The sequence below is a fragment of the Giraffa tippelskirchi genome, chromosome X (assembly GCF_054371585.1).
Source record: "Giraffa tippelskirchi isolate mGirTip1 chromosome X, T2T-mGirTip1v1.2.pri, whole genome shotgun sequence".
In the NCBI taxonomy this organism is placed as follows: Eukaryota; Metazoa; Chordata; class Mammalia; order Artiodactyla; family Giraffidae; genus Giraffa; species Giraffa tippelskirchi.
In genome coordinates, this window is record NC_137289.1 from 126,859,974 (window position 1) to 126,932,062 (window position 72,089).

The window sequence follows — 72,089 nt, forward strand, 5'->3', positions numbered from 1 at the left end:
CTAAACTCTTGAAATAGCTTTATGCCTGTTAAGCATGCCAGTGCTAGTATTTAAATTCTATTGAAAATATTTCTGTAGTTTAACAGAGGTTAATGAGAGTTAAAGTAATTTTACAGAAATATGTGGTTTCATTTGTTCCTTTCCAATTTTAATACTATTTAACTCAATAGTCTAACTTCTCCGATACTAGTACAATATTTAACAGCTCTTTTTTTGTATGTATATGTCCAAATTCTGCCATTGTAATGTTGACTTCTAAAGGCTAGAAACTCTTTCTCATCTCTCTCTTGAAGTGTTCTGTATAAGACCTAGTACATAACACATAAAGAATCGTGCTCTGCCTTTGGAGGCAGAAAAACCTGGATCCAAATCCCCACTACCTACTAGCTGTGCGACCTTAGGTAAAACAGTTAACTTCTGTGAAAGCAAAACTTTCTTTATTGTAAAAAAAATAATTCTACTTAATCTGTAGGGGTATTTTGAGGATTAAATGACCTAAATCAAACTTTGAAACACAAAGTAGTCAGTATAAAACACATAGTAGGCATGCTGCACATAAAAACTTTTCCTATTAAAAAATCCTCCTGTTCTAAGTCAAAGATCTCTCTTGGTAAATGTCATATTGCACTTGAAAGTATGTGGGTTATTTTCGAGTATCTTTTGATATTGATTTCTAACATAATCCCACGGTGATAAGAAAACAGACTCTGCATGATTTCAATACATTTAGACCATGACATTTTTGTACCTTGTTTTATGTCCCTAGGGTACATTCCAGTGTCTCCCAGTTTATAGTCTATGGGAACTTTAACAGAATGTGTATCCTACTGTTGTATAAATCTTAATTATGTTGAATTGGTTCATGGTGCTTTTCAGGTCTACTATATCCTTCTACTTTTCTATATATTCATTCTATTAATTTTTGAGAGTTTGATACTGAAACTCCAACTAAAAATCTTAATTTATCTACTTAAAAAATCATTGCAATATAGAGTGGAACTGTATGTAACTCTGTTCTGTATTTTCCAAGACTCCGTAAATGTGTTATGATACTTTTATAATTAAAAAAAAAGAACAGCAGAGAAGAAATGATCATCCTAGAAGTAATGTTTGATAAACTCTTCTATTGCCTACTAGAAAAAAAAAAACCCTCATGTTAAGATATAGAACACAGATACCTTAAAACCTGGCTGCTCAAAGTGTGGTACTATGTGCACGAGCAGCATTATCATCCACTGATAGATTGCTAGAAATATAGATTGTCAACCCCTACCCTACACCTACTAAAAGTGGATTTTAACAAGATTCCCAGGTGATTTATGTACATGCCAAAGCTTGAGAAGCACTGCCATAAAAGATGTTAAAGTAAAGCCAAGATTCATAGATTGACTTGACATGATATCTGGGCAATTAAGTAAATCCACTGGATTAGAGTCCTATCTAATCTCATTATTTGATGGGAATTTTTGATAAAGAGCCCCCAAAAGAAAGTTTGCATCATCATATGCATCATAGTAATTCCTTAAAGTTGATAGAAAGGATTGCTTTCTTTCCTATACTTAAAAGATAATGAATTGATTTCTACTAAACATGAATGGGGAGGGACTTGTAGGTTTAATATTTATCTTGAGTTGTTTTTCACTAGCCTTCAACACCTCATCCTTAGGAATTAAAGAGCAAGGGAATGAGTTATAAAGAATACTATTTGTTGTTGTGGCTGGTACCTATAAACAGAAGTTGCTTAAACAAAGCTAATTCTTGAATCTATAATCTAATACACACATTGCTTGAATTTTACTCTATGGGGACAGAAACCAAAGGAAGGCTTGATGTGGCCAGTAGTAGACAGAGATGGAAAATTTCCACCCCAGAAGACTTTCCACTAAGGTAGGAAATCTGGAGACAAAAGGGCTCAACGGCACTATTTTCACTTCCCTGTTGCTTTGTGAAATAATGTTATTTGGACTGAAGTTTTAGTTTCTCCTCCATAGGCTTCAAATGTCCCTGGCTGCCTTTGTAAACACGAGTCGGTATAATGGCATGATAAAAATAGAATCAAGGGGGAAAATAAAACTAAGAAGAATTCCAAAGACAATGTCAATTTTTTAAAATCTAGAACTTCTCTGAGGTACTAGAAACTTCTACATGGCTTCAGAGTGGATAGTCACTCTTCCTTCAGAAATCTACCCAAATTACATAGTTTGGTGGAATTAGAGCTCATAAAGATGATGCAGACTTAATTTTTCTAGGCTCTGTGACCTTTGAGCCAGGATCTAAGAGCTGACCAGACAGCTCTCACGAAGGACTTTAAGGAACTTCTAATAACTTCTTGGTAACAGAAACTAAAATTTTGATTAGAAATCTGGGTGTAGAGCAATACTTAAATTGTTTGCAGGACTTCCCTGGTGGTCCAATAGTTATGACTCCACACTCTCAATGTAGGGGGCATGGGTTCAATCTCTGGTTGGGAAACAAACAAAAAAAAACAACTAAAAATGAAATAAATTGTCTGGGACCTTTGCCTTCCTGGGGGACCTGCCTGCAATGCAGGAGACACAGGTTCGATCCCCGGGTCAGAAAGATCCCCTGGAGAAGGAAATGGCAATCCACTCCCACTCTAGTATTCTTGTCTGGAAAGTTCCATGGACAGAGGAGCCTGTTGGGCTACAGTCCATGGGGTTGCAAAGAGTCAGACATGACTGAGCGACTAACACTTTCACTTTGCCTTCCAGAGCTACCATTCTAAATCAGTCAGGCTGGGGGAGAAAGATACATTTGGGGAGTTCAAAATCCCTTGGATTTGAAGTTTTATTATGCTCATTCTTTGTATTATAGTTCAGATTATCTAAAAATGCAGAGATAAGGATGATAAGGAAAATGAAATCCATACCTTATCCAACCCTCCCTCCCAATTTTAACCTATTGGTTTAATATATCCTTTTCATCTAATTCAGTCCTAGGCATGAATAAGAAGGAATACTAAGATTCAACTTTGCCTTTTCCTTTCTTCTTTTAAAAATCTGAAAGGCAGACAAAAAAGATAATGAGATAGAGCTGCGTTTAGGGTAAAACTAATGCATGACGGGAATTCCCTGGTGGTCCAGTGGCTAAGACTCCACACTCCCAATGTAGGGCCCCAGGTTTGATCCCTGGTCAGGGAACTAGATCCCACATGCCACAGCTAAAAAAAAAAAAAAAAAAAAAAATCAGGAATGCTTCAACTAAACATCCTGCATGCCACAACGAAAATTGAAGATCTTGTGTGCTGCTGTTAAGAACCATTGCAGTCAAATAAAACAAACAAAACTAATGCAAGAAAATTGAGATTCTCCTCGAATCTGGTTGTGTCTTTGGCCTCCTCATCCGAACAGAATAAATTGTTACGGAACTAAAGCAGAGTTCAGGCAAATACTCATTGGTGTGATCTTCAAAGAAGAGGTAAACAACAATATCAATCAAATGGAAATTCTCAGCTGCTCAACTCAGGGACAGAAGATTTTTTTTCTTCAACGCCAACTTATGGTAGAGGAAGTGAAGCTTTATTTTGACTTGAGGAGGAAGTATCTCTGTGTCCTGTGGCTTGGACATCAGACTAGGGGGAGAGGGAAGAGCTTAACAGAGAAAAATATAAAAACTAGGAAAGAGAGGCAGAAGTGTGTGTGTTGTTGTTGTTGTTTAGTCGGTAACTCATGTCCAACTTACTGCAACCCCATGGACTGTAGCCCGCCAGGCTCCTCTGTCCATGGAACTTTCCAGGCAGGAATATTGGAGCCGGTTGTCATTTCTTTCTCCAGGGGATCTTCCTGACTCAGGGACTGAACCTGCATCTCCTGCGGCTCCTGCATTGGCAGGTGAATTCTTTACCCTCTGAGCCACCAGGGAAGCCCTCAGAAGTATGTAAAGATGGGCAAAAAGAAGCAAGAACTTGTAGCAAAACTCTGTCAAAAGTGTTTCCAAGGAAAATTTACTGTAGAGTTAGTGATACAGATTTCAGTTTTGGTGTTAGAAATTTTTGTTAAATCTTTAAGGCAGAGAATGTCAAGTGATAGCAAAGACTGACAGAAAACAGAAGCCAAAATAGTTGATGGTAAGAGCCAGTGAGGATGAGCTATTCCACACATGATACTTGGCCTTAAAATAAAACATATGGCATTAAGTTCAATTTGCCCCTTTAATTTATATCATATTTCAATTCTGAATCATTTTTCAACTGGAAAAATTACAAAATGCTTCAGAAACTTTACAAATGCAGTAATCATCTTATTTGACGCCAAAATGAAAATCTCTCTGAGGTGGAAAATGGGAGTTATTCAAGAGCAAACAGCATCCATTACAATCAGTTATATTCTATATAACAAAATCTCTAGTGTGCAACAAGCCATTACAGCTTTATAGGAATTCAGAATATTGTACTTAATAAAGCAATTATAATCTGTCATTTCGTCCTCAAGATAAGCAGTACTGTCCTGGAGCTTACCTTATGGATTTCTTTGGTATAAATTAGACCCACTGAAGTATAGTGAGAAATTTTTAAATGTCATATTAATTCTACCCTATGGGATATGCAACATGTTCCTAAACTCTCATGTGTTCATATGAATTTTTATAGAATATCAATTAAAATTAATCTGCAGCAGCAATGTACTAAAACTTTATATATAATACTGTAATTGCATCTGCAGGAAAGAGTGATTAGAAAAATGCCCAAGATAAAGTGTGAAAAATGAATATGGAAAAGTAGAATCACGTTTTTAGAGATGCTACAAGTTATACGTTATTATGAAAAAGTTGACCTTTATACCATTATGTACTATCAGAAGGGTGCCAGGGCTCTTGTTTTGCTCAGCTTTCCTGGAAGCACAGATCAGATTCAGTTTTAAATTGCTCTGGTCTATTGAATCAACTTAACAGGCACTGTTGACTAATTGTAGAGATCAGGAATAAGACGGAATTAGAAAGGACTTTGAGGGCTTCGTGGTGGCTCAGTGCTAAAGCATCTGCCTGCTAATGCAGGAGACATAGGTTCTAACCCTGGTCCATTCCGGCAGATCCCGCATGCCACAGGGTAACTAAGTCCATGTGCTACCACTATTGAGCCTGTGCTCTAGAGTCCAGGAGCCGCAATTGCTGAAGCCCGCACACCTAGAGTCTGTTTTCCACAACAAGAGAAGCCACCACAACGAGCACCCCACACACTACAACTAAAGAGTAGCCCCCACTCGCCACAATCGGAGAAAAAGCCTGCTCAGCAATGAAGACTCAGCACAGTGAAAGATAAATAGAAATGACTTTGAGGTACTGAGCTTGGGTAATGCTATAAAGATAAGTAAGGATATGAATTTTGGGGTCAAAAGATGAAAGATTTGGGGACTTCCTTGGTTGTTCAGTGGTTAATCTTACAATGCAGGGGGTGCAGGTTTGATCCCTGCTCAGGGAGAGAAGATCCCACATACCTCATGGCAAAACAAAACCAAACCAAAGCACCAAATAAGAAGCCACTCATAACAAATTCAACAAAAACTTTAAAAAATGGTACACATCAAAAAAAAAAAAATGATGAAAGATTTGGCCTTATGTATGTGAGGCAGTCAGAGATGCAAAATGAAAATCTGGGGGTCATGGGAGAAAGACATTGGGATTAGAGATACAGATTCCCACGTCATCCAAAGACAATAGAAAGTGCAGCAAGCTATGAGTTTACCAAGATAAGCCACAGGGGGGAGAAAAGGAAGAATTTCAGTTCTAGGAAATAGATGCTTGATAGGAAACCAAAGAGCTTCAAAAGGAGAAAGTGAAGAGGTAGAATAATTAGCAGTGTGCAATGAGACCACATCCACTGGGTAGAAGGGAGACCTCCCTAAAAGAGAGGTGGCATCAATAAAGAACTGAGTAAATATATTATTATTGGAACACACACGTGTTGGAAGTCAGTGTAGCTACTAAAATGGATGAGGTCAACCTGCATGGCACTGAAAAGTTTGCACATAAAAGACAAGGGACAAAATAGCATACATAGCATCCTACTATTTGCATCCAAAAGAGGGCAGATGTAATCATTGAATTGATACATGAAAAACTGATGATCACAATTGCTACTCCGGAGTGTCCTGAGAGCTGGCGATCAGATGAAGAGAGAGGTTTAATTTTCACTGTATACATTTTTGTGCCATTTCTAATTTCTATCATGCAGATGAATTTTTAAGAAACAAACTATTAAAAAAGAGGTAAGTGAACAGCATTGGATACTGTAGAATGTCAAAGAGGCTTAGGCTGAAATAATGGTCATTAGACTTGATGACTCAGGGGCCTTGGGAACTCTGAGAAAGTAGGTTCAGTTGGGTCATTTTAAAAGAGAAAACTATTGTAAATGGCTGGAGAGTACACTTCAGGAAGACAAAGAATTTATACTGAAAGAGTTGAAGTTTGATGGAATAAATTTGGGAACTGATCAGTTGTGTGTATGTACATATATACATACACATATATATTTGATATCTACATACATATTATTCTCTAGTTATGGGAAAGGCAATAATGGCTCTTATCTGGAACTGGCAATTGGCAAGTAGAACATGACAGAAAGACTAAATGTTGAGGAAGAAAGTGCTGGGAAGAGCACTTAGAAGTGAGTAAAGGGTGGACAGGGTGGGGGAAATCATGAGGATTGGGGGTGAGGTAAGTATGGATGATATCATAATGGAAATAGCTTTGAGGAAGTTTTGACACCAGGAGAAGCAACTGAACAACAGGAATAATATCCATTTAGAGTCATAAGAAGTACAACAGATGTATAGAAAATTGTATTATAAGATTTCAGCTACAAAGGATATAATACTGCTATATTAAAGTCAGCAAACAGAAAGCAGTTCCAAGCCAAATTCATAAGCTCAAGTCTTATCAGAAGAGCAAACTTGACATAGTGCCAACTTTTTGATTACAGAAAATATTTGCTGAAAAGGATGATAAAATGAGTAATTTAAGAGGCAAAATCAAGAGTGAATATAATAAAAATTTAGCAGCTTGTATTTGAATAAAACAATAAATGTGACTTAACCCAACCAAGAGCAGATGCTGCTGCTGCTGCTGCTAAGTCGCTTCAGTCGTGTCTGACTCTGTGCAACCCCATAGATGGCAGCCCACCAGGCTCCGCCGTCCCTGGGATTCTCCAGGCAAGAACACTGGAATGGGTTGCCATTTCCTTCTCCAATGCATGGATGTAAAAGTGAAAGTGAAGTCGCTCAGTCGTGTCCAACTCTTAGCGACCCCATGGACTGCATGCAGCCTACCAGGCTCCTCCATCCATGGGATTTTCCAGGCAAGACTACTGGAGTGGGTTGCCATTGCCTTCTCCTCCAGTGGTAGCAGGTCAAGTCAAATTTGGGACTAACAGAGAAACTGTGTTATGGCGCATACATGGAGATTGCCTTTTCGAATGGATCTAAGTAATGTTCCATGAAATAATGCAGCAAATTAAAAAAGACTCTAACAGAAATAAAATGCCAGTATACTTTTTAAAGGTATAACTTTTCAAGATAAGTCATAGGTCAAAGGTGAATAAAATAAACTCATTAAGTGGTATTCCCATCTCTGCAGCCATGAAATTAAAAGATGCCTGCTTGAATAAAAACCTGAACAAAGAGGCAATGAGAGAAAAAAAAAAAAAAAGACTCTTGCTCCTTGGAAGAAAAGTTATGACCAACCTAGACAGCATATTAAAAAGCAGAGACGTTACTTTGCCAACAAAGGTCCGTCTAGTCAAAGCTATGGTTTTTCCAGTGGTCATGTATGGATGTGCGAGTTGGGCGGTGAAGAAAGCTGAGCGCTGAAGAATTGATGCTTTTGAACTGCGGTGTGGGAGAAGACTTTTGAGAGTTCCTTGGACAGCAAGGAGATCCAACCAGTCGATCCTAAAGGACATCAGTCCTGAATATTCATTGGAAGGACTGATGCTGAAGCTGAAACTCCAATACTTTGGCCACCTGATGTGAAGAACTGACTCATTGGAAAAGACCCTGATGCTGGGAAAGATTGAAAGCGGGAGGAGAAGGGGATGACAGAGGATGAGATGGTTAGATGGCATCACCAACTCAGTGGACATGAATTTGAGTAAGCTCTGGGAGTTGGTGATGGACAGGGAGGCCTGGCATGCTGCAGTCCTTGGGGTCACAAAGAGTCAGACACGTCTGAGCAACTGAACTGAACTGAAGTGGAAATGTTTACATATTCAGAGTCTGGAATTTAGCTTTGATCAGAGTTAGGTAGAAAAAGATAACAGAAGCAGATATTAGTTGTGACAGGATTACTCTTTCTTGGTTTAATTGAAGCCATCAGGGTAAACTAGTGAAATTATTTTGAGAACTGTAAATATTTTTCTGCTTTTGGGCTAGAATAACTGACCCATTTGCAGACAGACTTCTCTGTCCTCCAGTAAAGATACCGACTCAGGAAAGACTCATTTGAGCAGTAAAATTAAATGTGACTTAAAACACTATTTTTTAAAATGGAAAAGTTATACATATACCCAGTAGAAACTTCAAAAAGATATAGTGTAGAAAATTAAGACTCATTTCCAAAAGGCAATTGGTTGTTTCTAATTTCTTGTATATCCCTATAGAAATAGTCTATGCTTTAAAAATACAAATTAGAGCATATTATGTCTTCTATGCTCTTTTGAAACAATGTATCTTGGAGATTTTTTCCTATTATTAGACATAAAGTTACCTCACTAATTTTCTACAGTAGGGATATACTCCCAGGTATTTGGACAATATCGTATTCATGAATATTTTTTCTTGGTTGCTTCTTAATGTTGCCACAAATATCTTTTAACATATCTTTGTGTACAGGTGCAAATATATCTTATGGTTAATTTTTAGAAATGGTATTGTTGGGTCAAAGGGTATGAATATTTAAAATTTTGGAAAGTAACAGATACTGGAAAATTACCTTTTGAAAATGTTTATAATCTCACCAATAGTGTATGAGAGTGCCTCCTTCCCCACAACCTTGCTCACTCAGGGTACTATTGAATTTTTAAACCTTGGTTAATTTGAGAGAGAAAACTGTTTTCATTTGCATTTTTTAAAATTATGAGTCCAATTGAGAAATAACACTTCTTAAAAATTAAAGGTTAACGATGAAACAGAATTTGTGAAATCATCTTTGACTTGGCTCTCTTTTGGGAGAGGGGTCCCAGGGAATTTGTTAGAGGAATACATTTATGTTTAGAGGGTTCTTACATAACATGTAGCAATAAACTATTTTAACAAGAGGCAGTTTCATAGATAGGTTTCATTTTTCAAAAAGGGGAAGAAACACCATTCTGTGGCTTGATGTGGGTTTGTCAGTTATTGCCTTCCCCCTTCTTGGGACTTCCCACTTTTCTTTAGCACAAATCAGACTTGAGCAAAAACAACTTTTTCCATAGGATCAGTTATAAAAAGAATGGCGAGGGCAATGACCAGCTTAGTTTATTGGTTTTATCAGGGAAAGTAGACTCACCAAAGGCTTGTGAACATTTATGGTAAAAGCACTGGCTGGCTTATTCATCTCCATATGGTCAATCGTGGTATTTCTGCAGGACCAAAGGCACAGACTGGTTAGTGAAGGTAAGCAAAGGAGACAACAAACCCTATGACTGTGAACTCTATCTGTCATTTCTCTTCTCACTCTTTCTTCACCCTTTATCAGCAGAACTCAGATCCAATTTCATGACATCTAAAATGCTTTTCTCATTTACCAGATCAGAAGTGAGTGGGAATGTAAGCAAGCATTCAATGGAGTTCGACAATGAAGAGAAATTAAGCCAAACACTCCACTTCTCTTACCTCATGCTCACATTTTGGACATTTCTAAAACTTTTTTACTTAAAATTTTGGCTGATCTGATCAAGTATTTGTTATGTCATTTCTCCAGTCCCTGTTTGCTAATTTCTACATAGGTTTAACCTCTGCGTCTTTTAAAGAAGGCCTAAAACCTAAGCAGAATTTTGCAGGGACAGCACAACTCAAATTTGGTCACAGGAATGTAGTTTTAGAGATGACTATAATGACAATAAATTCCAATTTGACTCTCAATTATTCGCTGGATGAAGTTGTGATAAGTGTTTTTCTGTGTGGCAGGATATACGCAAAGTAAATGTGATCGACAGTGATGAGGCTTTTCAAATTGCCATCTGGGTCATTTGGGAAAAGTCTCCCTGTTGGTATTAAAGACAGTACATGAATAAGTGGGCTTTTGCTTTAGAATTATCTTTTGCTTTAGAATTATCTTTAGATCTGCTCATTCTTTTTTTGAGCACATCTATATGTGCTTGAATATAAACTTGGTTTGACCAGAATATTTATTCATACTCATACTTTGAGACCATTTTTTGCGTACGTCAGTTGTAAGAAGCTTGTGCTTCCAAGCTTGAGAAGCTTTCTGGAGGAGTGGAGAGTATTTCAAATTTGTGTAAAACATTCATATTATAATGGTAATTTGGGGGATCTACATATGTGAACTTTTTATTATTTTAGAGCAAAGTGATGTTTTCAATAGTTATTTCAAGTTACTAGCACATTTCCAACCACAGACCTAACGATTATCTTAGATATATAAGATATTGTCTCTCTGAGATCTTCATAAGCACAATAGAATGTAAATTTCCCTTCATTAACTAACTGTAGTTACTTTCCTTCCAATTTTTTTTGCAAAGTTTCAATCCTATTGAAAAATGGAAAAAATACTTCAATGAACAAAAGTTTCTATCAATGAACACACGTTCAATAGTGCAATGCAAACACGTTTCTAGTAATCACTTGTAGCATTTCGTCACATTTATTTTTTCTCCTGCTATGGCTCTCTCTCTCTGTGTATATACATAAACACACACAAACATAGGTTGGTTTTTTTTTTCCCGAACTATTTGAAAGTATATTGTTGATTTCAGGACAGTACCCTCAAATTTTTGACCCATATCTCCTAAGAAAAAGAGTAATCTTCTACATGACTATAATGATAAGGAAATTTAATCTTAATATAATACTATTATCTAATAGTAGATCCATACTCAAATTTCTCTAATTATCCACATGTCCTCTAGAGAGTTTTTATTTTTTTAATTCAGGATTCAGTCTTGTATTGCATTTGGTTGATATGCTTACAATTAAGTATATGTTAATGGTAATAGCCATAATTAACAATATAATTAACAATTAAGAATTATAACACCAAGGAAATTTAGTATCAATTCTATCACGATTGCTTTTCTTATTTTTTAGTCCTTTCATTAGTGTCAAAATACTTTTAAAGTAATTCAAAGTGACCATAAGCTTTCATTTTTCTGTTTGTGAGACATAAAGACAGGATATGAAGAAAAATCCAAACTATGACAAAAATATATTTACTAATATATCTGCATCAAAATTTATATTTTCTGAAATAAGGAAATTTATATTCAGATAAAGCCCTTGGAAGTAGCTGTTCCCTTTGTTCACAAAGGATCTAAGTAGAACTGAACAGAAAATTATTTACTTGTTGATGTTAATATGGAAAACAGAGGCCTTTTGACTTATGATTATTTTAGCCATCAAATTAGACTTTTGGGAACTAACCCATTAAGTAAGAATCACTTCATGTTTGACAGAAGAATCGGTAATCCCAAATTATATGTTTTATAACAGGAAATGAAACAAAGTAAGGAATATTTTAGAGCCTCCATCAACAAATGCCACAGAATATGAAATAACAGGGACATAAACCAAGGTGTATGATTAAGTGAATGGTTATTTTCAGCTCTAAAGAACATGTTACTTTCAAAGATACGAGTCAGGAAAATGCAGGAGATCTAAAGAAACACCTTGTTTTGGGTAAAGTTCTTGTATTATTCACTGGAAAAAAACTGATGTAACATAGATTTAGTTACATTATTATAACTAGATTAAGAACAAAATAATATTCAAGTTTTTCAATGATAACCTTTCAGTGGTTTATTTGCAAGTCCCCCAAATCAAGAAGATCTTGAAAAACCATAGATTGGAATGAAAGGATCTAAAATTTAGATTATAGGTGAAATAAAGAGATGAAGAGATGAAATAGAGTATTTTGGGGATAGAGGCATTATGAAAAAATAACATTTCTGGTATATCACCTACATATAATCTTAACAAGACAGCTTGCTTCACTATAAATATGAGGCAAAAATAAATGTGCTCATCTGATCGGAAAATTTAAAAAAGTAATAGTGTATTGAAGAATATCAGTGGAAACAGTTAATTTTAGACACTGACGGCGAGAGAATAAATTAGCCCAAGCTACTTGAAAGACAATTTGCCTTCTCCAAATCTGACCTGGGAAAACATTCCTGGAGGCACATGAAGTGTCTGCACATAGTCAACAAGCAAGAAAAACCTCCATGTCTACTATGAGAAATTATTTGCTAACACAAGTTGTGCCTGTTATTTTCCATGAAAAGGCAGACCTATATAAGCAGACATGCTGACAGGTGGGAACTAAACTGCACCTCAACTAGCTAGGTTCAAGATCATCTATGAAACAGACAATAACATTGTCCTGTCCCTACTTCTGTGACGTTACATACTGTGATGCCTTGAGGCAGTCCCATCCAGTGCCTCCATTTTTGTGTGGCTATGGAGGTCTTCTCTGCACTGTCTCAACCACCTAGCTTCTCAGAAGTCTTAGTTCGCATACATCCAAACTGTCTTTTCAAGGACAGGATCTCTTCTGCCACCGTATCATCCCCCAATACCCCCACTTCCTACCAATCCTCCATCTTCCTGCTTTTCTTTTGCTATTGCCAGTTACTCCATTTAAAGGACTGTCTCAATGATTTATTTCACTGTTCAAGGTAGCAGCTGGATTTTGCTAAGGTTCTGTGCAATCCTGATAAATATATTGGGGTAGGAGAGACAAGAACTTAGAATTTCTTTCTAATTTAGAGGCAAGGATTTTGAGTGGGTGGCCAGGGGCTCTGGAGTGTCGAGATATGAGACTTGATGGGTGGTGGTGCAATGGGGATGGATAGGGCAACAGGGCTCTCGGACAGAGGAAGAAGGGCATGAATGCCTGGTTTGGGCGTGGGGTGTGGGTGAACTGGGAGGTGTCCAGCATGGCTGGGGTTCTGGGTCCTGTGAGAACAGGCAGAGATTGAGATGAAGAAGGCAGATAAAAACCACGTATCATGAGGGCCTAACGTGTGTGGACTTTATCCTGGAGGTAATGGGGAGCTGTTGATATTTAAACAGGGTATCTGTAATATTAAATTACCCTGTGGTTGTAAAATTAAGGGCAAGGCAATGCCAGGCTGCAGCAGTGGGAATAGTTAAGGAAAGTGTTCATATGGTTAGATTAAAAGAGCAGACGAATGTGGATGAACCTAGAGGCTGTCATACAGAGTGAAGTAAGAAAAACAAGTATCGTAAATCAATGCACATATATGGAATCTAGAAAGATGATACTGATGAACCTATTTGCAGGATAGGGATAGAGGCACAGATATAGAAAATGGATATGTAGACACAGCAGAGTAAGGAGAAGGTGGGATGAACTGAGACAGTAGCATTGACATATATATACTGTGTGTGTGTGTCCAACTCTTTGCGACCCCAAGGACTGTAGCCCGCTAGGCTCCTCTACCATGTGTAAAATAGCTAGCTGGTGGGAAGCTGCTGTATAGCACAGGGAGCTCAGCTCAATGCTCTGTGATGACCTAGAGGGGTGGGAAGCATGGGGGGCCTCAAGAGGGAGGGGATATATGTATACATATAGCTGATTCATGCTGTTGTACAGCAGAAACCAAATACTACATTGTAAAGCAATTATCCTCCAAATAAAAAAAAAAAATTAAACAAAATTTTTTTTTAGAAAGAGCAGAGCAGAAATTATTTCTATATCTCAAAGACATATGAACACTGATACACAACTGAGTCAAGCATGTAGCCCTGTGGGGTGGGCACTGGCTGTATTCTTAGCTTTTCTTTCTATATTTCACTGCATCTTCCTTCCCTTACTCGGCAAGGGTTGTTATTACATAAGAGTCAGGACTGGTACCCTTTTCCTGGAAGGACTAATTGCTTGTCATGATTGTGCAATACTAACTGCTCTCAACTAGGTATTAGTGTAATGTTTTAAGAATAGATCACACGCTTTGGGGTTAGAAAATCTGAACTTGAATCTTGCCTCTACTACTTACTTGCTTTGTGATCTTGGGAAGGTCGTTTGTCCTATCTTAATCTCAGTTTTCTCATTTGGAAAACCTGGATAATGATACCATCTAACAGTGCAGTGCTATTGGAAGATTAAGGGTAATGGTTGGAAAGCACCCAACACAACTGTGATTATTATTGTGTCCTATCCCAATTACTGCACCTGCTTTTCGATTTAGGTCAAGGATAGGCAAACCATAACCTGTGGGTCAAACTGGCCCTTTGTCTGTTTTTGTAAATGAAGTTTTACTGGAACACAGCCACACCCATTTGTTTACATGCTGTCTCTCACTGCTATCCTGCTATGATGGCCGAGTTGAGTGGTTGTGACAGACACCTAAAATATTAAATATTCGGCCATTTATAGAAAAAGTTTTCTGAACCCTAAGTTGGATTTTTCCAAACATTTCCTCTTACCGGTTTCTTCCCTCTTTACTTTTTCTCTTTCAATCCACGCTTGTGTTGCTTGAATGTAAATTAAAAATATGTCTACATACAGAGTTATAATGACAGTTTTCTGAAAAGTGTTAATATAGAAGGAAGAATTTATATTACAATTTCTTCTGAAATCCAAGTAAATGATTTAACAACGTGCTGCACTTCAGTACATATTTCTAAGTTGCGAATTTGCACAGCAGGTTAATTTTGGTATTCCCCTGTCTGGTAATGATTAATGGAGGCTAAATTTGTCTAGAACATCTCATCTGCAAATGTCCTTGAAAGTCTTTTCCTTCACACTTCAAAAAATGTTTTCCTTTTTATTTTGTATTGGAGTAGAGCTGATGAACAATGTTGTGACAGTTTCTGGGGAACAGTGAAGGGACTCAGCCATACATACATATGTATCCATTTTCCCTCAAACTCTTACTCAGTCATGGCAAATTCCAGATGTATCTCTGTCTCTATCTTCTCTATGATGAGAAATAAAAATTCAAGTAATAAAATATCTTTGAACAATGGAAATAATCCATTGACTTAAGTTTTACCGTTTCGGATAAAATTAAGTCAAATATTTATTTGAAGTACATCTTTTTAAAAACTTTGAAGAGTGAGGTCTTTTAAAAATTTTGTAATTACTGAAGTTTATTAAGAAAAATGCCAACAATCAAAATAAACCCAAATAACTTTCTCTGTTTTAAAATTTTAAGATGTCATGATACATAGTACTTTTTTTGCGATCTTTTTTTTTCTTTTTTTTAAATTAGTTTATTTATCTATTTTTTAACTTTACAATATTGTATTTGTTTTTCCATACATTGACATGAATCCACCATGGGTGTACTATTTTAATTCTAGTGGTACATTAAAAACAAATACAATATTGTAAAGTTAAAAAATAGATAAATAAACTAATTTAAAAAATAGTGGTACATCAAAGGGTTTTTATAAAGATCAAATGAGTTAACATATGTATAATTTGGGTGTTTCACACATTACTCTCTCCACAGCTTGAGAAAAATCTTGCAAAAGCTGCTCTAGCATGCTCTCTGCTGCCCTCTGCTGCTCATTTTCAGAAATGGATTTTGATTCTGAGTAACACCTTGGGCTTCCTGATGGCTCAGCGGTAAAGAATCTGCCTGCACTGCAGAAGATGTAGGAGACACAGGTTCGATCCCTGGATCAGAAAGACCCCTTGGAGAAGGGCATGGCAACCCACTCTAGCATTCTGGCCTGGAGAATCCCATGGACAGAGGAGCCTCACGGGCTACAGTCCATAGGGTCGCAAAGAGTCGGACACGACTGAAGCATGCATGCATGCAATGCTTACCTCACTTATTTTCTTCTCTTAATATAGTCAAAAGCCCATGCAATATTAAAGTTTGAGGAGATTCTATAATTTAATTCCACATTCTCAATTTACAGATAAGAAGTTGAGTCTCTGAGAGGTTAAGTGACATACAAGTGTGGGCTCTGTTTTCTTTCCTTTTTTTGTCCATGCTGTGCAGCTTGTGGGATCTTAGCTCCCCAACCAGGGACTGAACCCAGGTCCTCTGCAGTGGAAGCGTGGAGTTCTAACCATTGGACTACCAGGGGATTCTAGTGGGCTCTGTTTTCTGACTGATCAGTGTTTGAATGCCTGCTGGTTATGGACATAGTACTTAATTTCGATACATAGAAAATGAGAATAATAGTACCTGCATCTTTGAATTTTTATGGGGGTTCATTGATTTAGTACATAAAAGGCACTTAGAATAGTGTCTGGGTTGTAGCTAGTATAAATGCTAGCCCTGTTATAGACCTGCCGTTAACTAGACTAAAACCACAGCAAGATCAGAACTAGAATTCTAGTCTCTTTGACTACCAGTTCAATAATTTTTTTTTTGGCCTTAATGAGTCTGCATAACCACCAAATTTTACCTTCCAATGTCCAATGTGGATTTTTAGAATGTGACCTGCTCAGGTTGGAAGTTCTTGTAGTTTCTGTGACACTATCGACACTACAGAGCTTGTTGTGGCTCATTCCTTCTTGTACTGTTCAAGGCAGGTTCCCCACAGAAATTATTACCCATACAAGCTCCTCAAGCCTACAGATCGAAAATCCCGCAGCCCATACTTGGGAGATGATGTCACTGTTGACTGACAGTAACCCTTCTAATGAGTTCCCTGCTGGAACCTCCAGTGCACAGTTAAACACCTGCACTCAAGAGGAACCGAAGTAAACCCATCAGCTCCTTTCCTGGCTCTTTCTCCTGATCTCTCCATTTTGGTCAATGCTGGTGTCAACTGTCAGCATGCCTAGACGCAGTTACTTCTGACTCATCTCTCTCCTTCACTACCAAGTCCAGGAGTCATGGCCTCTCAAGTTCATTGCTTCTCTTCCTTTTCTGCTTCCTTCCTCCTGGCTCCTGCCCCTAAACAGCTCAGGTGGGCATGAATCCAGCAGCTCCTAACCTGGGTCCTGGACTCCAGTTTCATTCTGCTGACATTCATCTTGCCCTTTATTCATAGATCACATCATGCCTTGAAAAACCTTGGTTACCTTCCAGAGGTCTGTATTGTCTTCAGCATAAACTTAAAGTCCTATGGTAGGGCTCTTATTCTACCAGAATTAAGGTATCAACAAAGCTCTCAGCCCATGACAAATAGGGCAAAGAGGCTTTTATGTGTGTGTTAGTTGCTCAGTCATGCCCAACTCTTTGTGACCCCATGGCCTATATAGCCCACCAGGCTCCTCTGTCCATGGGATTTTCCACGCAAGAATACTGGAGTGGGTTGCCATGCCCTTCTCCAGGGGATCTTCCTGACTCAGGGATCAAACCCAGGTCTTGGCCATTACTCAAAACAAAATCCACTTCCTTCACTACTGTGAACGAGCAGAGGTTACCTGGAGAACTAATACACATCAGCCGCATAAAATGAGAGAAGACTCCACTATGATTTTTTAATATGAAAAGAAATGTGATAAACAGGTGATTTGGGATAATGGCTGAATGGGAACAAGGGGGACTCAAGAATGATTTTGCATTATCACCTTCACTATCTTCTAAGTCTGTGCTGTCCAAAATCTTAGCCATGTGGTATTTTTAGTTTCAATTAAATGAAGTTAATTAATTGGTGAAATTCAGTTTCATTAGCCACATTTCAAGTGCTTAATAGTCACATATGGCTGTTAATATTTTGGACAGCACATATGTAGGTCAGTCTATAATCCCAGAAAGTTCTGTTGGACTGCACTGGTCTAGATTTTTCATTTGCTTCTCTAAGTCCTCCACCCCTGATCGACTGCTTTCCAGTTTCTAAAGTATAACTTCTCTAGCCTTTTCTCTTGTTCTCCCTTTTCTCATGTATTATATTTTTAAAAAAATTATTTACTGTTGTTTTAGTGAAGTTTGGAGGGGGAGAAAGAATACAGGTGTAAGTCTAATCCATTATTTTTCCTAAAAATCTTTGCTTTTCTCTCCCTCAGTGTGATCTTGCTTTTGGGCACACATTCTGAGTAATCACAGTCACTTCAGGGGTCCCTCTGGCTTGGGCTTGCCTCTGAATCCCGGCTTGCTTCCATAAAGCCATAGCATCAGCTGGGGGTGCTGGGGGTGGGAGGGAGGTAGTGCAGTGGGGACAGTTCTGGCTGTTGTCATGTAGTCACACGGGCATCCATGGTAAGTTCTCATCATTCACCTGGCCCTCGGTTAACATTCTATAACTATCATGTCTGCAATCTGCCCATCCCCAGTGGACGTTTTCACCAGGTTTGCAGGCTCTGGGCAGCCTGTTGGTACCTAAGCAGACTTCACAAGGCAGCCTTTGGCCGGTCCATCCGGGCATTCCATTTGGTTGGTTTGCCTCCTGCTCCTCAGGTTCTACGTGGGGGTTAGTGCCTAGGCCTCATCTACTCAGGGATCCCTCAATCTATCTGGCGCAACCTCTGTCCCTCCACAGGGATTCCATCCACTGAGTCTATTGTTGATATGTCAATATGATGCCCTAAGTCATTTGGTAGTGGCTTAGTTGCTAAGTTGTGTTCAACTCTTGCAACCTCATGGACTGTAGCCCACCAGCCTCCTCCATCCATGGATTTCCTAGAGAAGAATACTGGAGTGGGTTGCCATTTCCTTCTCCAGGGGATCTTTCCGACCCAGGGATCGAACCTGGGTCTCCTGCATTGCAGGCAGATTCTTTACCACTGAGCCACTTGGCTCAGTGACTGAGCCACCAGTCATTAGGGTTCTGAATTCTGAAGTGCAAAAGCTCAGGTTATGGAATCTCAAAACTCATTTCTCTAAAACTATGATTTCTGCTAAGACTTTCTAAAGATTCTTTAGCAACTCAAAAGCTGGGAGATGGGGTTTTGCTCTGGTTTTCCACAATGATAGTCTTAGGTCCTGAAGGTAGAAGGCCCCACTTGCAATCTGGGTGGAGTGAAGTGGGAGGGTCATGAGGTAACTGCATCACTAGGAAGCCTTAGGATAAACTTTCTTGCTCTGTTAATTATCTTCTCATGTATAGAAGATTTGTCTTTTCACCTGGATGTTCAGTTTGTTAAGAACAGAACCACACAAGTTTTTTGGGAAAGAACATTTTCTTACTGTTATAAGTGTGTCCAGCATACAAGAATCGCTTCACGGATGTGTTGAAGACCTTTAACTTTGTAGCTTAATGGTACATGACAGTGCCTGGAATACAGAAAACATTTAAATCATTAATAAATCTGCTGAATATATTTTGGAATAGTTCCTCCCAAAAGAAATAAACATTGAAAACATTGGTAGTAGTGGTTTAGTTGCTAAGTCATGCCCAGTTCTTTTCGACCCCATGGACTGTAGCCCATCAGACTCTTCTGTCCATGAGATTTCCCAGCAAGAATACTGGAGTGGGTTGCCATTTCCTTTTCCAGGGGATTTTTCCCACTCAGGGCTAGATCTCACATCTCCTCCTTGGCAGGAGGATTCTTTATCGCTGAGCCACCAGGGAAGCCCACTAAGTACATTACATTCATAATACTAACTTTATACAATTAAAACGTGAACTTGGAAAACAACTTCATGACTATAAAAGAGATGCTAAAATTAAAAAAAAAAAAAGAATCCTTAGGGTTAAGATAATCTTTTTCTAATATGACTTGTCAATTTTAGGCTCAAATTAATGGGTCTGTTTTAGAAGTCCAGCCCTTGAGGCCAAAGCAGGACAGTTCACTTTGCTCTTGTCTGTTGCTCCATTGCCAAGAGTGTCTTTTATGGAAAATGCAGCTGTGGATTTCCAGCCTATTCTGCTGCTGCTGTTAAGTCACTCAATCGTGTCTGACTCTTTGCGACCCCATGGACTGTAGCCTGCCAGGCTCCTCTGTCCATGGGATTTCCCAGGCAAGGATACTGGAGTGGGTTGCCATTTCCTTATCCAGGGGATCTTCTCAACCCAGAAATCTAATCTGGGTTTCCTGCATTGGCAGGTGGATTCTTTACCACTGAGCCACTTGGGAAGCCCCCAGCCTATTCTAGTCAACTTAGAATCCAGTGACAACTGCTGACAGTGGGAGGAGGGGTGCAGGTAGAGGAAAAGCTCACAGTAAGAAAAGTTCCTTGGTAACTGGGGTAGAGGTAAACATGTCAGTCAGACACAGGAACATTTCCAGGACGTCCTATAAAAACTAGGACGGAGAGAGCAAGAAGGCCATCCTGGGCAGCAAAGGGAGACAAAGGCTTCATGGCCCTTCATGACAGGTTGACAGTGAATTAATTTCATACCCTGCCACTGCTTTTCATTATTTAATTCAAGTTAAGGATCCTTTGATTTCCTCCTCAAGGCAGACAACTGCGCTAGCTCCCAAGAATAAAATATGATGATGAGTAAGATATAGCTCTCATTTTCAGTAGAATCTGCCACCAATTCCCTCATTTTTTCATAACCCACTAGTGATGCTGCTTCCCCAGTTTGCAGCTACTCAATCACTCTCCATTTCCTTCAGGGCAGAAGGCAGATGCCCTTGCCCAACTCCCAAGGCCCTTTAGGATTCAATTTCAGGTGATATTCCCAGCCCTCTCTGCTTGGGCTCATTGTCTTATATATGCCATGTAAGGCCATGTCATCAATTTCTTATAACTCTGTGACTAGGGATGGAACTCCTAGGCTTCAGTTTATCTGAAATGCCACCTTCTCTGGGACATAGCCTGTCGTCTCTCTTCCTTCACCCCAGGTTGTTACTCAGAAACTTGTTGAAGGAGGGAACTGTGTCCATTTCATCTTTATATCTCCAGCACACACTAGCGCTCTGGTACCACAGCAGGCACAGAATGAGTAAGAGCTTGGGGAATGAATGAAATCAACTTATTTATTGCCCTTTACTTTTTTGATAGCACAGCTGCCCATTTGTGAGACTCCAATCTTCTTTTCCCCCATTGTAACTCACATACTCTCTTTCTAGAATGCTGTCAGAAGGCTATCTCAGTGGACTTGCGTACCGGAATGACATCCAGTGGAGTTACCCATCTTCTAATGAGCAAGTGGCTGAGGAAAAGGAAGAGGAGATGGAAGCCACAGCAACTGCGAGTCTTTCCTATTCCTCCGTGGATGAAACACAAGTCCAAAATCTCTACGTGAGCTGCAAATCCTCTGGCAAGGTCATTTCTTCAGTGTATTCAAGAGAGAGCCAACATAGTAGAAATCCGAGAATCACAGTGGTGCAAACAAACCCCAATCCTGTGTATGAAAGCCCAAACTTGGCCGCAGTTGAACTATACAGAGACACCAGCAGAGAGACCTACTTGGTCCCACCTTCCTGCAAGAGTATCTGCAAGAATTACAATGACTTACAGATTGCAGGGGGCCAGGTAATGGCCATTAATTCAGTGACAACCGATTTCCCCTCTGAGGGCAGTTTTCAATATGGTCCTTTGCTGAAATCATCTGAGATTCCTTTGTCTATGGAGGATTCCATGTCCACTCAGCCCAGCGACTTGCCACCCACCCCTATCCAGCGGTATTCATCCTACTGGAGAATAACCAGCATCAAAGAGAAAAACAGCCTGCAAATGCAGAAGCCTATTTCGAATGCAGTGCTGAATGAATACCTGGAGCAGAAGCTGGTGGAGTTGTATAAGCAGTATTTTATGGACACTGGGTTTCATGACAGTTCACCTACCCAGATTCTGGCATCTGAACTCATCATGACAAACGTGGACCAAATTAGCATTCAAGTCTCTATAGAGAAGAACCTGGAGATCTCGAAAGCCAGGGATATCGTCATTAACCGCCTATTACAGTATGGGTCAACCGAAATCAGCACGCCGAGTCTCCATATTTCTCAGTATAGCAATGTGAATCCATAGCAAGGGTGCTTCCATTGCTCTTTCTCAACTACTCAAATCCTAAGCAACAAGTACTCATTTATTCTGAGAATGTGCAGGAAGGTGTTGGCAAGGGGTAGAGAAGAAAAGGTCGGTTGCAGGTCAGGTATGGATTAAGAGGAAATCTCATAATATTACACGTGAAGGAATGTGGGGAGAGGAGCTATAATGACTTCCAAGTGAGGGCTGTACAGCAACAAAGCAAAAATAAAAATGATCAAAAAAGAAGGTATGATTCATATAAGGGATACAGAAAAGGAAAAAGACAAACTGAGTAAGGATGCACACAATGTATGGAGAGTCCTTAAAAAACTAGGAATAAAACCATCATATGACCCAGCAATCCCACTCTTAAGCATGTATCCTAAGTAAACCAAAATTAAAAAAGACACATGTATCCCAATGTTCATTGCAGCACTATTTACAATAGCTAGAACATGGAAGCAACCTAGATGGCCATTGACAGATGAATGGATAAAGAAGTTGTGGTACATCTGCACAATGGAATATTCCTCAGCCATAAAAAGGAATGCATTTGAGTCAGTTCCAATGAGGTGGATGAACCTAGAGCCTATTATACAGAGGGAAGTAAGTCAGAAAGAGAACGATAAATATCATATATTAATGCATACATATGAAATCTATAAAGATGGTACCAAAGAATTTATTTATTTGCAGGGTAGCAATGGAAAAACAGACATAGAGAACAGACTTATGGACACGGGGAGAGGGGAGGTGAGGGTGAGATGTATGGAAAGAGTAACATGGAAACTTACATTACCATATGTAAAATAGATAGTCAATGGAAATTTGCTGTATGGCTCAGGGAACTCAAACAGGGGCTCTGTATCAACCTAGAGGCATGGGATGGGGAGGGAGATGGGAGGGAAGTTCAAGAGGGAGGGGATATATGTATACCTATGGCTGATTCATGTTGATATTCGGCAGAAAACAACAAAACTCTGTAAAGAAATTATCCTTCAATTAAAATAAATAAATCAATTTAAAAAAGAAGAATGCACACCATGGCAAAGCTAAAAGCCAAAGGTTTCAGGGTGGGAAGTTAAGAATATGTTTGTCACCCAAGTAAAATCCTCCAAGTTGTTTCTTCTTGAGGGAAATGGACCACTGAAGGCTGCTACATTTGGGCAGAAAGACAGGTTCAAACAGTTTTCAAAAAATACATTTGAATCTATTTTCCCTATCCTGTACCAGATCATTTAAAAATATATTCTTTATAAAGATGAAAATAGTAGCCAATTGCAATTGTGCTTTTATTTTTTAATGATTACTTAGCTACAACCTCAAATACAGCCACTCAAATCTAATTCTGTTTACTGGGGGGATGAAGTTTTCTAAAATGGAATATACCACGTAGTGAATATTAAACTACTGCTTTATTTTGCCATGTTTGATTTTCTTGGTGGTACTAAGCTTGAAAAGGAATTATGCATCTTATTTTTCCCATTTTTCTCTTCTTTTTCTACATGCTCTCTTGTCCCTTCTGGAGCCAGGAAGGGGTCTTTTGTATTCTCTTACAAGCTCTAGGATCTCATGGTGTCAAATTCTGTAAATTCATGCACTAAAATGGTAGCTTCATGAGAGTCCCACTTAACTCCTCTAGTTCAAGGACTTGCAAATGATGACACATTGGCCAAATCTAGTCTGCCACCTGTTTCTTTTATTGAGAGGGCTTCCCCGGTGGCTCAGTGGTAAAGAATCTGTCTATCAATGCAGGAGACAGGAGTTCGATCCCTGGGTTGGGAAGATCCCTTGGAGGAGGGCATGGCAACCCACTCCAGTATTCTTGCCTGGAGAATCCCACTGGACAGAAGAGCCTGGTGGGCTACAGTCCATGGGGTCGTGAAAAAACACAATGTACCGATTAAACAACAGCACCAACAACAATCTGCATATAACACGTTAGTTTCACATGTACAAGGTGATTTGCTATTTGTATATTATGAAACAATGACCACAATACACCTAGTTACATCCTTTGAACTCCCATGAGCTAAGAATTTTTTCAGCCATTTTAAAATAAAAAGAATATTTTATGACATGAGAATTATGATATTCAAGTTCAGTGTCCATTAAACAAGGCTTCATTGGAGCAAAGCCATATCTATTCATTTCTGTATTCTTTATGGCTGCTTTCACACTAGGAAGGCAAAGCTCAGTAAATGTCATGGAGAACATATGGTCAACTGAAGCCAAAAACACTATCTTTCCTTCCACAAAAGAAGTTTGCCTACCCTGCTCCACAGCAGTGCCCTGACCATACAACCGGTGATTGAGTTAATTCAGCCACTATGAGTAGGGTGACTCTGAGATGGAGACTGGTGAGCAAGTTTACGGGGGCCTGTTGGGAACAACCTCTGTGAGGGAATGATGAAAGCCAAAGAGGTTTCCATAGATGCCTCAGCCACCTAAGGGAGCTCTGTGGTTGGGGTGGGCCTTTGGCAAAAACCATCACAATATTGTAAAATAATTATCCTCCAATTAAAATAAATAAATGTGCTGTGCTTAGTCACTCTGTCATGTCTGACTCTTTGCGACTCCATGGACTGTAGCTCGCCAGGCTCCTCTGTCCATGGGATTTCCCAGGTAAGAATACTTGGAGTGGGTAGCCGTTCCCTTCTCCAGGGGATCTCTCCAACCCAGGGATCGAACACAGGTATCCCACATTCCAGGCAGATTCTTTACCAGCTGAGCTACCAGGGAACAAAATAAATAAATTAAAAATTGAGGGAGGTTCAAGAGGGAGGGGACATATGTATACCTATGACTGATTCATGTTGAGGTTTACAGAACAAAATTCTGCAAACCAATTATCCCTCAATTAAAAAATAAGTAAATTTTTAAAAATAGATAAACAACAAGGATCTACTGTATAGCAGAGGAAACTCTACTCAATATTCTGTAATAACCTATATGGAAAAGAACCTGAAAAAGAATGGATATATGTATATGTATACCAGAATCACTTTGCTGTATATTTGAAACTAAAATAACATTGTAAATCAACTATACTCCAATATAGAATAAAATTTTTTCAAAAACTGAAACAAACAAAAAAAAATTGTTCCAAATTGAAATGAGAGGGTTGGCTTTGGTTCTTCCGCTTGACCAGCAGGGGGTGCTACGGTAGCTGAAGTAATTTAGAGTCAAATTCCTAAAGGGGAATCAGCTGTGAGCCTTCAGAAGCCAAACTCCTGGCAGCTCCTGGAAGAAGGAGTTCCTCAGCCAGGAGGAGGAATCTGGGTGAAGCACAACATCATCCTCTGCATTTTCCCAGTATTTGTAGAGTGAATTTTCTTTTTTAACAACATGTGGTATCATGTAAAAACTCTGGTTTTGAAATAATAATTCAGAAATGTTGTTCACTGTTTTAAATAAATATAGCCACTATGCATTAATTAGGCTTCCCTCCTGGTGCAGTGGTAAAGAATCCACCCGCCAATGTGGGATACCTGGGTTCAATCCCTGGGTTGGGAAGATCCCCTGGAGAAGGAAATGGCTACCCACTCCAGTAGTCTGGCCTGGAGAATTCCATGGAGAGAGGAGCCTGGTGGGCTAGTCCATAGGGTTGCAAGAGTCACAAATGACTTAGCGACTAAGCAACAACAACAATGCATTAATTGCTTGCCATGGTGCCTGGCACCATGTTAGGCATTTTCTATGAATTTTATATAATTATCATAATAACCTCATGAGAGAGTATGCTTATTATTCCTCCACCCCCGCCTTTTTTTTTTTTTTTTTTCAACACTGAGGAGCAAGCTGGGCTCAGGGCAGGTAAGTAATTTGTCCAAGGGCACACAGGGAGTAGTGGAACTAGGTTTGAATACATTTCCACTTAAATGTAAAGTCCTGGTTCTTTTTTTTTTTCAAAACGTTATTTATTTTTGTTTGACTGAATCAGGCCTTTATTGTGGCACATGGGATCTTTTGTGGTGGTGTATAGGCTCAGTAGTTGTGGTGCGCCGGTTTAATTGCCCCATGGCACGTGGGATCCCAGTTCCCCAACCAAGGATCGAACCCATGTCCCCTGCATTGTGGACCAACAGGGAAGTCCCTAAAGTACTGGTTCTTAACTACTACCACCTATTCTTTTGTTGACCACCATCAGTTCAGTTCAGTTGCTCAGTCGGTCCGACTCTTTGCGACCCCATGGACTGCAGCACGCCAGGCCTCCCTGTCCATCACCAACTCCCGGAGTTGACTCAAACTCATGTCAAACCACCATCTGTCTCATTACAGACTGGTTTTCTACTCCAAGGAAAAAATAACTAACTTCTTTACCATCATGTTCTTTTCTTTATAGTGTTCTGTTTTGTAGTATTTACTTGCCTCTCTTCCTGTCTGCAGATTGGAAGTTCTGATTTATTCATTTGCTCCTCCATGTCCCAAGCAATACTTGCACACAGTAGGTAGCTGATTCATACATGTCAAGTGATAAACAAGTTTTGCTGTGTTGGATACCGCGTCTGATGGCTGAATCGAAAGATCCATCAGTCTGAAAATTAGGTAATTTTGACTAGAAAAAGTGCTATTCAGAGTTCCTCCTCAAGAAGAAAACTGAATAAGTGAGCTTAATTTCTTATAGCAGCTTAGTAAATGGTATAATAAAAACATGTTATAGTAATATTGCACATGTTTACCCTCTTGACAGTTTGAGAAGTGACCTGTTACAAAGCAGACTGGTTCATTCTTTTTCAAATGAGCATTTATTTGATGCTGCTTTGGGGGAGCACTGTGTACTGATATGAAACATGCAGGAAAGACACGTGTGTGCATGTGTACAAACACAGAGGATTCGACCCCTTCTCTGTCACCTTGTTATGCTGGAGGGACCTGGCAAATAAGTAAGGAACAAGTACCAAAGCCGCTTGCTTAAGCAAGAACTTGGCAAAGTGGTACCAACAGGAAGGAATACAGCAATGAATGATTGCAACTCAGGTGTGGTAAGTGCTGCAAAGGAGATGTGCTCAGAGGTGCTGGACAGTGGAGGGGCCCAGGGCAGGCAAAGACTCCAAAGGAGAAGTGATGGTTTAAATTACTTTTGAAGAACAAGATAGGGTCGAGGTAGATGGATGGAAGGGGCATTCTAAGCGGAGGTATGAGAGTGTCTGGAACGACAGTCAATGTCTGAAACCAGAGCTGAAGGAACAAATGAGCAGCATATTAACTACCCTTTGACACTATAACAAATGACCACAAAATTCAGAGCTTAAAACAACACAAACTTATCTTACAGTTATATATGCCAGAAGTCCAAAATCATTCTGGTTGGGTTAAAATCAACTTCTTGGTTGGTTTGCCTTCCTTCTGGAGGCTCTAGAAGAAAACTGGTTTTCTAACTCTTTAGAGCTCCTAGAGGCCATCCCTGTTCCTCAGCTCCTGACTGTGCACTGTTTTAACTTCCGCAGCCAGCATCACACCTCTGTCTCTCACACTAAGCCTCCTGCCTTGCTTTTATAAGGACCTTTATGAATAAATTAGCCCCACCTACATAATCGAGGCTAATGCATTCAGCCAACATAGGCAGGCAATTGTGTGTATTAACAATAAGACGTCTGAGTTTTGCTAACCTACGGTTTGACATTCAACAGATATAATTTGGATTATCTCCTTTTTCTATTGTATTGTCCATACTGAAAACCATCTATCATGTTTTATCTCTTCACACTTTAAATTCAACTAAATTCAACAAATATTTACTGAGCATCAACTGTTATACAAAGATGAGATTCATAGTCCCTGTATAAACAGCTCCTTTATGATGTAGTACCAGACCTTTTAAGCAAGGCACACTGAGTGTAGTAAGAATTGTGCAATGACTATTTAAGGCATATTGAATCATTTTTCTTTCAATTAATACCAATTCAGTAGCTGCTGTTGTTTAGTTGCTAAGACATGTTCAACTCTTTTACGACCCCATGGACTATAGCTCACCAAGCTCCTCTGTCCACAAGATTTCCCAGACAAGAATACCAGGGACTTCCCTGGCTGTCCAGTGGTTAAAACTCTCACTTCCACTGCAGGCAAGAATACTGGAGTGGGTTGCTGTTTCCTTCTCCAGAGGATCTTCCCGACCCAGGGATCGAACCCACATCTCACAGGTAGATTCTTTACCATTGAGCCACCAGGGAAGCCCGCCCATGCTTATCTTTGTTTCCTTAGTTTTGGACTCTCAGGCATTATTACAGGGCTATGAGTAGAACCTTCTTTACTAAGCACTCTGGGAAGTAAGGGAAGGGGTAGAGGTGGGGTACCTTCAGTATGGACTTTAATAATCAGCCCTGGCTTTGACCTTGACTTGGCCTTAATCTCAGGGCTTCCCAGGTGGCACAGTGGTAAAGAATCCACCTGCCAATGCAGGAGACACAGGAGACGCGGGTTTGATCCCTGGGTCAGAAGATACCCTGGAGGAGGGCATGGCAACCCACTCCAGTATTCTTACCTAGAGAATCCCATGGACTGAGGATCCTGGCAGGTCATAAGGAGTCATACACAATTAAGCAACTAAACACATACACATACTCTGGCCTTAATCTCACTGCACATTTGGTACTGAAACCTCTCCCCTCCTTCCCACAGCCCTTATTTGTGTCTTTCTGTGTCCAATATCTTGGCAGGAACAACTCCAATGTTGAAAGGAATGAGGTCAAGTAGAGTCTTTCAACATTTCACTGGAGACCTGTAGAGCATACTTGTTAATGTTGTTTCTGTGATTCACTAACTTTGGGGATTGGGAGGATGGGGAAAACAAGATGAGTGAGTTTTACAAATTTACATGGCAAAGGTTTTACAAATTTTCTTTTGCACGCTATAGTTAATTTTTTTTTCCTCTTGAAAAATTGAGGGGAAGATCAAGGTTCAGGAAGTGAATAGTTCAGCTCAAACTGCAAGATGAATTCAAAGATATTTTGTACTGTCAGTATACCCCTGTCAGAAGAATGTTCTGACTTACCAGATTATTTTAAGTGAGAGAAAGCATGTGGTTGGAAGAAGAAAAAGCAGTCTTTCTTTGGGTTATAGAAAACCAGGAACCTGGATGTGCATTTTGAGAACCTCCCCACAATGACACCACCCCCATGCTACACACACGTTGGGAGGTAGCATGGCTTGAAAGAGGACTGGCCTTGTGGCAGATGGGATCACAGAAAGCCCTGAAAAAAGATTCCTGGGTTCCATTGGCAACCTAGAAGCAGTGGACAGCTGGGAATCTGCAGAGGCCATGTAGATGAAGCAGTGACTCTTTTGGCAATGACCTGTGATAACCCGTGTCCAGTGATGACCAATATAGTCTATAATTTGAAGGTCAGACATAAACTCCCCATGTGCCCCTCTACCATTCCTTGACATTGTGTAAGACTCCAGAACTGTGGTACAACCCTGAGAAGGATTAGAGAAGCCAAGAATGACTGATGTTTCCTGCCATCATGGGAAAATGGAAGTTTAGATTCAGCGAGTCAGTTGTTGTTGTTGTTTTAAAGAAAGCACAAGTGTGCATGAGAGACAGAGAGAGAGAGAAAGAGAGATGGGTGGGGTGTGGGGAGAGATGGGGGTGCGAAGAGAGAGAAAGAAAATTACTTATTATACATCTGAGTTGGTGGGGAAGTTAGAGTTATAACTGACTCCTACTCCTCAGCTGTGTCCTAGGAAGAAGTAACCTAGATGGAAATCTCCAGCTTTCTAAAGTAACAGCACTAGGAGAGGGACAAGTGAGAAGGTAGGTTTGGTGCTAGTCCAATGGATGTGAACTGAGGGGAGGAGGCAATGGAAATAGGGAAATTTCCTTCCTCTCTTCCTTTATCTCCCTCTTTTTCTTCTTTCCCTTTTGTTCCTTCAATTTTCTCTCTCTTCTCCACCTTCCCCATCCTTCCCCTTCCTTCCTCTCCAGTGCAGGGGTGCACCAGATTTTAAATCACACCCAGAATTCTAATCACAAGGAAGCCTGGGAAATGTAGTTTTTGCTTTCAAGCCACTACAGAACACAAGGAGGGTGGGATGGAATGCCAAGCCACTATCCCATCACACGAATTAAAATCCAGGCCTGAGGAACTGCATGATATTGCTAATGAGAAGATACTGCATAGTGGACAGTGTCCACTGTGCTCCCTTAGGTCTCCTGTGATCCTTTCTTTTTTGGCCACACCACGTGGCTTTCAGGATACCTCAGTTCCCTGACCAGGGATTGAACTCTGGCCACAGCAGTGAAAACCCAGAATTCTAACCATTGGTCCACCAGGGAACTCCCATCCTGTGATCTTTTTCACTGCCTCTGTATATCCCCCTGCCAGCTTCAATGTACTTTGCCTTCAACCTCCTTCTTACTCCCTAGTTGGAGGACTTCCACTGGGCTCCCAAAGTCTGCCCACGGGCACAGAGAGTTGGAATTGCTTAGGCATTTATATAACCCTGTGGTGGCCTCTTACGAACTGAATATTTGTGTCCCTACCCCTCCAAATTCACTTGTTGAAATTCTAATCCTCAAAGAGGTGGGACTTTGGGGAAGTGACTAGGTCATGAGGGTGGAGCCCTCATGAATGGGATTAGCACCCTTATAATAGAAGCCTCAGAAAGTTCCCCTGACCCGTTTGCCCTATGAGCATACACCCAGTAGGCAGCAATCCATGAATCAGGAAGAGGACTCTCATCAGACACCAAATCTACTGACACCTTGATGGTGGACTTCCCAACCTCCAGAACCCTGAGAATTAAGTGTTTGCTGTTTTACCCACCCAGACTATGACATTTTTGTTATAGCAGACGAAACAAAGACACGACTCTTAGCCAACAACAGCTGAAAAAGGCACTAGTATGAAAGCGCAGCCCCCTCGTATCTACCTGGGACAAACTCTCTCAGGCACTATGCCTCAGAGCTGCCTTGAAGGATCAGGCTGCAGCTGTCCTCCTAAGTATTTTGCCTGAAAATGAAAACCTGTCATGCTTTTCCTACTTCCTTATCCTGCTATTCTGTTCCTACTCATTTTTCTTTTTACAAGTTTATTCCAAGAGCACTTCCTTTATACATCACTAGCACACAGATCTTTCCCTCAGGGTATGCTTCTGTGGAACTGAACCCCAAAATGTCCCATTCACCATTAAAGCACAGTGCCTGTCTGTGTAGATCAAATTCTTACCAGAGAGAAAGTAGAATCCATTTCCTTCAACCTCATGAGATCATAGGAAGAGTAGGAGAGATGGATATGGGGAGCAGATGGTCAGTTATCCATCTTGTTATCCCTTCTCTAACCTTGGATTTTAGAACAGGAAGCTACAGTGAATACTGGAGGTTAATCATCAGGAAGCATAATCCTTACCCGTTTGTCCCTTTGGAGGGCAGAATAGAACATGATGACTTGAGCTCACATTGTCTCATGATTAGGAGCTCTGCACAACCAGGACTTGCAACATTGACTGCTCATGTTTGATTCTTCTTGGGAAAAAAATACTGTAAATTAGATTACCTAGCACCCATTACAACCACCCTCTAGCTTCCTTTTCCATACAAAGTCAGAAATTTAAAAACTACATTTCCAAGATTTCCTTGCCCTTAGAGTTCTGCATGTGACCCAGGTCCTTAACCTCAGGGTTCAACTTGGAGGCAGCAACATCAATTAATGGTTGCATGTGGGAAGAGTTGATCATCCAGGAAGTACAGAGACTAAAGAATTTGATCTTCAGCTGTGGCGGCATTTCCGGCATCCAGTGCCAAAGACTGGAGTAGTGGGTCTGTGATAAGACTGCGCATTTTCCCAGGCTCTATAAACTCTTGAGACTTTGATTCTGAGATTATAGCACTGTGGATCATGTTGTTTGCCAATAAAAATCCTGGGAGACAAAGGAGGTATTTAAGAGAGGTTGTGAGATGGAGTCATTTAACCATGTGCTACAGAAACAAGGGATGGTGAATGGTTAGAAAGATAACTACAGCTACTACTCCAAAGCTACACTTGGTTCTTGACCTCAGAACATTTCTGCATGTCCCCAGTGGGTTGCCTACAGTCTAAATGGGTAGGATAGCCAGAGTGGGTTGCTATGGCACTGGTGTCTGTAACTTGGTGAATGACAAGCATAGTACGTTGTAGGTTATGAAAAGGGCCACAAAATATTCCTTTCCCTCTATCCATCCATCCATACATACACTACCACTACCTTTGGTAGTGTATGTACTCTTTCAACTGCTTTAGCCAAAGGGACATTAGCAAACATTATGGAAACATAGGCTTGAATAGTAGATTGGAGTTTGCCCTCTTTCTGCTTTGGGAACTTGGTTACCATATAAAAAAGTCCAGGCTAGCCTGCTGGATAACAAGGAGTATGTGGGCTAGTGATAGTAACATCCATTGCCCCTGCCTACCACCAAATATGTGAATGGGGACCTATGAGGCCACCCATCACCTGGCTGACCTCCCAACTGATCATAAATGTATGAACAAGCCCAGCTTGCCCCCATCAACCTGACCCAGACAAAAACATGCCCAGAAAAATCATGAGTAAAATAGTTGTTTTAAACTACTGAATTTTAGAGTGGATGATTAGGCAGCTAAAGCTAACTGACATATTAAGACTCCAAAGAATTCTAAGGTGCCACTGGGAACAAACATTGGACCAAGTTGTTGCGAAAACAGGTCAAAAATTGCATCAGCCAAAATTTTAGCAGCAGATGCCAGCAGAACACACAGGGGTAGGATCAGATCAATACCATCATATGGATTCCTTCTCCCCACCACCCCCCAGTGCCATGAGGTACAGTATGCCCTACAGACCTCTTAAAAATAATAATAGATGCAAAGAATATCTGAAATCTGGGCTCTTCCAAATGAAACTCAGTTTAAATTATTAGACTTAATGCCATTTACCAGGCTGGACTAAAACTTAATTTTTATTCTATTTGTGGGGTAAACAAGAGTATACCAGTTATACAAAATTAAGAAGTTAGGATAAGGTGACCATATATAAGCAAGATAATATTTTAATAAATTAATTTCTGTGTAATTTACATTCCTGAAAGTTAATATATCAATTAATTATTAATTACAAGAAGAATGTTTAAGTAACTTATGATACAGCATTTGGTAAATTATTTTCCAAAACTATTTAAAATACTATTTGGGAAGGTTATTTATTAGTGTAGAAAATATTTACAATACAATTTTCAGTGCAAAATCACAACATAATATTATATATCCAGTATGATTTATATTTTTATAAAACAAGTTACCTTTGCATAGGAAGTAGGCTGAAACAAAGGATATATAATATTCAAAATGATTGTAGGCAATGGGTCTAGACATGATATTGTCTTTCTATATTTTCTAAATTATCTTTAATGAAAATGCACTGTCTATAATGTTGATTTTGAAAAATTTACATTGTGCTAGATGACTTTTTAAAATTTTATTTTTATTGGAGTATAGTTGCTTTATGCATTGTACTATATAACTTTTAAAGTTTCTTCTAGGTCTAAGATCCAATGATTCTAAGAATTCAAAGCCATTTACTGAAAAATGGTTTCATGATATACGATGCCTGTGTGATAATTTTAGTTATTTTTGTTCATTATAGCCAGTATCTAATAAATATGAGTGTCACTTGCAGTCAAATAACAATTTATTATTGGCTAGAAGAATCTACATTCCTACCATTACTCTTCCACTTCTGAGTCATAAATAATGATCATTAATTCTTGCTGGAACTGTGGGATATAAGTGAAGACTAAAAAACTTCAAGGCAAAAATGGGAACTATAGCCTCACACTTGTTGAGCATATACAGACCCACAACAGGGCTACACAAGTCTGGGGAGGGGGAGGAAACTGTCTTCCTGAAACCCAAGGCAGAGAAAAAAAGCCTCAGGTTTCCAAGAACCAAATATTCGTATTCAGCTAATTTTCTGGTAGGCTTTGTGGAAGTTTTTCTTTTCTTGCAGTAAGAGAATTCCGGAAAACCATGTGATACTGTAGACATGAGCTTTTTTATTTTTGTTTTTAAGAATCTTAACATTTTTATTGTTATTTATGGAACTAAGGAAGACTCAAGGGAAATGGAGTAGTAGAAGAAGCCAGTTCCTTTTCCTTATCTCAAAGGATGAAGAGTATCTTAGATACAAATACTTAGGGACTTCCCTGGTGGTCCAGTGCACTCCCAATGCAGGGGGCCCAGGTTTGATCCCTGGTCAAGGAATTAGATCCCACATGTTGCAACTAAGACTTGGTGCGGCCAAATAAATAAATATTTTAAAGATATAAATACTTAGATGCTTGGGGCTTCCCTGGTGGCTCAACAGTAAAGAAGCCACCTGCAGTGCAGGAGACCTGGGTTCAATCCCTGAGTCAGGAAGACCCTCTGAAGAAGGGAATGGCAACCCACTCTAGTATTCTGGCCTGGAGAATTCCATAGACAGAGGAGCCTGGTGGGCTACAGTCCATGGGGTTGCAAAGACTCAGACATGACTGAGCAGCTAAACAACAACAGCAACTTAGAAGCTTTAGTGCAGCAATACAGGAAAGCTCATAGGAAAGGAGTGTGTGTGTGTGTGTGTGTGTGTAAGAACAGGATCAGTTATTCTTATATCTATAGCTGGTCAAACTGTGACCCACAGACCTCTGCTGGTCTGCAAGGTTTTTTAAAGTACCCAAATAGTTACAACTAGCTCATATAGCGGTACTTGGTGTAGGTTTGCCTTATTGGTTTGTGTTAGTTCTCAGTGTTTCTTAAACGTTAATACTACCTTCCAAGCTGAAGTGTACACTCATTAATTAAGGGGCCCTCTCTTATCAACCTTTGTATGCTCCCCCAATTACTCCCCAAATACTCCTGGAGCCCTGAACGTATCAATACTTCTTGGCATTTGTTCCCTTGGCTTTGTGTTGCCTTCTGTTAGAGGGACAAAAAAAGCCTGGCCCAGGTGGCCCAGTGTTTTCCTCCAGATTTGTTTTGCTTTTTTTTTTTTTTTTAATCATCTAGATTTTCATTACAGCCACTTTTTCTCCTAATGACCCAAGAATCCTTCCAATGGAGGAATAATTTCAAATGGCTGCCACCATGCTGTACTCAGCATCACTGCGGCCTCTCAGTGACCAAGACTTTTGGTATCAGTTTCAGATCTTCATGATTGATAGTAGGTGTCTCCAGTCTCCAGGTGGGGCAACATTAATTAATCATCTTCAGCAGCTTTGTTCCTGTGTCAAATTCACTGTGCTGCTTTCCATCCTCAAAATAAGGACTTTCCCAGGAGTGCCTCAGTCTTTTATGCAAATACATGTCTGACCACCTGTTCTAACAATTAGCGAGACAAGGCCAACAGGTTCATATCCCTGATTGTTTTTCATCTGATGCCAGGAATATGACTCCTGCTGTCTTGCTGTTGCTAGGGCTACAATCGGTACAATACTTAGCATATAGGTAGCACTTATCACAAAGGAATTTCTAATCTATGAGCCCACCTGATCTTCTCTAAACCCTGTGGGGTAGGTATATTCATCACTTTTATGAGAAGTTTTGCTTTTCCTCTTTCAATACTGCTGTGATGATTGTGGATATGAAGAGAGGATGAGTAAGATGAGAGGAAAAGACAGAGGGCGGCGGGAAGAGAGGGATTTTCTCATAAGCAGAATGTACGAGAGGCTGAAGAAATAAGAATGAGATTAAAGAAAAGATGTGCTGGTAGAAGAACTGTGCTCTGGCATTTCTAGACATTGGAGAGATTTAGGAAGGCAAGGCAGAAATTGTCGCTGTCTCACAGGTATTGTTTTTCTTCCCTTTTTTACATCTTTTCTGCTATTCAGTTTTCTGAAGATTTTCACACCAGGAAGCAAAGGTGATGGAGGTGCAAATGATATTTTGCTTTTAAAATCGATGAAGGGGGTACTTTCCTGGTGGTCCAGTGGTTAAGACTCCATGCTCCCAATGCATGGGGCCCTGGTTCAATTCCTGGTCAGGGAACTAGATTCCACATGCCACAACTAAGAGTTCACATGCTGCAACCAAGAACTGGCACAGCCAAATAAATAAATTTAAAAATATAAAAAAAAACTGATGAAGGGAAAGACTGCTATTTAAATATGGCATGTTACTCTAACTCAAGAAAAATGAAATCTTTGTGGCATCAGAGAAAGACAGTTGAGAGAATCTGAAAGAAGCATGGGCATAACCAAAGAGTAATTCAAACTGTCAACTCTTAATGACTCAGAGAGGTTAAGTGATTTGTTGCATTATCATATACCTACTAAAAGCTGAAGCTGACATGTGAACCAAGGAGTGTTTGGTACCATAGTTGATCTTTATCCCACAAAACAGTACTCTGCCTCCACTGACAGGTACAGCAGGAAGATAATTAGAGATAGACCAAGATAGCTAAGGCATTTGACCTTTACCTCCTCATAGAAGAGCTGAGAACCCAAAACTCAAGAGACGTCAGAGTCTTGGCTTTTGAACTGAAAAACAAAGAGAAAATAATTGGGAGTGAGGGTGGAGGGAGGGGTAAATTAGGAGGTTGGGATAAATATACATATTACACTATATTAAACAGGTAACCAACAAGGCTTCCCAGATAGCTCAAACAGTAAAGAATCTTCCTGCAATGCGGGAGACCTAGGTTTGATCCCTGAGTCAGGAAGATCCCCTGGAGAAGGGCATGGCAACTAACTCCACTATTCTTGCCTGGAGAACCCCATGGACAGAGGAGCCTTGTGGGCTACAGTCCATGGGTTTGCAAAGAGTCAGACATGACTGAATGACTAACACACACAACCAACAAGGACCTACTGTATAGCACAGAGAACTATACTCAATATTTTGTAATAACCTATAAGGGTTGCAAAGAGGTGGACACGACTGAGTGACTAACCCTTTCACCTTTCATAATAGAAGAGAATCTGAAAAATTATATATATATATATAACTGAATTGCTGCACTGTACACCTTCTGAAACTAACACAATACTGTAAATCAACTATACTTCAATAAAAGAAGGATTAAAAAACAGAAAGTATTTGAAAGACTGTATCATCAGTAATGGACAGTTTTCTTCACCCTAAACCTAGAAACGGAGAAGGAAATGGCAACTGAAGCGACTTAGCAGCAGCAGCAGCAAACCTAGAAACAGATTCATAGAGTGGTGAAAAGGGAGACAAGGTCAGAAAACAGGAAAGAGCTTGAACATCAATGCCGTTCCTGAAAGAAGGCCCTCTGCCCTGCCCACTGTTTCCAAAATTGGTCCAAGTCCTTGTGGGATGGGGAGAACTGAACCCCATAAAGCCACTAAAGGATGTCTTAGGTTCATATTGGCAATCACATTCAAAATATACCACTGGCTTCAAATGCCACCATTTACTCAGGTTTAATTAATAGGGTGTAAGGCAGGAGAAACAGCATACATACTGACAGTACCACAAAGGTCTTAACAACTTCCAGGCATGACTTCCAATGTCTTTAATTACTCCACACAAGGACTGCCAAGGGCACAGAGATGAGACTGAGTACAGATGGACTGCTTCAGATGAGGGATGCTCTGGGGTCTTGTAAGCATTTCTGTTTTTATAGTATTGTAAATCTTATAGGAGTACATGACTAGATTCCATTCCTCAGTACTTCTTATTATTGGGGGAAACTGGATGAAGGGTACACAGAACCTCCCTGTACATTTTTTCAACTTCCTGAGAATCTATGACTGTTTCAAAATAACAAGTAAAGAGATTTGAAAAAAATGTATAGTAACTAGATTTGAAAAAAAATGTATAGTAACTATGGAGAAAATATTATCAAACTAAACAAATTATATAAAATGGTATGGACAGTAAAAGTACCACCAACTATGAAAATGAAAAAAGACATTTGGAAAAAAGACTAGGAGGATTTTTTATGCCCAAACTAATAATGGTTATGCTGTGACATTAGGATTATGTAGGTTTATTTTTCTTTTTTCTAATTTCAAAGTTTCATTATAAGATTTATGAGACATAATTAAAATAATTAAACATATTCCTTCAAAAATGGAAATAAGAGAAACACTGATTTTCAGATAATAAGAGCATCTCAGCATTGACAGGGACAAAGAGAAGATTTCATTCAACCTCTAACTCACTGACAGAGAAGGCAATGGCACCCCACTCCAGTACTCTTGCCTGGAAAATCCCATGGACGGGGGAGCCTGGTAGGCTACAGTCCATGGGGTCGCTAAGAGTCGGACACGACTGAGCGACTTCACTTTCGCTTTTCCCTTTCATGCACTGGAGAAGGAAATGGCAACCCACTCCAGTATTCTTGCCTGGAGAATCCTAGGGACGGTGGAGCCTGGTGAGCTGCCGTCCATGGGGTCGCACAGAGTCGGACACGACTGAAGCGACTTAGCAGCTAACTCACTGAACGTCTCCAATGACAATAAACTCTTATCTTTGGTGGTCCATGTTTTTGTCAGATTGGATATTATAATTGTTATAAATGTATTACTTTGAGTCAAAATGTACCTCTTTATGATATCCAGGCTTTGTAGATATTTAAAAATAAATTATTTTTGAGGGTAATAAGTATGTTCATTTTCTGATTGTGCTCATGGTTTCTTGTGTGTTAAAATTTGTCAAATTTTACATTTTAAATATGCACAATTTATAAAATGTCAATTATATCTCAATAAACCCATTTTAAAAATGGAAATGTGGGAGAATCTGGGAAGTATAAAAAGAAGTACTCCTTCATGTTATCATAGACTCACACAACTATTGGGATGTTGAGAAACCATCCAGTTCATGTCTTCAGGCAAGACCAAACTGAGAAGAACTTAAGAAATTGTTAAGCCCTTTCTCAAAACTCTTCAAAGAAACTTCTAACATCTTTTAACCTTTAAATTTTTTTCTAATATATAACTACTGAAAACTTCTACTCTAAACCAATCACCTCTTGTCTGTACTAAACAAGCATGGAGTCCAGTTGTTCTTTCTTATTGGGGTCTCCTACACATTAATTAAATGTCACTGAAGCTCCTGAGAAACATGCCACAGAAATAAATTAGGCAACACTTTTCCCTACATTGTAAATCTAGAAAATAACCTTGAAGATCCTCTTTGCCATCCCATTCAATTCAGACCAAGCATAATGCCTGAATAGATCATTTTTGGATCTCTCTCCTCTGGACCTTATCACTTCTCACCATCTTCCTGTACTTTCCAGAGACATATGGAGCTCCAGAGCTGATGAGATAATAAAAATTCCATCAAAAGTCTCAGTCTACCCTGGTGAGAATACCTTTACCATGTTTTCAGAGGCCCCTTTCTTCCCCAGCCAAACTAGATCCCTATGATAGGTCATCTGAGGAGGGAAAGAAGAGGGAAAGGGAGAGGGTATCTTCCACCATTTCTGGTTCATGAGATATTATTACAAACTATCAATACCCTTGAGCCATTTCTAAAGTGGCTTCTTAAGTCTCTGTATAACTTTATCTGTTACTTGATATTAATTTCTACTAGGTTCTTTCTTTGAAAAAGTGGCCCAGTATATTTGGTAGATTGGTTCAGTATTCTTCAGGCACTGGATTCATTAATTTGTGCATTACCCCATTTACTCACTCTTTTAATCAATTTGCACTGGATACTTCCCAGGTATTACAGGCCTTGGGACTGACTGACACTGAATTTGAATATTTGTTTAGCCAATTGTTTGCTGTGTAGCCATAGACATTTTGTTAACACTTATGAAGTTTGGTAGATAGTAATACTTATTAGTATTTATTTTGGTGATTAAATGGGCATTTCCTGCAACACTTCTATTATTTTTTATAAACATCAATTACCTATTTTCTCCTAAACAGAGGAATCATCTCTTAACATATGTATAAAGGAATTTGCAATAGTTTTAGGCATTGACAGTATGTTTTACAGATGCTAGGCAGAAAAATAATTATCTTGATTTCATATGTGGAAAGTTGAAAGTTAGACAAGTTTAATGTTCCCCAATGCCACAATGACAGCACAGAGAGGGAGCCAAACTGTCTTAGTTCAGTACATCAGCTTCCAACTTGCTTTAATACACTATGCAGGATTCTCAGCAAGGCGAGGGCTGCGGCAGTGTCATATTCATCTTTGACTGCACTGTGATCAGCCTGGTATATAAGAGGATTGTGTTCTAAAACTAATAATATGATAGAAAACAGTGTGGAGGTTCCTCAGAAAACTAAAAGTAGAATTACCATATGATCCAGTAATTCCACTCCTGGGCATTTACTCAGACAAAACTATAATTCAAAAAGATACATGTACCTCAATGTTCATAGCAGCACTATTTACAGTAGCCAGGATATAGAAGCAACCTAAATGTCCATCAACAAATGAATGGATAAAGAGCTGGTGCAAATATACAATGGAATGTTACTCAGTCATAAAAAAGAAAGAAATAATGCCTTTTTTAGCAACAGGTATGAACCTAGAGATTAACATATCAAGTGAAGTAAGTCAGAAAGAGAAAGACAAATACTATATATCACTTACATGTAGAATCTAAAATATGGCACAAATTAACCTATCTATAAAACAGAAACAGACTCACAGACATAGAGAACAGACTTGTGATTGCCAAGGAAGAGGGGAGTGAGGGAGGGAAGGATTGGGAGTTTGCAGTTAGCAGATGTAAACTATTATATATAGGATGGATAAACAACAAGGTCCTACTGTATAGCACAGGGAACTATATTCAGAATCTTGTACTAAACCATAATGGAAAAGAATATAAAAAAGAACATCTATATGTGTATTACTGAGTCAGTCACTTTCCTATACACCAGAGATTGGCACAACATTGTAAATCAATAATACTTCAATTAGAAATTAAATTATGAATTAAAACACCTAATAGTGCAAATACTTTTACCCCTTCTCCTCTTGGAATTATTACAAAAGCAAAAGGGAGGAAAATGCTATACAAACTCCATTTTGAATGAAACCAAGAGACAAGTAATCCTCAGACTCCAAAATATATTATATTTATATGCATTTGTACATATATATACACAGTATATTTATATATGTAAATACATAGGGAAGGAAGCTGAGACTGAGTATAAGTGTATAGGAGGGAGTGAACAGAAGCCCTTGAGAACGGTGAGAGGGAGTAATAATGGAAGCTCTCAGAAAATATCAGAAAGGAAGGGGCTTACTCGGATGTGCTAAAGCTATATACATTATGTGTAACCATAGGTACAGGAACTGGGTCTTCTGGCCTGGAGGCAGAATCTCTCACAAGTCCAGTCTGGGTCAGAGAAGCAGAAGAGTTGGGGCTACACGGATAATCCACAGATGTGCAATAACTGCAGGAAGCATTGTGTCTCTGTGGTAGCGGAGGAGGAGCCTGTGAAGTCACTCTTGCTATCATTCCCCTCACCCCCTGCTGTAAACATGGACTGGAAGTAGCTGACCCCAAAGAATATAACCTACTTAACCATGAATAATAGAAAAGAAACAGGCATACAGACACCATAACCCCCCAAAAATGTATGATACGGCAGTAAATACAACCAATACCTGAAAATGCTCACCAGAAGAATGTTGCCTTGGACAAGGAAAACTGTGACTAACAGACATAACTGGTGTCTGCTCCATCCCCTTTGCACTCACAGTTCCTGAAAATGTGGTTGGCTATTTGCTGCAAGCTCCTGTGGCTTCATGACAGCTAATGCAAGGTGGGCAAGGGTTTATGTCCCCAGAAGCAGCCCTCAATCAATAATAAACTCACCACTTTGGAAATGTGAGAGACAATTCTGAGATGGGTTCTACATCTTTATCACTCAACATTACCTGGGATCTTAACAGACTTCCAGAATCTCAGACCTGCTGAACAAGAATCTGTTCTTCAAAAAGACCCCATGGTGATCTATATGACTTTAAATAAAACTTGAGAATCCCTGTTATACACAGTCTCCAGGAGGACCCCAGCAAGATTGGGACCTACTGTCCACAGCAGTAACCTGCCCATGAATGCACCTACTATTGGCTGCTGTCCTTTTGTCCTTTTCTTGTCTCAGTTTACCAGTCTCACACCAGTATTTCTTAGGATCCCTTCCCAAATAAACAACTTGCTTCATATCTTTATCTTAGAATCTATTTCTGAGGAAACTCAACCTATGATGGTGACCAAACATTTTACCAAGAAATCAAAAAAAAAAAAAAAAAAGAAAGAAAGAAAGATAGCAATTGCCACTTGGAAGAATAGTTGTAAAGAAGGAATGATGGAACTCAGGGAAAAGATGACATGAGGCAGAATATCAAGTGAGTTGTCAGAACATGGGAGAGTATGAGAAGAAAAATGGCTGAATCACAGAAATAAAGATAGAATCGGGAGGAAAACAGATCACAGGTGTAATTATAGATATTAAACAAGTGGGAGATAAATAGAAGACAGAAATGAAAATAGTCATCCTAATGAAGTAGAAATAAAGACATTAAAAGAGATTAGAGAGAAAATAATAGTTATAGAAGACAGACAAAATACACTGCAGTCGCGGGGGAAGAAAAACAGATTTTTAAATATTAAAAAACTTTCTTTAAACAAAAGATAATCTTTATACTGTTGGCTAGGAAAAAAACTGATTTAGGACGGTTTGCATTAAAACATGTACTGGTAAATTTACCAGACCTTAAAAATAAATGAAGGATCCAAATTTGAATACCTTTACTAACATATTCACACCTACACCTCAAATACTTTTTTCAAATCAAAATTTGTAGGTACATTATGAAAATTCTTTTTTAGTACATCAGTTATAAAAATATATATAAAATAATCCATTGGGCAATCAGGTAAAAAAAAATTTAAGTCACTCAGGCTGGCCTCAGATTTCTCCATAGTATCAATCAAGGCCAAAAGACAATGGTGAACTGCTACAAAATACACAAGGAACAAAAGCATGTGCTGAGCAAAACACTGTCTGATATAAATCATACCAATGTTTTCTTAGGTCAGTCTCCCAAGGCAATAGAAATAAAAGCAAAAATAAACAAATGGGACTTAGTCAAATTTACAAGCTTCTGTACAGCAAAGGAAACAGTAAACAAAATGAAAAGACAACCTACAGAATGGGAGAAAATATTTGCAAATGTTATGAACAACAAGGGCTTAATTTCCAAGATATACAAACAACTCATACAACTCAACAAAAACAAAAAAATAAACAACCCAATTGAAAAAATGGGCAGAAGACCTAAATTGACACTTCTCCAAAGAAGACATACAGATGGCTAACAGGCACATAAAAAGATGCTCAACATTGCTAAACATTGGAGAAATACAAATCAAAACTACAGTGAGGTATCACTTCATACCAGTCAGAATGACCATCATTAAAAAGTCTACAAATAAATCCTGAATAAGGTGTGGAGAAAAGGGAACCCTCCTACACTGTTGGTGGGAATGTAAGTTGGTGTAACTACAGAAAACATGGAGGTTCGGCAAAAAAACTAAAAACAGAGTTGTCACATGATCCAGCAATCCCACTCCTGGGCACATAACCAGACAAAACTAAACTCAAAGAGATACACGGACCTCTATGTTCATAGCAGCATTCTTCACAATAGCCAAGACATGGAAACACCCTAAATGTTCATCGACAGATGAATGGATAAAGAAGATGTGGCACAACTAATGAGCCCATGCTCTACAACTACTGAAGCCCATGTGCTTGAGAGCCTGTGCTCTGCAACAAAAGAAGCCACCACAATGAGAAGCCTGTGCACTGCAACTAGAGTAACCCTTGCTCACTGCAACTAGAGAACACCTGAGCAGAAACGAAGATCCAACACAGACAGTAATAATAAAAAGATGTGGCACACATATGCAATGGAATACTACTCAGTCATAAAAAAGAGTGAAATAATGCCATTTGCAGCAATATGGGTGCAACTGGAGATTATCATGCTCAGTGAAGTCAGTAAGAGAAAGACAAATATATATAATTTACATGTGGAATCTAAAATATGACACAAAGGAACCTACCTATGAAACAGACTCAGGGACATAGAGAACAGACTTGTGGTTGCCAAGGGGGATGGGGTTGGGGGGAGAGATGGAATGGGAGATTGGGGTTAGCAGATGTAAGCTATTACATATGGAATGGATAAACATCTGGATACCTCAGAAGGTACAAGGATAAACACTTCAATTGCAAGACAATTCTTGCTGAAAATATGCTTTATAAAATTTTCTTCCATAGAGATTCCTGCTTTCTGGAGGAAGCAAAGCTTTGTGAAGTTATCTAATGGGCCAAGAAAACTCACTGAGCTAGGGACCTGTAGGGACAAGAAGTTCCAAAGCAGTCATTTGAGGCATCATATTGAACACATCAATCACCTAGATTGAGGACAGAAACTTTCCTCATACATATATTCTATCAATATCAGTTCATATACTTGTATAGAAAGAAGAATTGGTTAGATATTCTCAAACTTCTCCAACGTAAGGACCCCTTTTTAGCCATCAAAACATTTTTAAGATCCACAAAGGTTGAAAAAATGCATTGTTGAAAATTAACACTATTGATTCCATAATGCTATAATCAGTTCAGTTCAGTCGCTCAGTCATCTCTGACTCTTTGTGACCCCATGGACTGCAGCAAACCAGGCCTCCCTATCCATCACCAACTCCCAGAGCTTGGTCAAACTCATGTCCATTGAGTCCATGATGCTGTCCAACCATCTCATCCTCTGTCATCGCCTTCTCCTCCCACCTTCAATCTTTCCCAGCAGTAGGGTCTTCTCCAGTCAGTTCTTCGCATCAGATAGCCAAAGTATTGGAGTTTCAGCTGCAGCATCAGTCCTTCCAATGAATATTCAGGACTAATTTCCTTTAGGATTGACTGGTTGGGTCTCCTTGCAGTCCAAGGCACTCTCAAGAGTCTTCTCCAACACCACAGTTCAAAAGCATCAATCCTTCAGTGCTCAGCTTTCTTTATGGTCCAACGCTCACACCCATACATGACTACTGGAAAAACAATAGCTCTGACTAGATGGACCTTTGTCCGCAAAGTAACATCTCTGCTTTTTAATATGCTGTCTAGGTTGGTCATAGCTTTTCTTCCAAGGAGCAAGCATCTTTCAATTTCATGGCTGCAGTCACCATCTGCAATGACTTTGGAGCCCCCCCAAATAAAGCCTCTCACTGTTTCCATTGTTTCCCCATCTATTTGCCATGAAGTGATGGGACTGGATGCCATGATCTTAGTTTTTTTGAATCTTGAGTTTTAAGCCAGCTTTTTCACTCTCCTCTTTCATCAAGGGGCTCTTTAGTTTCTTTTCACTTTCTGCCATAAAGGTGGTATCATCTGCGTATCTGAAGTTACTGATATTTCTCCCGGCAATCCTGATTCCAGCTTGTACTTCATCCAGCCTGGCACTTCACATGATGTACTCTGCATATAAGATAAATCAGCAGGGTGACAATATACAGCCTTGATATACTCCTTTCCCAATTTGGAACCAGTCTGTTGTTCCATGTCCGGTTCTAACTGTTGCTTCTTGACCTGCATACAGATTTCTCAGGAGGCAGGTCAGGTGGTCTGGTATTCCCATCTCTTGAAGAATTTTTCACAGTTTGTTGTAATCCACACAGTCAAAGGTTTTGGTGTAATCAATAAAGTAGAAGTTGATGTTTTTCTGGAACTCTCCTGCTTTATTGATGGTCCAGCAGATGTTGGCAATTTCATCTTTGGTTCCTCTGTCTTTTCTAAATCCAGCTTGAACATCTGGAATTTCACAGTTCACATACTGTTGAAGCCTACCTTGGAGAATTTTGAGCATTACTGTGCTAGCATGTGAGATGAGTGCAATTGTGCAGTAGTTTGAACATTCTTTGGCATTGCCCTTCTTTGGGATTGGAATGAAAACTGACCTTTTCCAGTCCTGTGGCCACTGCCGAGTTTTCCAAATTTCCTGGCATATTGAGTGCAGCACTTTCACAGCATCATCTTTCAGGATTTGAAATAGCTCAACTGCAATTCCATCACCTCCACTAGCTTTGTTCATAGTGATGCTTCCTAAGGCCCACTTGACTTCGAATTCCAGGATGTCTGGGTCTAGGTGAGTGATCACACCATCGTGGTTATCTGGGTCATGAAGATCTTTTTCGTTTAGTTGTTCATTGTATTCTTGCCACCTCTTCTTAATATCTTCTGCTTCTGTTAGGTCCATACCGTTTCTGTCCTTTATTGTGCCCATCTTTGCATGAAATATTCCCTTGGCACCTCTAATTTTCTGAAGAGATCTCTAGTCTTTCCCATTCTTTTGTTTTTCACTATTTCTTCGCATTGATAACTTAGGAAGGCTTTCTTATCTCTCCTTGCTATTCTGTGACACTCTGCATTCAAATGGGTATATCTTTCCTTTTCTCCTTTGCCTTTAGCGTCTCTTCTTTTCTAAGCTATTTGTAAGGCCTCCTCAGACAACCATTTTGCCTTTTTGCATTTCTTTTTCTTGGGGATGATCTTGATCACTACCTCCTGTACAATGTCACGAACCTCCATCCATAGTTCTTCAGCATTCTGTCTATCAGATCTAATCCCCTGAATCTATTTGTCACTTACACTGTATTATCATAAGGGATTTGATGTAGGTCATACCTGAATGGTCTAGTGGTTTTCCTTACGTTTTTCAATTTAAGTCTGAATTTGGCAATAAGAAGTTCATGATCTGAGCCACAGTCAGCTCCCAGTCTTGCTTTTTCTGACTGAATAGAGCTTCTCCATCTTTGGCTGCAAAGAATATAATCAATCTGATTTCGGCATTGACCATTACAGGTCAGCAGTGGCCTGCCGCAGGGGTTGGGGCTCTGGGTGCAGCTACCTGGGTCACACAGCCTGTGGTGTAAGTCCTCTTGGAGGAGGTCGCCATTAACCCTACCATAGAGCTGCCAAGCAGACGACCCATAAACTGCAGAACAATTATACCGAAGACGTTTTTGCACTGTTAAGAAAGTTCTAGGACCCACAACGGATTTCCCAACCTGAGGATCTGGCAAAGGGACTGAGAAACCCCAGGGAATTTGACTTTGGAGGCAAGTGGGATTTGATTACAGTACTTCCACAGGACTGGGGGAAAAGACTCTTGGAGGACACAAACAAAAGCTTGTGCACACCAGGACCCAGGAGAAAGGGGCAGTGACCCCACAAGAGACTGACCCAGACTTGCCTGTGAGTGTCCAGGAGTTTCCAGTGGAGGGGGTGAGTCGGCAGTGGCCTGACTTACTTACCCCAAGCAAGTGTGTTAAGGAGGGCTAAGGAGACTTACTTACCCCAATAAGTGTTCTAAGGAGAGCTATGGAAAGCTAAGGAGACTTATTTATCCCAACAAGTGTTCTAAGGAAAGCTAAGAAGAACTAAGTAGACTTACTTACCCAAACCAAGTGTTTTAAGGAAAGCTAAGGAGACTGACTTACCCCAGGCAAGTTTTTCTAAGAAGAGCTAAGGAGAGCTTGGGGTTTCCCTGGTAGCTCAGCTGGTAAAGAATCCACCTGCAATGCAGGAGACCATGGCTTGATTCCTGGTTCGGGAAGATCCGCTGGAGAAGGGATAGGCCATCACCCCAGTATCCTTGGCTGAATTGATGCTTTTGAACTGTGGTGTTGAAGAAGACTCTTCACAATCATTTGGACTGTAAGGAGATCCAACCAGTTAATCCTAAAGGAAATCAGTCCTGGATATTCATTCGATGGACTGATGCTGAAGGTGAAGCTCCAATACTTTGACCACCTGATGCAAAAACTGACTCATTGGAAAAGACCCTGATGCTGGGAAAGATTGAAGGCAGGAGGAGAAGGGGATGACAGAGGATGAGATCGTTAGATGGCATCACTGACTCGATGGACATGAGTTTGAGCAAGCTTCAGGAGTTGATGATGGACAAGGAAGCCTGGCGTGCTGCAGTCCATGGGGTCACAAAGAGTTTAACACAACTGAGTGAACTTAACTGAACTGAAGGAGGGCTAAGGAGACTGTCTTACCCCAAGCAAGTGTTCTCAAGAGAGCTAAGGAGACTTATTTACCCGATATAGTATGCTTTGGAGAGCTATAGAGAGCTCAAGAGACTTACTTACCCTGACATGGTGTTCACAGGAGAGCTAAGGACAGCTAAGAAGACTTACTCGTTCTGTTTTAAGTCGCTTCAGTCATGTCCAACTCTTTGCGATCCTATGGACTGTAGCCCGCCAGTCCATAGGCTCCAGGAAAGAATACTGGAGTGGGTTGCCATGCCCTCCTCCAGGGGATCTTCCCAACTCAGAGACTGAACCTGCATCTCTTCTGTCTCTTGCACTGGCAAGCGAGTTCTTTACCATGAATGCCACCTGGGAAGCCCATAAGGACGGGCAGAATGAAAACCACAATCACAGAAAACTAATCAAACTGATCACATGGACCACAGCATTGTCTAACTCAATGAAACTATGAGCCATGCCGTGTAGGGTCACCCAAGACGGACGGGTCATGGTGGAGAGTTGTGACAAAACGTGGTCCACTGGAGAAGGGAATAGCAAACTGCTTCAGTATTCTTGCCTTGAGAACCCCATGAACAGTATGAAAAGGCAAAAAGATATGACACTGAAAGATGAACTCCCCAGGTCAGTAGGTGCCCAATATGCTACTGGAGAAGAATGGAGAAATAACTCCAGAAAGAATGAAGAGACAGAGCCAAAGCGAAAACAATGCCCAGTTGTGGGTGTGACTACTGATGGAAGTCTGATGCTGTAAACAGCAATACTGCATAGGAACCTGGAATGCATGAATCAAGGTAAATTAGAGGCAGTCAAGCAGGAGATAGCAAGAGTGAATATCAACATTTTAGCAATCAGTGAACTAAACTGGAGTGGAATAGATGAATTTAATTCAGATGACCATTATATGTACTACTGTGGGCAAGAATCCCTTAGAAGAAAAGGAGTAGCCCTCATAGTCAACAGAAGAGTCCAAAATGCAGTGCTTGGGTGCGATCTCAAAAATGACAAAATTATCTGTTTGTTTCTAAGGCAAACCATTCAATATCACAATAATCCAAGTCTATGCCCCAACCACTAATGCTGAAGAAGCTGAACGGTTCTATGAAGACCTACAAGACCTTCTAGAACTAACACCCAAAAAAGATGTCCTTTTCATCACAGGGGACTGGAATGCAAAAGTAGGAAATCAGGAGATACCTGGAGTAACAGGCAAATTTGGCCTTGAAGTACAAAACAAAGCAGGGCAAAGGCTAACAGAGTTTTGCCAAGAGAACACACTGGTCATAGCAAACACCCTCTTCCAACAACACAAGAGAAGACTACACATGAACATCACCAGAGGGTCAAAATGTTATAATGGCCATCTGTTAGTTTTACTGGTCAGCGTCCCTTCTGTTTACTGAGATCCCAATATACACCAGTTTTCCTATGGTGAAGCATCCCTTCTTTTCTACTTTCAATCCATCCATCTTGGGTTATTTTGACTCAATTCTTGTCTTCAGGGGTAGGTATGTGACTCAGGCCTGGCCAATCAGAACATCCAATTTCCTTGGCCACAATAATTACTTCCAAGATGGACATGGACTAACCCAATTTGAGATAATCTTTGAATATTTGTTGGGACTGTTGAGAGGCAGACAGTCCCGTTTTTTCCTGGACTACTGGGATTTGCCTATATAAGCCTTTTTAGCTGTTTGCAACCATCTACACAATAATAAAATACTCATGAGAATAAAGCTCAGTGACAGGGCATAAAGATGAGATATTTAAAGAGATGGAGTTCAATTTTCATGGTTTGGGCTCCTAGAACTATTCATGCTTGGACTTACTCATATATTTTTCAGATATATGAACCTCTAAATATAATTTTTAGTTTGAATTTGGTTTCTCTTACTCAAAATCAGGAGTCTCTTCTAATATACATGCTTTGAGATGATATTTTATTTCATTAATCCCCAAGAGCTGAGGGCTGTGTGTGCTGCAAGAAATATTTAAAATATTAGCACAAATATTCATGAGACAAAGTACTAAATGAGAAATTAACATTCTCTGTGTATATCAACATGAAGATATCTTGCAATTAACTACCACAAGGGGTCAGAGATATACAGGTTAGGAGCCATTTTAATCTAAATTTTGGAGGTCATGTAGATACAGACTAGGGCCTCATTTATACAACTAAAATGTAGAGTAGAAGATGATTATCTTGGAAATCTAGTGGGGTTTAACAAGCTAATCAACACTGCATTTTCTCTCAGTCAGCATAGTCTCAAAGTCAAATGTGGCTTGCCTCTAAAAAAATATTCGCTGCAGTTAGATGATGTTTTACAGTGATTGAAAACATCCTAGGGAATGCACTACCATTTTATTTTAGCAGGGAGACTATTTAGAACTTTAATAAGGCTACAAGGTATTATTCAGTAAAGGAAAATAAGTTAACTCTCATGTCAACTTAGAAAAATCATGAGAATATATCCACAACTATAGCTGTTTTTTCAAGCATCATTTTATTACTTTGCAAATTTGTCAAGCTAATCTACTGCTTTCCAGGTGCCTCTAAATAAATTATTTCACTTACTTCTAAAAGTATTTCTGTAAGGAAGTAAACTAGAAGTTATCGAGATTTTGTTGAGCTCTATGATGGGTGATGCATAAGCACACATACATGAACACATTTTAAAGCAGGGCAAATAAAGTAAATATTATTATTACTATTTTATACACAAGAAAATTAAGGCTCAAAAGATAAATAAGATATTCTACTTCACAAATTTCATACAAAGCAAAGCTTGAATTAATACAAAATTTTCAGGACTCAAGATCCTCCCTATTTTTGACCCTATTTTTTACTTCTAACAGACTTAAGACGGATCTATATGTCTGAAACAGAATGAATGAGTGTAGCTTTGTCTGACTGATGAGTGCTGAAGACTGGCATATCTGACTTTCTTGCCTCCATGTTGACCTGAATTATTGAAAACAATCATCTGATGTGAAGGGCCAACTCACTGGAAAAGACCCTGATGCTGGGCAAGATTGAGGGCAGGAGGAGAAGGGGATGACAGAGAATGAGATGGTTGGATGGCACCACCGACTCAATGGACATGAGCTTGAGCAAGCTCCGGGAATTGGTGATGGACAGGGAAGCCTAGTGTGCTGCCGTCCATGAGGTCGCAAAGAGTTGGACACGACTGAGTGACTGGACAACAACAAATCTTTATGTGATTCTACTGCACCTCAGTGGATCCAATCAAAATGTTTTCTTCCTCTTTCTTCCCTCCTTTCCTCTTCCCTTCTAATTCTTGTTCATTTTGCATCTTCCTCTTCGTCCTTCTCCTCTCTGTCCTCCTGTCTTACTCCCTTCTTCTCTTCCTGTGGTAGTGATTTGGTGGAGGGCAAACCTTGCTTGGCTAGCTCGGCCAAATTTTCACTCTATTCCTTATCTGACAAAAGTGACTTTTAAAAAAATCTCCTTTTAAACACTGCATTTTGGAAACCCTATTGAATTATGCCATTGGGTATACTGATCTATAAAGGCTAGTCACAGGGTAAAACTCTAGACTAGTTCTGAAAAGCATGAAGAAAAAGATGTAGTGATTCTAGGTAACAAAGAAAAAGCCATGGAAATCAGGAGAGGTGAGGAGGCTTGATAGAGGGAAATAAACCAAGAGGTCTGTTCCTTCTATGTTGTCCAACGTAGGTTCCGAGACCAGCTATTTCAATACCACTGTATTTTTCTAGTAATTTGAAATGTACTCATTCTTCTTGACCTTATTCCAGATGGGTCTTGTTCCTCACTGAGGTCCTGACTTCACTTCAGATGAATCTCATTCACAGGGCAGGTGGCAATATCCAGCCTGTGATAAACTCTACTGTCTAAGGTTTCTGCTCACAAACAAAAAGAAATCACAAAACTGAATGGGTCTACTGAAGCTCATACCACTGCACTTCACTGGGATTTCCTGTATGACTATTCCATGGGGGCCTCAAACTCAACATTATTGCTCAGTTCAGTTGCTTAGTCATGTCCATCTCTTTGTGACCCCATGGACTGCAGCACACCAGGCTTCCTGGTCCATCATCAACTCCTGGAGTTTGCTCAAACTCACATACATCGAGTTGGTGATGCCATCCAACCATCTCATCCTCTGTTGTCCCCTACTCCTGCCTTCAATCTTTCCCAGCATCAGGGTCTTTTCTAAGGAGTCAGTTCTTCGCATAAACCTGATCTACTTCTCTCCTTTTTCCTAGGTCTTACTTTCTTGGCTTCTAATTTGTATTAATGCCCTACCATTTTCCCAGTCACACAGACAGCACTGCTAATTCTATCTAAGTCTGTACCCATTTAATCTTCACACCCTAGCACTTGTGAAACTGCTCATCTATTCCCCACCCTCACACATCCATAGCCTTTCCCCATTATCAATATCACAAACTGGCATTACTTCTTTTTCAGTTCAGTTCAGTCACTCAGTCGTGTCCGACTCTTTGTGACCACATGGACTGCAGCACACCAGGCCTCCCTGTCCATCATCAACTCGCAGAGCTTACTCAAACTCATGTCCATCGAGTTGGTGATGCCATCCAACTATCTCATCTTCTGTCGTCCCTTTCTCCTCCTGCCTTCAATCTTTCCCAGCATCAGAGTCTTTTCCAATGAGTCAGTTCTTCACATCAGGTGGCCAAAGTATTGGGAGTTTCAGCTTCAGCATCAGTCCTTTCAATGAATAGTCAGGACTTATTTCCTTTAGGATCGACTGGTTTGATCTCCTTGCACTCCAAGGGACTCTCAAAAGTCTTCTCCAACACCACAGTTCAAAAGCATCAATTCTTCAGCGCTCAGCTTTCTTTATAGTCCAACTCTCACATCCATACATGACTACTGGAAAAACCATAGCTTTGACTAGACAGACGTTGGCAAAGTAATGTCTCTGCTTTTTAATATGCTGTCTAGGTTGGTCATAACTTTTCTTCCAAGGAGCAAGCGTCTTTCAATTTCATGGCTGCAGTCACCATCTGCAGTGACTTTAGAGCCCTCCAAAAGAAATTATTTCTTTTAACCAAGGATAAAATGACACTGACACATCACAGTCACCTAAAATGTATAGTTTACCTTAGAGTTCACTCTTGGTGTTGTACACTCTATGGGTGGAAACTTAGATCACTGACTTTGGATCTTTTTTCTTTTCTAATATATGCATTCAATGCCGTAAATATCCCCCTACACACTGTTTTCATTACATTTCACAATTTTGATGTTATTTTTCATCTTCATTTAGTTCAAGTATTTTAAAAAGTCTCCTGAGATTTCTTCTTTGACCCATGTGTTATTTAGAAGTGTATTGTTTACTCTCCACATATTTTGTGATTTTCCAGTTATCTTGTTATTAATTTCAAGCTTAATTTCGATGTGGTCTGAGAACAGACAATGTATGATTTTTACACTTTCAAGTTTGTTATGGCTCAGACTGTGGTCTGTCTTGCTGACTGGTTCATATGAGCTTTTGAAAAACATGAATTCTAACATTGTTGGATGAAGTAGTCTTAGATGTCAATCATATCCAGTTGGCTGATGGCTTTACTGGGTTCAGCTATTGGTATGTATGTCTTAACTGAGTTTTCTGCCGTTGGATCTGTCCATTTCTGAGGGGGAGGGGGGTTGAAGTCTCCAACTATCATAATGGATTCATCTATTTCTCCTTGCAGTTCTATCAGTTTTGTTTTTTTTTTTTTCCAGTGGAACAAAGGCATTTATTTAACATATTGTGGGCATATACATACTCTCTTACAAGATAGCCCTTTTTAGCAGAGACAGGAATCAAAATTCTAACAAGTCATCCAGAAAGCCAGAGGCTAGAATCATTCTCAAGAGAGGGGGTTTAAAAGTTACTTTACATATCAGAAAGGAGGAGACTTGTAAATGGCTGCTGTTCACCATATGGAATTTCCATACGAATGAGATACATGAATTTCTATTATCCCTGAAAGCCGGCTTGCCAGCTCTCTGGCACCTGTATTCAGATGCTGTTAAGGAACACAGAATTCTTGCAAGACTGAAAACGGCACACAGGAAGCCTCCTGTTAAATGTATCCTGACAACTCCGTCTGTTTTATTATATTTGTAAAAAAGGTCCTGACCATTTGAGTTTGTTTAGTATAAACCAATCTTATAGAAAGGCAACGGTAAACAACAAATAAAGTCACCAAGACAAACACCAAAGTTACAGTTTCAGACCCGATGCTGTGAATAATATTTTGAAATCAACCTCGTGGGTATAGCCCAGATAATTAAACTGCTAGTTGCTCAGCTAAAGTCTCTAGATTAGTGGAAGAAGGCAGACGTTTTAACAAGGAGTTTTTTTGTACATACAGTGAGGCATTATTATGTATGTTTCATAAATGAATTTTGACTTGTACCCAGTTGTAGGTACTATAATTAGATTGAACAGGAGTAACAATATTGAGTCTCAATCACAATCAAAAGGGAATCATTTTTAATGATTTAAAATTAAATCATTAAATCATTACTAAATCATTACTAATGATTTAGTAATTTAAAGGGAAACACTTTAAATGTTTTACTCCACCTTCTGTTTGTGTGCATGGCTTCTGAGGAGAAGTTAGATGTAATTTTTATCTTTGTTCTTCTATCGGTAAGTAATTTTTTCCCTCTGGCTTCTTTTAAGAGTTTATCTTTATTTTTGATATTCTGTAGTTTGAAGATGATATACCCATCTTGGCATTTATCCTGCTTGGTGTTCTCTCAGCTTCCTGGATCTATGGTTTAGTATTTGACATTAACTGGGGAAAAAATCTTAGTCAATACTGCTTAAAATATTTCTTCTGTTCCTTTCTCTCTTTCTTCCTCCTTCTGGCATTATGGATATGTTACACCTTTGGTAGTTTTCACACAGTCCTTGGACGGGCAAGCATTCTATAGTCCTATGATCAAGTCTCAGTCTTTTAGTGAGCCTGTGCCTCTGGACTGTGAATTTCAAAAATGCTTCTCACTTTTTCCTCTCCTCGTATGTAGGGCAGCGGAGAAGGCAATGGCACCCCACTCCAGTACTCTTGCCTGGAAAATCCCATGGATGGAGGAGCCTAGTAGGCTACAGTCCATGGGGTCGCTAAGAGTCGGAGACGACTGAGCGACTTCACTTTCACTTTTCCCTTTCATGCACTGGAGAAGGAAATGGCAACCCACTCCAGTGTTCTTGCCTGGAGAATCCCAGGGATGGCGGAGCCCAGTGGGCTGCCCTCTATGGGGTCGCACAGAGTCGGACATGACTGAAGCGACTTAGCAGTAGCAGTATGTAGGGCAGGAGGGTTAGAGTGTGCCAGAGTTGGGTATTTCCCTTCTCCCATGTGGAAGACTAGAGCCAGCTAATGTTGGGTATTTCCCTTCCCCACATCAGTTAGCTTCTGATAATACCCCAGCAAGTCAGGCTCTGATTAACTATTGAGTAAAGGCCTTGTTAAGAAGAACAATACACTCTGGCATATTTCAAAATGTCTCCTTTTTCCCTTCCTCCACCAGAAGCAGGGTTGGACGAGGGGGGCAGGTGCAGGATTTTTCTCTAGTATTTATTGTATGAACCTGGTCTACCTCCTGGAAATAAATCTCATAATATTGGGTGGCCCCCTTATGACTTGGCTCCTCTGCAGTTTTTAACTCTCAGAGTTGCCCACACTGAGCCTCCATCAATTCATCAATTACAGGCCAGGTTTTCCCAAGCTGGCATCAGCCCTCATGGCAGCTTCTACTTGTGAGTCCCTGCTCCAGTAAGCGCTGACTTCCTGCATTTGCTGGTCTGTCTCTTCAATCTTGAGGGCAGGGATTTGTCCTGTGTTCTCTTCTCTCTTAAGACTCTAAGAACAGTCACTGATACTTTAATCTGTTGAGCTTTTCACTTGTTGTTAGGATAAAGTGGTGACTTCCAAGCTCCTTACATGTGGAACTTAATAATGGAAGTCATTATGTGTCTTTACAGCTCTTGAATCGGGTCCCTCCTTTCCATTTCCCTTGCTGATGCCCTGGTTTGAAATTTCATTACTGGACTATTATGATAGCCATCTTGTTTGTGTCCATCTGAAGTCTCTCTCTCTTTCCTCTATTGCAGCCTCACATCACTTCCAAATTAATCTAAAATTCAACTGACATCATGTGATTTCCTCACTCTGAAGTGTTCTCATTAATTATCTCAAACAAATCCGCATTCTTCACCCTGACATTCAAGGTCATCCATTCTTTGTTCTACACTTAGCTTTTCAGATGTTCTCTCACTGCTCTCTTCACTTCCAGGGGAATTGGACTCTCTGCCTCTTCTTGGAGATCCTTGAGCCTACGTTTATTCCACTTGCTATCACTAGAATGCCTTCACATCCCCAGTCCTGGTTGGTTCTGAAGTTACGCCTTCCTTTCCTGAGCATTGCTGGCAATTTCGGCAACTTTCTAAGATAGGTCTCTCATTATTCTGTACATTTTTATTACTTGTGTACATCTCCTATTGTCCCTGCTAGATTGGGAGTTCTCTGAGGAAAGGGGTTATTCATATTTGTAATCCTCACAAGGGCCTCTTACATTTAGTTTATGCTTTTTTGAATGAAAAGTGATTAAATCTCAGGTTTGTTTTGTTTCTCTTAAGGTGACTATAAAATTAGAGAATAGTTGTGGGTGTGTTCATTTTGACCTCTGTTTTGAACCTCTTTCTAAACACCAACTTAATTAGGATTGTGGGTAGTGAAGGAATAGGAGAATGCCTCTCTTTGTTCTTTGTGCTCTTAAGGCACTGTTGAGAGCTGTTTTTAAAGCACAGAGATAGATAGAAAGCAGAGTTCTCAAATATTTTTGAAAATTTAGATAGTTACAGTATCAATCCTTTCTGGAGGTGACAGAGTACCCCACTAGAGTACTGTATCTGAGAGGGCTGTTAGATGAAAGTAATCTTTTCTAAACTCTTTTCTAAACTGACATGGGAACAGTTAAGTCTGATTTGTGAGCTACTGAAGTGTCATCTTTTATTCTTCTCAAAGACCTTAACAACTTGAAGGTGAGAACAAAGAGAAGGAAAGAAATGGGGGCTCATTTATTTTTCCTGATGTAGAAATGGATGTTCATCAAAATCTTCTTCGGAACGACTTGAAATGATACAATTGATGGGTCATAAAAATGTTCACTGGGTTTTGACATATTGGGTCATGTTTTAATTTTATTTCTGGTGGATTTGGCAACTTTGCTCTCTTTCTGTAGAAGGGAGTGTGCCCCACTACTTAACGATGGTGATATTAATGATCATTCATTTGTACCACAATCTGCCATAATTTTCCCACTTTATTTTATTCTGAGTGGATGAATTCTATCCCACATTTTGTTTATTCAAAATGTATTCTTCTCCACTCAGGGACCAGAAGGGAGAAAAACTCAATTCATAAGCTCTTCTAAGAACTGAAACATTTTCCCGCTTCTGATAGAACTGAGTAGTGCTCTGAATTCCAGAAAATAAAAATGGGAAAAAAAAAACCAGAGTATGAAAGCCTGATGCAAATTGAAGTTTCTCTTATCCATTCCAGGAGGGCAGCTACTTCAAATGAGTTCTGCATTTTTTTACTCTTAAAAAAGCATAATTGATCACTTACTATACGATGGACTTTAAAAAATAGAAGCATCAAATAACCCCCATCGATAACCATTTTGTCTTATTTCTCCTCTCCAACATCCATAAAAAATATGAAATAAATACTTTTGAGGCCGTTCTTCCTGGGGGCAATTCATTTCCAAAATATACTGTTTGAAATGGATGTTTTAAGCTTAGGATCAATCAGAATTTTAGCAAATCCCACAATAAGAGTAGAATCTGAAGGAAGCCCACTTACTGGGTTCTCTCCACAAGAGGAGAGAAAGTGAACTTCCTAGAGGCTCTGTGTTCAGAGAAAATAATCTTGATGTGGTACTTGCTGGGGCTTGTTAGTGAGAAAGTGTTTCTCAGACAGGGCTTGACTCTGTTTTGAATTCACCTCACCTTTCCACTTTCATCTCCCCCTTTTTTCCCTGCTCACTTTTTCCAGAGGTTTTCCTGACTCCCTGCACCATGCCCTTTAGACACACCCCCCTCGCATGTACCGTCTACAGGTAACCCCCCAAAACCCTAGTAAAGCTATGGTATTAATGGACTGATGGATTATTTATCTCAAGAGACTTTACACTTTTAAAAGGGTTCCTGGGACTTCCCTGGTGGTCCAGTGGTTAAGAAGCTGCTTGTCAATGCAGTGGACATGGGTTCAATCCCTGGTCTGGGAAGATTCCACATGCCGCAAGGCAACTAAATCTATGTGCCACAACAATTGAGCCCATGCTCTAGATCTCATGAGCCACAATTACTGAGCCTGTGTGCTGCAATTACTGAAGCCCACATGCCTGGAGCCTGTGCTCTGCAACAAGAGAAGCCATGGCAATGAGAAGCCCGCGCTTTGCAATGAAGAGTAGTCCCCACTCACCACAACTAGAGAAAGCCTGCATAGCAATGAAGATCCCGGGCAGCCAAAATAAATAAATAAATAAAATTTAAAAGGGCTCCTGAAGATGGAAATGCCCTAGACCACAGAGTGGTGCCTCCAGTTGTAGACATTTAGGCACTGTAGCAGACTGAAGGGAAGGAAAATTTCACATGCATCTCAGATCACATCACAGAGGCCCTGGGACCAAGATAGCTTTTTGTTTTCACAGAGGTTGAGGGAGCCTTAGTGTGATTTGAAAGATGAGAGGATCATATGGTAGCTTTACTTTTAGTTTTTTAAAGGAACCTGCATACTGTTCTCCATAGTGGTTGTACCGATTTATATTCCCACCAACAGTGCAGGAGGATTCCCTTTTCTCTACACTCTCCCTAGCAGTTTGTAGATTTCTTGATGATGGTGTGAGGTAGTTTTGATTTGCACTGTAGATTAGATTTGTTCTGATTTGCATTTCTCTGATAATTAGTGGTGGTGAGATCTTCTCATGTGCTTTTTGGCCATCTGTATGTCATCTTTGGAGAAATGTTTATTTAGGTCTTCTTCCCATTTTTGACTGGGTTGTCTGTTTTTTTGATATTGAGCTGCCAAAACAGAACTACCATATGATCCAGCAATCCCACTTCTGGGCATATATATGGAGAATACCATAATTCAAAAAGATATATGCATCCCATTGTTCACTGCAGCACTATTTACAAGAGCCAAGACATAGAAGCAACCTAAATGTCATCAGCAAGGGAATGGATAAAGATGTGGTACATAGATACAATGGAATATTACTCAACCATAAAAAGAATGAAAGAATGCCCTTTGGAGCAACATGGGTAGACCTAGAGATTATCATACTAAGATAAGTCAGTCAGACAAAAACAAATATCATATGATATCACTCATATGTGAAATTTAATTAAAAAAACGATACAAATGATCCTATTTACAAAATAGAAACAGACTTACAGATATCAAAAACAAACTTATGGTTGCCAAAGGGGAAAAGTGGGACAGGAAGGCTAAATCAGGAGCTTGGGATGATATAAGATAGATAGCCAACAAGGACCTACTGTATAGCACAAGGAATTCTACTCAATATTCTGTGATAACCTATATGAGAAAAGAATCTAAAAAGGAATGAATATATGTATGTGTTTAACTGAATTACTTTAAGGAACTAACACAGCATTGTAAATCAACTATACTCCAATAAAATTTAAAAAAAAGATGAGGATCTACAAGACATTCTTGACATAAGAGTTTACGTTGTGGGTTTTCAAACTGTGTTCTTCAGTACCTGGGGCTTTTGTGGAAGATCTTCAGAGGTCACCAAGGTAATATGAGGGGGACACCAAGAGAACAAGTGGGCTTGTCTCTTTCCTTGCCCCCTCCTATAAACTAATAATAGTTGACTTTAAAAAAAGTGACCTCGTGGACTGTAGCCCGCCAGACTCCTCTGTCCATGGGATTCTCCAGGCAAGAATACTGGAGTGAGTTGCCATGCCCTTCTCCAAGGGATCTTCCTGACCCAGGGATTGAACCTGGGTCTCCCACATTGCAGGCAGATTCCTTACCGTCTGAGCCACCAAGGAAGCCCATTAAAAGATGATAGTGATACTATTATCCTGCTATTACTATGTTTTAATAAACTGGGTTTTAACTTAAGTTTTTTTAAAGATATGAGTTTGATTTCCAAAAAATTATTTTGGTAACTGCTATTTGATCTCCCACGTCCAGTGCCCAGTTACAATGTAGATATTTTTAAGCAAAAACCTATTCAGCTCTCACTGTTTCGGGGGGCATTAGTTATCAGAGAGCTAAGCCTTGAATGCAGTGGCTAGCGGTTAGGGAGAGGGCTTCCCAGATGGCTCAGAGGTAAAGAACCCGCCTGCCAATGCAGGAGACGAGGGTTTGATCCCTGGATTGGGGAGATCCCCTGGAGAAGGGAATGGCAACCCACTCCGGTATTCTTGCCTGGAGAATCACATGGAGAGAGGAGCCTGGCGAGCTACAGTCCATGGGGTGGCAAAGAATTGGACACGACTGAGCATGCACTCATACAGAGGGTTTAGGGAGAGTGGGCTACAGGGGTGAAACGTTTTGTTATGGAGACCAGAGAAATAGATAAAACAAAGGGATGAAAGTGAGAATGATTAGAAGTGAGATTAAGGAGTATCAAAGACAAATTTGCCTGCTTCATGACTTCATCTATGATGGGCTCTGCCAATGATGCCAGACTTCAGGTTTCCTGAACTTAGAGATTTATCTCCTGTGTCTTGTTTAATTGGTCACATTTGATATTCTTTCAGCACTCCCAAGTGTATCAGAATGATAGCTCCTTCTTTGCCTCAGTGCAACCACATACATCTCAAAGTATTTTTGAAAGATTATGCCACTATGGGACCCCACAGACATAGCAACTGGGATATGTTGAACTCTTTTTTTTTTTTTTTTTTTTGGCAAAACAATCCCCTTGTTAGTTTGAAAACTTCAGTGAAATAGGTTTCCATATGACATCCCATTTTCTAAAAAATAATTAACTATGCTGAATTCTTGTTCCCAGTTCTTTACTCTTTCCTGTATCCACACTTTGTGTCACATAACTCTGCATGCTTTTCCACTGAGTGAGGGATACACTGATGTGCTCCTTAACTTTGAGCTTGGCCACATGATGATGATGTGGGTGCAAACAACACTGTACTTGTTTCCTTTTTTTAGGCCACCCCCCCAATTCTGCGGCATGTGGAATCTTGGTTCCCTGACCAGGGATTGAACCTGTGCCCTCTGCAGTGGAAGCATGGAGTCTTAACTACTGGACTGACCTCAAGTTTAGGCCTCATGAGGCTTCGTGTGCTTCACTTACTGTTTGCACTTCTGTCATCATCATGAGAAGCCTGTGGTTCAGCTAGTCTGTTCATCCGAGAAGACTGAGAGGCATGTGAACCAGATTTGGATCCAACCTGCAGCTTGGAGCCATCGAGTTAAGTTCAGCGAAGATGAGTGGAGCCACCCTAGTGAACATGCAGACATGCGAAAAAGAGTATTTAGACTTGAATGTCATTGAGATTCTGCGACTGCTTATTATACAGCAAGAGCTGGCATAGGTAAGATCTTGAGTTTTTTGACAGATCAGAAGTTGGGCAACTTCCCTGAAGATTCAGTATTCTCATCCATAAGACATATGTAATTATAACTATATCACAGTATTATAGACATTAAATAAAACAGTATATGTACCAATAAAATACTAGGTACAATGTCTCATTATTATTTTATCAAAAGATAGGATGATACTTGGGGACTCAGGGATGCAGGGGAGTAAGAGACATGCATTTATTTCAAGATGGATATTCAATGTTAGAACATACGGTGGTTGAAAAAAAGGCATTTATTCTGAAACTTGGGGCAAATAAATCCTTCCTCTTTAGTTTAATGATTGTTAAACTGCACAAATTTACTACTTGGGTAGATGAATAATGAGCTTGAAATAGTTTTCTTTTAAAGGAAAATAAAAACATGACTTTACCAACATCACTTGGTGTATAAAGTGCTATTAGTCACATGCAGTAGTTAGCACATTTGATTTGTTTGTGACCAAGAGTTCAGGTGAATACATTTGAGATTTATTTTGTAATTTTCAACATGCCAATATAAAACAGCTTTTTTTTTGCCCCTTCATTGCCATCAGGTCAGAATAAATTGACTCTTGATGCAAAGTTGTAGCCAGGGGTTGAAATTTACCTGTGATTAATGGTCAAAGCGTTGACTAGCTGCAGCCCCCACCCCCCTGTTCTTGTATATCACGTCCTGGACTGGGAGCTGTTTTGTATAAAATATTGAGATACTGGTCTCTCTGTCCCTCACTTGCCCTTGAAAGTGAAGAGAAACACTTGATTAAATTGGTTATTAAGAAAGAATAAAAGACAACTCCTAATGAATAAATACGTTTGGTAAAGTATATTTCTAATTCTTTGGGTCTTCAAATATAAAACCGTAACATATTATCCTAACCAATTAGCAAGTCAGTTAGTTCAGCCAGCTTTTAGCATCCCAGTTCACATTTTCCAGCAGGGATTTAGAATGGATACAAAATTCTTGGGAGGGGAGGTGCCCGCCTTCCTTCCTGAGGCAGTTCACCTTGATGAACTTCCACTCCCACAATAAAGCCTAAATGGGCTAGATTTGTCTTTGTTTTCGTTCAGTTTGGTGCTTTGCTGATAAAACTAGTAAAAAATGCTTAGGACTCATTTTTTTCTCCCCTCTGAAACATACACATTGTGTATACAGTGTGGGTCCATCATTGTATTCGTTTGGATGCTTCCAAAAGCTGTCCCTGAGACAATGGTTTGGGTGCATGCAATTTATTGTATGGTGGCCCCAGGAAGCATGGTGAGGAAGTTAGGAAAAGCAAGAACATAAAAGGAACATTCCTGAGCAAGTTACTGCTGTGGGAAACTGGAGTTCAATCTTGCTGGGAGAAACCATGTAGAACACAACTCAGAATTGTCCCACTGATGGCTTAGCAAGCCAAGGTATTCATTCCTTTGTGCCCTGCCCTCTTGACTGAAAGGGGCTCACGGGGGTGTGAACTTCCAGGCATTTCCAGCAGGCAGGACTTATTTCTGCTGACAGAAATAGATCTCAGGCAGAGAGAAGGCATGCATTGTATAACTATCCATCTTGCAGGTGACCCCCGAGGTCAACAGAAGGAACGTGGGTGAAATTGTCAAGAGCAGCCACTATAGGCACTAAAGGGAAAGTTGGTAAGAAAAAAAACAGTTTCTCATGTTACATGTATGTCAAATGTAAAATATTTTGGTTTTAAACAATGAGTTTAAAGAAGGAAATACTTGCATTGTCCTGGTCTATTTCCATAAGGGTTTTTTCATTTTCTAAATTAAACTCTTTTGTCCCTATTGGTAGGGGAAATAGAGTTATAAGGCAGAGACCCATATTTTTTTTTTCTCACAGCCAAAAGTCAAATGAGAAAAATTCATTTTATCTTCAAGAACAAAGATTTAATAAGGTTTGCTTTTTAATTTTGTTTTTATTTTCCCCCTATTTAACTTAGCTTCCCTGCCTTGTTGTTGTTCAGTTGCTCAGTCGTGTCGAACTCTTTGTGACCCCATGGTCCCTGCCTTAACTTTAGGGAGTGTGTTGCTAATTCTCACCACAAGATGTCACTATTTTACCAGTCTTAACATTGAAAATTTTCTCTGCAATCATTTAAAACTATCTACTTCTCTGATGTTTCAAAGCAAACACATCCACGGAAATCATCAATGTTTTTCTGGTTAGACAAATTGAGAAAATTTCAGTTGAATAAAGATCAAATCACAAATGATCTGGTCATCTCCCACAGAATCTAGAGCCTTCCAGGGACTTTGAAATAATTACATCCCACTTCCATTGCTTGCAATAAACACATTGGGCAGATACGATTATCATGGTTAAATAAAACATTTTGCTTTTCATTACTTGCTTCATTCTATACTTTTAAGATTTATGAAGCTATATTTTAATTCAACAGTTCTCAAATGTGACAAAATACAACCTCAGATAATATGTTTCTGGAAAATTCCTTTAGAATTTCAATTTAGCTACAAGGGGAACTCTTATGAAATCTGGATGAGGAACACACCACATGCTCATTGCAAAGAAGCTTCATAAAATAATTATGCTTCTAGGCAGAGGCTGGACTCCACAAATGTGCAATGACTTCATGGGGGGTGGCACTCAGATTTATAGTCCATCTCCATGGAGTTTTCATGCAGAATTTATTCCTGATAGGTGTTTTCTATTTCCCATACTTATAGGGACAAAGGAGTTTAATGTGCTGTATAAAAGTCCCCTTATGGAAAAAGACTGGGGTCTTGCAAAAATTAGACTCAATGACCTTATTGTTTATAACAAATACTTTCCCTTCAAAATGCATGTAGCATGGGGCACCTATTCACTTCTTTTTCTTGCTCAACAAAGGGAAAATCTTTTAGGATAAGACAGCGAAATGTGCCTTGATGGTTTCCATGAGCCAGTATGATAATGAATGGTTTGTGGGCATCAAGCCGTGCCGAGATGCTGTGTTTCTGTCATTCCCTGACTGTGTACATTTGCCTAGTTTTTTTAAAACCTCTCTTCAAGTCTTATTTTCTTCATCTGATAAACATGTGTATGTTTAGTAATAATCTTTCCATGTACTTAGTCGCTCAGTCATATCCAACTCTTTGTGACCGCATGGACTGTAGCCAGCCAGGCTCCTCTGTCCATAGGGATTCTCCAGGCAAGAATATTGGAGTGGGTTGCCATGCTCTCCCCTCCAAGAGATCTTCCCCAATCCAGGGATCGAACCCAGGTCTCCCGCATTACAGGCAGATTCTTTACCATCTGAATCACCAGGGAAGCCCAGTGGTTTCTTCCCAACCCAGGGATCAAACCCAGGACTCCCACATTGCAGGTGGATTCTTTGCCATCTGAGCTACCAGGGAAGTCACTCAGGCAAGAATACTGGAGTGGGTTGCCATGCCCTTCACCAGGGCATCTTCTCAACCCAGGGATCAAATCTGTGTCTCTTACATCTCCTGCACTGGCAGGTGGATTCTTTACCATTAGCACCACCTGGGAACCCCTAATCTTTCCATAGCAGTTTGAAATTAGAAATTCTATTAGTATCCTATTGCTATTGTCATAAACGACCATACATTTAGAGACTTCGGACAACACAAACTTACTCTCTTACAGTTTTGGAGACCAGAAGTCCAAAATCAGTCTCATTAGGCTAAGGTCAAGGTGTCAGCAGGTCTGCTTCTTTCTGGAGGTTCTAGGAGAGAATCTGTTCTTTGCTTCTTTCAGCTTCTACAGTGTGCCAGAATTCACTGCCTTCTCTGGTTCATGGATTTATCTTCAAGCAGCGCAGCATCTTCAAATCTCTCCCTGACTGAATCTTCACGTTTCCTTACATAAGAATAAGTACTCTCAATAAGGACTCTCATACGCTACCATGTGTAAAATAGGTAACTAGTGGGAAGCTGCTGTATCGCACAGGGAGCTCAACTCAGTGCTCTGTGATGATCTGGGGGCGGGGGTGGGAAGGGAGGCTCAAGAGGGAGGGGACATATGTATACATATGGCTGATTTACATTGTTGTATAGAAGAAACTAACACAACTTTGTAAAGCAATTATATTGCAATAAAAATTTTTTTAATGAATAAGGATTCTTGATATCATTGGACCCACCAGATAAACCAGGCTAATCTCTCCATCCCAAGATCCTAAATTTAATCAAATCTGCAAAATTCCCTTTGCCATATAAGTAGCATCCACAGGTTGTAGGAATGAGGACCTGAGGGAGCCATGATGCAGCCAACCACAGAAATGCTGTATGTAAAGGCCCCACCAATAAACAGAAACACGTTTATTATCATTGGCCGTGAGATGTTAATTTAGAAGTCAGTCAGGTGCTGTGTCAGTGAATGACTCAATGATAAAATGACATTTTTCACATTCTGGGTATAGTGAAAGGACACAGGCATTTACTTTTTAATATCTACTCAGGCAAGAGGTCGATTTATAAGAAAACTAAAGCTATTTAAGTCAGTCTTCAAATATAGTGTATAGAATGAGTTGTGTATTTCCTCCATTGAATTGAATCATTTTCATTTTCTTTTTGCGATTACAATAATAGGAAGTCAGCGTATTTTTAGAGATCAACATCTAACTTACCGGTCAGCAAAAATCCTGGGTCTTTATGTGGCTATCTTGTTCTTCAAATCAGACTGGAAAAAAAGGTATACAGGGCATTGGGTGTCTGTGACATGATTTCATAAGGAACAATCGTTTGTGACTCTATGGAGGAAAAATCAAATCAAGATATACAGTTTCATCTCATTATTTTCATTTCATATTTGTCATATCTTGTTGACATTTTCTGTTATCTACTCTTGAACATACTTGAAGCTATTATTTAAAAAAAATAAAGGACAACATTTTGTCAGCACTCCAACTTATGTGGAATAATTATATTGAAGAGACTATCATTTGAATACTTCAGTTTTGTACTGAGTTTAAATTACACATTTAGTCAATACGCAATTAATTGAAGTAGAGACACCTGCAAACTAATGCCATCAAATCAAGTGTGTAAGGAGAATGTACACTTAATGTGAAGTGGCCTATCTTCCTACATTCACCTATTATATATTTAAGATGGCAGAAGAATTAAATACTGCTCAATTAAGAACAAGCCACTTAATGGATTGGAGCCTTTGGGAGACACAGGCCAGGAAATTAATTTCAGGTGGGTGAGCATGGCATATTCTTGTGTTTTGTGAAAGACATTGCCACGAAAATTTTCCATCCACACGCTTTTCATTAATTGTGTTTAACAACAACTAGTTATCAAGCTCCCTAGACCAGTGGTTTTTAATACTGAATTTAAAAAACTGGGACTCAGTGAAGACCCACAAATCCCCTGAAACTGTGTAAGAAATTGTGTGTGTGTGTGTATACTTTTTGTGCTGTGGCTGAATGTACTAATGGAGAGCCAATATCCTTTCTCCCCTTATTCTTGTGTAAATACAGATTTTATTCCATCTGGAAGGTGCTTGGCCAAATACTGCATTTGCTAATTTCCCCACTTGTCTTCTAGGTAGGACTGTCCACTGAGAATTAAGTGCAGGTTCTTGGTAAGACTTTGAGTCACCTCAAGAATGATCAGACAGCAGGCACGTGTTCTTTGTCCTTTTACCTCTCCATTTGTCTTCCTTTTCACTACTTGGAATACAGATGTGATGGCTGGCACTCTAGCAGTCACTTTGGGACTTTCAAAATATCAAGTAGTTACATTATTTTTAATATTTTTGTACTGAGGTAAAGTTTATGTACAATGAAACATTCAGACCTTATGGATATTGTTCAATAAGTTTAGGCAAATACATATCAAGACCTATAGTATTCCCATCACTCTGAAAAGATCCCTCATGCTCTGCAGTCAATCTCAACATTTCACCTAAGAACTGCTAATCTGACTTCTGTTTTCATATGTTAACCTTGTCTGTTTAGAATTTCATATAAAAGGTCATACACTATGTGCTCTTTATTTCACCTGGTTTCTTACACTTAGCATATTTTTGACATCCATTCATATTGTTGCATATATCAGTAGTTATCTCAGTCAGTTGGACTACCATAGCAAAAATACCATAGACTGGGTAGCTTAAAAAAACAAATATTACTCTCTCACAGATCGGGAGGCTGGGAAATCCAATCTAAGATCAAGGTGCTGGTAGATTTGGTATCTGCTGAGAAACCTCTTCCTAAATTATAGACTGCTGTCTTCTTGCTGCACACTGCCAAGATAGGACATCTCTCCTGTGTCTCTTCTTATAAGGACACTGAGGACACTAATCCTACTTAGGAGGACTCTAACCATGACCGGACTATGTTCCAAGGGCCCCAGTACCAAGAACCATCATACTGAGGATTAGTGCTTCAACAGATGACTTATGGGGGGATAAAAAACATTTGGTCCATAGCAGTAGTTCATTCTTTTCTTTTTTATTGCTGAGTACTATTTCGTGTTATGAATAGAACATAGTTTCTTCATCGATTCTCCTATTGATAAATATCTAGCTGTTTCCAGTTCTTGGCTTTTATGAACAAAGTCGCTATGTACATGCATATACAGGTCTTTATGTGGACATATGGTTTCACTTCTCTTGGATAAATAATAGGGGTATAATTACTAGGTCATAGGGTAGATATATCTTTATCTAAAAACTGCTAAAGCGTTTTCCACAGTAACTATAAAATTTTACACTTCCATCAGCAGTGTCCTTGCTAACATTTGGGGTTGTCAATTTTTTTAAAAATGTCAATCATTCTAGTGAGTGTGTACTATCTGATTTTTAAATTTGTGATCCTTAAGGATTATAGATACAGAACAGGTTTTCATGTGATTATTGGACATTGCATTTTAATGCAATATTGGAGTAGAGGGTGAGACCTTCAAGGGACAGACTGTAATAACAACAGTTACTCATTTAAATGGCTTTTAAAGACAATGGGTATTGGTAATCCTTTAACAGGGTTTGCAAACTTTGAGGAAGAATTGAAATGCTCTGGAGAATACTGGGCCCTTTGAAAGATTTGTGGTTGAAAGGGAGAGAGAGGAGAGAGTTAGGGCTCCTGGAGGCCAGAAACAGACTTTGGGATAAAACAATGAGAATTTCAGTGGAGGCTTTGAGTTTTTTATGAAGTGTGTAGTGTCAGTGAACACTCTTCTATTCATCATACAATTTCAGGAAAAACCTACATTATTTTCTTAGGCAGGAGTGGGAAAACTACTATTAGCACACTAAATCTGGGATGCCACCATTTTTTGTGCCCGAGTACAATTTTATTGGCACACAGCCACACATTCATTTCTATTTTGTCTGTGGCTGCTTTCACGTGACCACGGCAGAGCTGAATAGCTGCAACAGAGATCAATAGAGCCTGCAAAATTGAAAATGTTTGGTATCTGGCCCTTTTCAGAAAAAAAGTGTCAACCCCTGTACCACTATGGGGGTAGGTGAGGGGAACTACAATGAGGTGATTAGTACTGGGTCAATGTGGGAGAGGGGTAAGATTTTTGGAGGCTGGATCCACTATTTCCAAGCCTAAGGAAGAACGTTTGTAGATTCTCCTGGCTTAGCAGCCAAGTATTTGAAAGTGCACCGAGAGACGTGGCCAGACAAGAACAGTTATTAAGGTTCTTTTCCTTTTTTCTTTTTGCTACTATAATCGGTTGTATGTGACAATTTAGACTGACATAGTCCTTACCTCCCCAAACTAGATGATACTGATGTGAAGGGACGTGAAAACGTCACAAGGTCAACAGAATAAGAATGCTAAACAACAGCTAATACTGAAATACCTTTGCAAACCATCCAAATCCCTTTGTTCTGACTTCATGTTAACTAAGCAATGTAAAAAAAAATCCATGTTTTAACTCATCCACAGATTAAAGAGCAAACACAAAAATATGCTCTTTGGCCAACTATAGTTCCCTCTATGAAATAAAATCAGTGACTTCCTGATTCAGATTGGTTTCACCTTCATTAGAGGTGTGTGTCTGTTTTCTTTGGGCATAATCACTCTTCAATAAGCTGACCAGTCAATACTGAAATATAAGAAAGGCTCCAATGGCTAGCAGAAAGACTGGAGCACTGGAGTCAAGGGGACAGGATTTGAAACTGCAAAGTTTACTAGTTCTGTGACTTGACAAAGTGGTTTCACCTCTCTGAGCTTCCTGGTTTACTCCATTAAATGAAATAATATGCTGAAGCCCTTAACCTAGTGCCAGAATAGAATAAGCACTTTATAAACAAAGTTTCCTTTCTTTATCTTCTATGTGTAGGGCTGACAGATCATACTTTGAATAATGGTGCTCTGGGCTGAAGTGTGCCCTACTTCCCATTCATATGTTGGAATCTTTACCCCCAGTGTGTCTTTAGGAAGTAATTAGGTTTACATGACATCATGAGGGTGGGGCCCTCATGGGATTAGTGACTTTATAAGAAGGAACATAAGAGAGCGTGTGCTCTGTGTGTGTGTTACACAGAAGAGGTCACGTGAGTGCAGAGTGAGATGGATGCCACCTACAAGCACACAGAAGAGATCTCAGATTGAAACCTACGCTACCAACATCTTGATCATGAACTTCTCAGCCTCCAGAGCTATGAAAAAAAGAAATATCTGTTGTTTAAAACACCCGGTCTGGTATATTGCAATGGCAGCCCGACCTAAGACACACTGTAACCCAGTGAAGCTCAGTCTTGAAAACCTCTTCTGATTGCCACTTAGCTCCATCCCTTAGGATTATATGGTAGTCATTTAAGGAGTTATCTCGATAATTTGTACTTTTATATTATCTGAAAGAGGGAACGCACACCAGCTATTCACTTTCTTGTCATTCTCTACTGACTCTGTGTTTTCTTTACCTCCTGAGCTATTTTAAGCCATTAGGAGATATTTTAAATTTCAAAGAGTTGATGTGGGTCTGCTATGTTTGGGTAGAAAGCCTCACACTATATTTTACTGAGAGTGCAACTAAAGATGAGAGTAGTGTCTGAACTAAGGATATAGTGGACTGAGAACATTATGTGGGCTTTTTTTAAAAATAGATTTTCTTTTTTAAGAGAAACTTTAGGTTCACAGTAGTACTGGGCACAAGAGATTTGCCATACACCTTTGCCACTGCACAGGCATAACCTCCCCCATTATCAGCATCTTACACTGTAGTTGGTACCTTTGTTGTAACTGATGAACCTACACTGACATGTCATTATCACTCAAAGGCCACAGTTTACATTAAGGTTCACTCGTGGTGTTGTATATTCTAAGAATTTGGACAAACATGTAATGGCATGGATCCAGCACGATCATACCCAGTAGTTACACTGCTCTAGAAACCCTCTGTGCTCTGCCTCTTCATCCCTCTGCGACCTGACTTTGGGGAAGTTTAGGGATGCTAAGTCAGAATCAGATTGACAAAATGTCTGATTGCAAAGCTCAAAGTCCCTAGTAACTATATGCTGTTGTTTTGTCAATAAACACTAACCTGGGCAGGAGCCAGGTCAAGAAATTTCAGGTACACTTGTTGGAATATGGGCTTCTGAAATTTCAGTGTCAGCTGTGAATATTTTCCACTTTTGCCATTTAGTGTTTACATTCAATGAAAAAGCACTGTTTAGATTTTTTTTTTTGCTCCTTTCCCCCCCTTTATATTGAATCAGAGACTAGATCTAACACTGATGCTTGGTCATGATAGAAGGTAACTGCTGCTGCTGCTGCTAAGTCGCTTCAGTCGTGTCCGACTCTATGCGACCCCTTGGACAGCAGCCCACCAGGCTCCTCTGTCCCTGGGATTCTCCAGGCAAGAATACTGGAGTGGGTTGCCATTTCCTTCTCCAGGGGATCTTCCTTGAGCTAAGGATCGAACTCACGTCTCCTGCATTAGCAGGCAGCTTCTTTACCACTGAGCCACCAAGGAAGCCCACAAATTATGTAGCTAGTCATAGAACTGAACTGATCTATTACAAGGCCATTAGGCACTAGCTAATTATTAAGAACAGAGTGAGAGGAGCTCAAGAAATGTAAATGAAAATTTTCAGTTCTATAACTTGTTAAGTAAAACTGCAGTGTCCACATAAGATATCTCCAGATGATCTAGAAGTCACTAGAAACAGACAAACTGCCCCATAGGATAGGATAGAAGGAAACAAAATAACTGACAACATTTTAGAAATCATAATATGACATGATGTCTTGCTTAGTGCCAACTGTGCCCTTATTCCCTAACCTTCTGCATTTAGGTTTATAATTTAAAAGATAGACAAGGCAACATAGTGATGTGCTACATTTAGTGACGTATTACATTTTTTCCTCTCTTAGTAGATGAATGCTCACTCATTTCTTTTTATGGGTCTCTCAGGCTTCAGACTACAGTATAATGGGGGAGTTTAAAGAAGTATCTGATTGTAGATCTTCCTAATGTCTCACAAAAAATAATTGGATGAATATTCACACACGATAACAACTAAAAAAAAAAATAGAGCTAAGAATACAGATGAATAGGTATGCTAC

The 72,089-nt window shown here is 39.6% G+C and overlaps 1 protein-coding gene and 1 non-coding gene across 3 annotated transcripts; both read left to right on the plus strand.

Moving 5' to 3' along the window:
• Window positions 1–9,431: 9,431 nt before the first annotated feature.
• On the plus strand, window positions 9,432–22,199 carry TASL (TLR adaptor interacting with endolysosomal SLC15A4). Of its 2 annotated transcripts, XM_081564371.1 has the most exons (3): window positions 9,432–9,608; window positions 15,653–15,810; window positions 21,064–22,199. In XM_081564371.1, the coding sequence occupies exon 3, from the start codon at window positions 21,065–21,067 to the stop codon at window positions 21,965–21,967; it is 903 nt and encodes a 300-aa protein (XP_081420497.1). In that variant the 5' UTR covers window positions 9,432–9,608; window positions 15,653–15,810; window position 21,064; the 3' UTR covers window positions 21,968–22,199. The 2 variants fall into 2 exon arrangements, with proteins under 2 accessions (XP_081420497.1, XP_081420496.1); XM_081564370.1 differs by lacking the exon at window positions 15,653–15,810.
• Window positions 22,200–31,294: 9,095 nt separating this feature from the next.
• Window positions 31,295–31,429, plus strand: LOC145537277 (U8 small nucleolar RNA). Its single transcript, XR_014076301.1, has one exon. It is a non-coding gene; the product is annotated as a U8 small nucleolar RNA (small nucleolar RNA).
• The last annotated feature ends 40,660 nt before the right edge of the window (window positions 31,430–72,089 follow it).

Bases quoted from the DNA above. Each gene is read 5' to 3' on its own strand.
- TASL (XM_081564371.1), top strand. From the start codon at position 21,065: ATGCTGTCAGAAGGCTATCTCAGTGGACTTGCGTACCGGAATGACATC.